At 39.9% G+C, this 61,505-nt stretch overlaps 2 protein-coding genes across 2 annotated transcripts; one reads left to right on the top strand and one right to left on the bottom strand.

The window, feature by feature from the left end:
* The first annotated feature begins 17,757 nt into the window (after nt 1–17,757).
* Nucleotides 17,758–22,557, top strand: DCSTAMP (dendrocyte expressed seven transmembrane protein). Its single transcript, XM_010189199.1, has 3 exons — nt 17,758–18,783; nt 21,381–21,701; nt 22,474–22,557. Exons 1-3 carry the CDS (start codon nt 17,758–17,760, stop codon nt 22,555–22,557), a joined length of 1,431 nt encoding a protein of 476 aa, XP_010187501.1.
* An 8,656-nt stretch (nt 22,558–31,213) lies between these two features.
* On the bottom strand, nt 31,214–60,700 carry DPYS (dihydropyrimidinase). The gene is made up of 9 exons (XM_010189197.1): nt 60,314–60,700; nt 57,415–57,573; nt 55,838–56,017; nt 54,717–54,906; nt 48,085–48,241; nt 47,203–47,344; nt 45,086–45,228; nt 33,869–34,076; nt 31,214–31,305 (listed from the first exon to the last, which is right to left on the bottom strand). Exons 1-9 carry the CDS (start codon nt 60,581–60,583, stop codon nt 31,231–31,233), a joined length of 1,524 nt encoding a protein of 507 aa, XP_010187499.1. The 5' UTR covers nt 60,584–60,700; the 3' UTR covers nt 31,214–31,230.
* Nucleotides 60,701–61,505: the final 805 nt, after the last annotated feature.

Raw genomic sequence — 61,505 nt, forward strand, 5'->3', positions numbered from 1 at the left:
AATAAAGGAACTTAAACTTTGAGGGGAAAAATACACGCATCATTTTGTATGGCCTTCTAAGTATTGGTTAGCAGTTTAAAGAAAAGGAAGTAAATAAATTATGTCCTTAGATTTAGATAAACAAAATTATAATATTGTGCAAAAAAAAAAAAATTATTACAGCTATATTAAAGATATTATTTAAGCTTGAGGTGTGGGCAGAACACATCCTGGCCAGCTGCATGCATTTAGGCCTGCAAAGAGTTTTTTAAATCAGTTTAGAGTAGTCTGAGAGCATGTTTTGCGATCAAGTTAGGGTGAAGGATCACCAGCAAGCCACAGGGCACTCGCTGAGTAACCCTGATTTTGGATAGGAAGTGCAATGGAATCTTTTGCCATGGAAGACCAGATCTGTCCAGCCAGATGCACCTTAGGGAACTGCCTGTGCCAAGTGCTGTTGGTAATGTCTATCACGTTGGCATTCAGCACATACAACCAGATGAAGAGGTGCTTCACTCTTCTTATTCCTTATAGCACTGAATTTTACTGAGAAGACTTGGTTGCATTTCCCCTTACAGGTATTTCACCTCATTAATATTTAAACAATCTCCATAGAAAAGATAAAGAAAATAGAACAAAAGCTTTCAGTATAATTGTGATGAGAGAGGAAGATATATCAAGAACTGGTAAATCAGAAAAAAGGAAAAGTAATTACAGTGTATTAAGCATCTTCCTTTATTCCTATACAACTGACTTGAACATTTATAGTGTGCCAGAAGCAAGGAAAATACAGTAATTCTGTCATAGCACTGATATTTAATTTGGGATCATTGAAAAGTACACAATAGGGCATTTGTCAGCTAGGATAAAGTTTTTCAGAAAGAATTATTGATTTTAATTATCATATTGTAGAGCTTTTAAATATAACATAATTGATGTTTCAGATTTTGAGGATATCCCAGCCCAAGTCTCTTTGCAAAGTACTTCTCTATTGCCGCAGGTCCTGACAGGGGAGGAACCAGTCTCAGGCTCTCTCCCTGTCCAGCTTCCAGAAGGTTTGGCTGATGCCTCCAAACAGTCCTTACTAGTGTCATGGCTATTATCAAGCTCTTTCATCACAGTGTAATTCAACCCATTAGTAATTACAGTTCAACACAAATGTTTTCTCAAGGCAACTACCTTTCATATAAAGCTCAGTTAAAATAAATTATATACCATATATTCCCAGTGCTGGCATATAGAATCAGAGAATCATACACAAATTCGGGTTGGAAGGGACCTTTAAAGGTCATCTAGTCCAACCCCTCAGCAATGAACAAGGAGTTCAACTAGATCACAGAATCACAGAATATTAGGAGTTGGAAGGAACCTCGAAAGATCATCGAGTCCAACCTCAGTGCCAGAGCAGGATCACCTAGACTAGGTCACACAGGAATGTGTCCAGGCGGGACGCGGTTGATCACAGTCTCATTCAACCTGAGCTTAATGTTTCCAGGGATGGGCATCTACCACCTCACTGGGCAACCTGTTCCAGTGTTATACCATCCTCATTACTGTGAAAAAATTCTTTCTTATATCTAGTCTAAATCTACCCTTTTTTCTTTTAAAACGTTTACCCCTTGTCCTATCACAACAGGCCTAGCTAAAGAATTTGTCCTCATCTTTCTTATAAGCCCTCTTTAACTATTGAAAGGCTACAAGAAGGTCTCACTGGAGACTTCTTCAGGCTAACCACCCCAGGTGTCTCAGCCTTTCCTTGTGAGAGGCATTCTAGCCTCATTTCTGTGGCTCTCCTCTGGACTTGTTCCAACAGGTCCATGTCTTTCATTGTGCTGAGGACTCCAAAGCTGGACGCAGTACTCCACGTGGGGTCTCATGAAAGCAGAGTAGCGGGGCAGAATCACTCCCATAACCATGCTGGCCACGCTTCTTTTGATGAAGCCCAGGATGCGGTTGGCCTTCTGGGCTGCAAGTGCACATTGCTGGCTGATGTTGAGTTTTACAATGACCAACAACCCGACGTTCTTTTCCACAGGGTTACTCTCAATCCCTTCATTCCCCAGCCTGTGTTGATACTGGAGTCTGGGTTCAGGGCCTTCCTCTTGGACTGGATATGATCTGTATTGTCTGAATACTTGGAGAAAAACTCAGGTTCTGGCTGACTAACTTCAACTGGAAATTTGTCTTCCTTAAAGCCTCCTTACCCCACTGTTTTCTGTCAAAAGCCCTATTATCTATGAAATCGTTCATGCTGCAACCAGTTGGCTGATCATAAAATCTGTTTTCCCCAAATTTCCCATATTGACAAAATGTTTTGTAGTTCCAAAGTGGCTTATCTCTTCTTGAACACAATCTTTGCTTGATTGCAGGAAAGGAAATGGCTGACTAGCTGTTTTCTTCCTAACAAAGCACAAATGTTGCTAATCAAAGTTGTGATTACTGAAGAAAGGATAATACAGTGGAAGCCTGAATGTTGCTTTCAATAGCAATTCAGAAGGAAGTAAATCTGCTAGAACAGAAACTATTTTTCTTATGAATCACCTACTTTTACATTTAGTTTTGGGGTTTTTCATGTTTCTCTTCATTAGATGTATGCTAAAAGTCCTTACCTATAGCAACTTAAATAATTAATTACTGCAATCATTGTACCAGACTTATTTCAAAACTACTAATTAATTGGATTAAGATACCAAAAACTGATATAACCACAGAAGATTTCTTCTATGCTCCTTCTTTACAGCCAACTAGCAGTATTGTCCTGTGTTTACTATCGTGAATAAGAAAAAGTTTTTCTTTTACTTTTGCACTACACCATATTTCTCTGAAAAATTCATACAGCTAATCTTGTGACTTTATTAGTGAATTTTGGATTCAAAAAATCTTTGGGTAAGTCAAAGAAAAAGTGGCATCCTACCTTTCAGTTTTTATCACTGGGAACTTTTTACTGATGTTGTAACATTACTTATAAAGAAATATTTAACTTCTCCATTTTTGAGTTATCATCTTCCTTCTGACCAGAACTGTCATGAACTGCAATTTCCAGTTGATAGAAAGTATGCCTTCTCTCTTTGCTTGTTTTCATAAAGAATAATTAGACTCCAGTCAGACAAACCAACCAACCAAACAAGAAAATCCACTGCAGAAGTTATAGTAGCCTGATATTAACCTTTCCCATCTCACTTTGTCATAATTTTTATTGCAGCTCCTTCCCAGGATAGTTCTGCTCATATTGGTCTCCTCTCTGTGCCCTGGGATGTCCTGCCACTTGGGGCACTGCTGAGACAGAAACGTGAGCATCATTTTAATGGTGGTGCTATTTGTGAGTCCTCCTCCTTGCAGTGGCTCCCAAAACCCTGCCTGCAGAGGAGGATTGTTACAGGGAAGGTCAAAGTTAACTTTTAGGATCATATATATATGTGCTGATCACTCCCTTTCTTGTCCTATCTATGTCTTTCCGCTCTCTTCTTCTTGCTATAATGAAGGCACCGCTATCCTTTTCCACATCCATTCAGAAGCATTAAACTACAGCTTTTTGTCCTAATTGACTGGTGGAACTGCTGGGTAGTGCATATTCTCAGTTCCTGAGTAGTTCAGGCTCAAACCTTCATTGGTTTTATACCTCTGAGGAGATGAACTATGCTGATAATTGTTTAATGGCTAGAGAGTTCATATTTTTGTAGCTGATATAGGCTCTGGCTGTCTGGGAAGATGGCATGTCCTGTAAAGTTGCAGGACAGATGGGAAACCATAACACTACATATTAATGTTTAGTGAAATTCTAACTATTTCCATAACTCAAGAAACTTGTAAATGTTGAGGTTTGGTTTATAATGCTTTGTGGGTTTCATTCTGTGCCTTCCATTTTGTTTTACCAGTTCTTCCTCAAAACACTCTATTTCTATACTGATTTTAGTATCATATACTCATTGTGCACAAGAACTAACTTTATTGCACCAAGCACTTCCTTCCAGTCCCTTTTTTTTTTATTTAAAGAAGCCACTCTTTAACTAAACCATGTGAGACTCAGAAAACAGAAAACTGATAATTCCATCTTTGGTCAGAAGCAGAAAAAACAAGGAAAGTCTTTGGAAAGAATAGTGACAAGTGTTGTCTTGTAAGCCTTAGGCTGACTTACTTTCTTACTTATTTCTTTCTTTTTATTATTTCTTACTTTCTTAATTAATTATTTTATTTTATTTATTTCTTTTTTTTTTTCAGAAGGAACTTTCTTATTGGTCATTAACAAAACTCAAATATCCAAGACTGGAAAATAATACTTAATTGCAAGTTAGCAAAGTTATAAACTCCTTCAAAGTAACTGAGGGGTAAAGATGGAAATGCCAGAGCTGTTTTATAGCAATATTGCCAGATGCTTTGATAGATCCATTATAAATTCTACTTACATTATTCTAAGCAAAGATTGTTATCCAGTTGCTGTTTCTTGGCTACATTATTTCTTTTCCTATCTCACTGATTCTTTTTAAAGCATACAGTAAAGAATTTATTAGTAATGTATCAGATTTCCTGGTAAGATATGGTCCAACAACTGCTGTTATTACGTTTTTCTCTTTTTTCCATATAACCTTCCTTTATCACTTTGGCAGTCTTTGCTGTATGGGTGCCTTCACTGGAGCAATGCTGACTTCTGTTGTCTGGAATAGCATATATTGTGGAAAAATCAGATTGGAGTAGTTTGGTATTTTATCACAATATAACTGACTGGCACAAAAGGCTTTTGTGGTGCATCCTATTTGTTTTTAATTTCCTTAGAGTCATTTAAAAGAGCCAGTTCTTTTGTCTGACATGTATTGCCCTTTGGTGAAAAAGATGATAGTGTATTGGGTGAAAAATAAGTGGAAAACACAAAGGAAAAAAAAAAAGAAATATCAGTTTGGGGTTTACTTTAGGCTGATGAAAGTGATCTCAAATTCAATTCTGGAAAATGTGCTTTGTGACACCCCAGGTGTCCCCTAGCTAAGCAGGAGCTTACACAGCAACTTCAGTCTGAGAACCTGCCTTGCTCTCTCCCCATCATTACAGCTCAGCAGAGATTACTTCCTCTCCCTGACTTTCTGGAAAAACCTCTTGTGCAATATGTAGCTACTTTAACAGTGCCAAAGTGATACCACTTATTTTAAGTTCTTTCTGCTAATTGACTTTTTCTAAGAAACATGATTTTGAAAGGCGTTAAAGCAGGAATACACGAGTGGTTGGGCACATGACTGTAAGGAGGCTGGGAATGCTCGTGCCGGGGACTCAGATGAGTCCAAAACTAGATGCATGACTGCACCAGGGGAAGCTCCAGCTCAAAAGCATGTTTCCATGAATCTGCCCACAGTTCAGGCAGGAATCCCACAGGCAGCCATAACCCAGCAAGCATTTATTTCCAAATAAGGTTGTTATTACAGTCTCCTTAACCCAGGATCTCACACAGGCTGCATCTTCCTTTTTAGTAGAGATAGTTGGGCAGGTGCAGCTCCTCATTATAGCTGTGAAACTGCTACTGGTGCTTTTTTAAACATTGATTTTATGTTTCATTTAAAATGCCTATTCTCTCTCCAGTTGGAGGTAGCAGCTGTAGCTGGCTGCATAATTTGTTGGGAGTGACATCTCCAACACAGAAGAGGTTATGAAACATAAACAAGGTAAGTGACAACAGCGAAGAGTGGCATTTCCAGCTTTCATTAAAAGAAGGATGTGACAAATCTATGCGTTGAGCAGTCACTTCATGATATCTATTGGGCACTCAATTGAGACTCCATAGAGGGGTATCAGGATCTCATTTTCCTGGGACCAAGTGAGGAGCACTTATGTGGCCACCAATGATGATCATTCAGTTGAAAATTCTCTGTTAAACTGCTTTCCTGGAGGGTGTTAGGAACCTCCCCCAGCTCAAATAACAGGAATAGTTCTTTACAAGTTAACGTTTTCACAGCGACTGAAACACTACCTTTGTATCATAGAAAGATTTGCTTCAGGTACCAAGATCAGATACAAGCTTTACCCAAGCTCAGCAGTATTTGGATCAGATTTTTCACTGGAGCCCATCGGAAGTGAGTTTCTGCAATCCTGGTTCATTCTGAAACCCATTTACTCATAGCTGTTGTGTCACTGGCTCCAGACATACTGCTTATCCGGTGGAGCTCTGCTCACTGTGAGTAATGATCCACTGTCATTATTTCATTTCCTTGAATATTTAGAAAAGAAAATGTAATTGTCTTATTTTAATCTAAATTTCTGCTGTAGCAGTAAAACAGAAACAGTAATTAAAAACATGACTCAAAAACAAGAGCAGAAATATTTACAAATGCTGATCTTTGTTTCTTTCCTGGCTCTCTGGAAGCCAGCCGCAAGAAAGGACTACAAATTGCTGGATGGTCTTCCTTAGGCAGAAGTAGAGCTGAATATTGAGTAATTTCACTACCACACTGTCTTCACCGCTCTGAACTTGCTTTGTTTTTGCAGCACATAGATCCGTCACAAAAAGAAGCAACCTTCAGCATCCCAAAGAAATATGCATCCAGCTTGCATGTTACAATAGTAGAAGCACAGCGTTATCAAAACTGTGTTAATCACAGCATCATTATCAGTGGAAACATTAAGGAAGTGCCAGAACAGTAGGATCTTGAGCAGTGACATTTTTAGTACTTTTTATGTGCAAGAAAATTTTGCTAGTCGTTCTCCAGGGATTAAGAAGAAGAATGGGAAAAGAAGTCAGAAATGCACTAATTCTGAAACCATCCTCACTCTTTAGTGCAGACAGAAGGATCTACACAGCACCGGCAGAAAGAGCAGACGAGAAAACAAACAGCCATCACCATACTATTGTTCAAATCAGTAAACTGTCAGTTCCTCCCATTTCACAGTGGCCAGTACTGGACAACATCAGCAGGGAAGTCCAGGAACCAAGCAACTGCAGCAGCTGCCATTTGCTAGTGAAGATACTCTCTCAACTGAGGTTTGGTCTGTGGTTTGTGACCCAGGAAAACCATCTGAGACTCTTTATCAGCATGAGGTATCACTGAAGAGAGCTATGGCCTTAAGTCATTGAAATGTTAGGGCACTTTTCAGGCTGTAGGACTGATTTCTGGACGGTCTGCATGTACTTCACAGGTTTATGTGGTTCTCTGGGAGACGCTAGGAGCACTGATGCCAGTCACTAACAGGATTAGATTCAAATTGGCAAGTAAGAGTAAAGACTGCCCAAAATTTCTTGTTCTTGAAAATGTAAAGAATGAAAAAAGTTATTCCACCCAGATGACCACAGACTACTTTCTTTCTCATGTATAGCCCAAGTGGATGCAAAAATTCCTTCCTTCCACCCTCCTCTTTGGGCTCAGTTCTTTGGCTAAAAGCTGCTGAGCTGACCAGCATTTGGGTTATTATGAATGAGCTTTCTGTACTGTAACTGGCTGGTAATGGAAGAGAAGTCCTCTTGAACACTCCCACTGCTTGTAATGGTGTCATGGGAGCCTCTTTTCTTCATGGAGCCCCAAAGGGATAATGAAGTGCTGCAAAATTTCCATGGCCAAGAGATAAAACTTGTGCCTATAAACTGTTTTATTTCACTGTATAAAATATGACTAGAAGAGAGACAGCATCCCAGATGAGGAAAGCAGTGCCTTCTCTAGACTGCATGCAGAAATGAAGAAAATTATTAGCAGTGAATGCTTAGTGGATGTTTAGAAAGACTTAGGTCTCTTCAGAGATCTTATAAGAACCCCATGGGATATGGCACAGGATAGAAGAGGGGCCAGGATTGCTGGCTGATATTCAAAAATCACCTACTTGAAGCTCAAGAATGGTTCATCCCAACTAAGTCAAGTAAAGGCAGAAGGAGGACAGCATGGATGAGCAAGGAGCTACTCACAAAGCTCAGACATAAAAGAGAACCATAGAGGACATGGAAGCAGGGACAAGGGCCTAGGAAAAATGTACAGACACTGACTGATTTGGGTAGGAAAACCAAAGCCCACCTGGACCCTAATCAGGTGAGGCAGGCAAAGGCAGCACGAAGAGCTTCTACAAGTCTATCAGCAGCAAAGGAAAGACATGGGGAAATGTAGGTCCACTGCTAAGTGCAGTAGGGGTCCTGGTCACAAAGGACACGGAAAAGTCCAAAGTAATCAATGTCACCTTCAGCTTTGCCTTAACTATGAAGAGCAGCCTTCAGGAAACCCAAGCCTCTGAAACCAGAGGGCAAGTCTGAAACAAGGAAGACTTACCCTTGGTGGAAGACGATCAGATCACGGAACGATTTAAACAAAGTCCATGAAAACTGATAGGAGGCATCTATGGGTGCTGATGGGACTGGCTGATGTCACTGTAAGGTCACCTTTGATTATCTTTGAAAGGTGATGGCACCCGGCAGAAGTTCCTGAGGACTGGAGGGAAGTAAATGTTACTCCTGTCTTCAAGAAGGGCAAGAAGGAGGATCCAGGGAACTACAGTCTGGTCAGCCTCACCTTGATTCCTGGAAAAGTGATGGAGCAACTAATCCTGGAAACCATTTGCAGGGAGTATTCAACATGGATTTACAAAAGGGAAGACATGCTTCCCCTACCTGACAGCCTACAAAGGTGTGACTGGCTTGGTGGATGAGAGCAAAGGATGCTGTTTACTTCAACTTCAGAAAGGCTTTAACACTGTCACTCATAACATCCTCATAGATGAGCTGACAAAGTATGAGTTAGATAAATAAAGAATGAGGTAGGTTGAAAACTGGCCAAACTGTTGGTCTCAGGAGATTCTAATCAGCAGCACAAAGCCGATCTGGACAAAGTTCACTAGTGGTGTGTCCCAGGGGTTGATACTGGACCCAATACTATATAATAACTTCATTAATGACCTGGGATGAGTTCACCCTCAGCAAGTCTGCAGACGATACAAAAATGAGAGGAGTGGCTGATACACCGGATGACTGTGCTGCTGTTTGGAGTGGCCTCAGAGGCTGGAGAAAAATACCAACAGGGATCTCAAATGTCACAAAATCACAGGATGGTTGTGGTTTGAAGAGACCTCTGGAGGTCACCTGGTCCAACCTCCCCCACCACAAGCAGAATCATCTAGACCATGTCCAGAATCACTATTTTGTGATTCTGTAAACATCTGCTGCATGCTGCTGTCAAGGCTGAGATGCTGGGCAAGATGGAGACTTGGTGTGACTCAATATGCACTTACCTGAAATACTTGACAGATTTTTTCCCAATATAATACTATGAAGGATATGCTCTACTAAAAGATCATTTTAATCATTCATACTATAATGAATAGAGTCTTTCTTCAGTTATAGATGATCCACTGTATCTAATTATACCCTTATATTATGCATAATTTAGGTGCTGTGAACATTATGCTATGTTCATCTTATGGCTTGGCAGCTTTCAGAACTTATTCAGTAGCTGCTTTTGAAACAGCAGCATGTGGCTGTTCTGTGAAGGGGAAATCTGGTCTTATGGTGAGCTAGTGAGACCTGCTACTTCAGTGCTATCAGCTGGATGAACCAGCTGTCTGGAAAATTATATGCAAGGACATTTCAACCAAGGGCAAACAGATAATGCCAGCACTTCAGTAGTTGCTGATTGGACTGGACTCTCTTTGTAAAGAGACTGAGGACAGAACTGAGCCTGATGTACAGCCCTGGATCTTTGATATCAGAGTCTAAACAAGAGTTAGTCTCCAATTTAGAATTCCCTAGGTGTACTGGTAACATCTCTGCCATAGACCTAACCACCTATGACATTTCTGAGAAAATCAATGGATACATTTTATTTCAAAAATAGATCACAGAATCACAGAATCACAGAACGTTAGGGATTGGAAGGGACCTCAAAAGATCATCTAGTCCAATCCCCCTGCCGGAGCAGGAACACCTAGATGAGGTTGCACAGGAAGGCGTCCAGGTGGGTTTTGAATGTCTCCAGAGAAGGAGACTCCACAACCTCTCTGGGCAGCCTGTTCCAGTGCTCTGTCACCCTCACTGAGAAGAAGTTTCTTCTCAAATTTAAGTGGAACCTCCTGTGTTCCAGCTTGTGCCCATTACCTCTTGTCCTATCATTGTTTGTCACCGAGAAGAGCCTGGCTCCATCCTCGTGATCTGGGAGTTTAAACATAAACAGTAAAAACATAATTGCAAGTTAGTTCTGAAAGTGGTCTAAAAGAAAGTGTGTAGAGGATGTTATTAGAAATGTGTCATAGATGCTTAGTAGATTGTGTGTAAGATTCCTCTTGCTCTTTCTGTTGCTCTTGTCCTTGTAAAACAGCGTATCAACCTTTGTTTTCCTTTAAAGTAAATCTGTAGTCCTCTTTATCAGATGGCCCTGATGACAACTGAATGAAAGGACTGACTGGTTCAACGGATCCATCCAACAATTAGTATGGTCCATGTGACCCATTTCAAGTGGAGCGGATGAGTGTCCGGAAGGATCTTCTTTCTCTCCAGTACACACAAATATGCATAAAAGCTGTAGTGTCTGCAGAAACCAATAGTTTATTTGAATTAAATTTTAAGTGCCAAAGTTAAATAACAAAAATTCTTATGTATTTTCAAGAAAGTTGTAAGAAATATGATCTCACTTGGCTACTGAATGAATCAGATGTTATCAAAAGTCTCTGTTGTGTGTTGTGCTCCTGTATCTCCGTGACAATGAAATCTCTCCCAGATTTTCAGCTCTTTTCATGTTTGAACACAAATTAACATTTCTCACTATTTTTTTCTCAGTACCATAACCAAGAAGCAAATTAATTTAACACATCCAATTAATAAGCATTTCATTTCTCTGCAGGAAAACTACTGTCTTGCAAAAACAGGAGATCGTATGTCAGCACATTCAAGTTACAAATGCTGTAGGGTATTTAACATGCCAACATTAGTTCCTAAGTTTTTCTGCAGTCCTTTATGCAGATAAACTCATGGAAGACACACTGATTTCGGCCTTTCTTCAGGATCTCAAAGCTACTAAAATAAAATTTTGTTGTGATGTGGATTTTTTTATTGCTGAGGTAGAATGTTTTATTTTTGATAGGTGTATAATATTCATGAAACTTATCTAGAGTAAATGTAGAATATGAACATGTCACATCTCTACTGTGCAGTAGAGATCAGAGGCAAGTTTAAACTGATTTAATATCTCAGTCTTGATGGGTAAGGCACCTGGTGAAAAATACAATAATTTAGGTTGGAAGGGACTCCTGGGAGCTATCTAGTTCAATTCCTCACTCAAAGCAGGTCTAGCTAGATCATGTTGCTCTCTTGTACTGGAACTTCTTCACTGGACGCAGCACTCCACATGAGGTCTCGCCAGTGCTGAGTCAAGGGGAAGAATCACTTCCCTGACTTGTGGGCAAGACTCTTGCTAATGAGGTCAGGATGTCATTGGCCTTCTCTGCTGCGAGAGCGCATCACTGGCTTATGTTCAGCTTGTTTTCCACGAAGTGATCCAGATCTCTTTTAGCAAATCTGCTTCCCAGCCAGGGAGCTCCAGCCTGTACTGGCGCCTGGGGCTATTCCTCTGGGAATTTTCCATTTTCCTCTGGGGTTCTTCATGAGATTATTGTCAATCCATTTCTGCGGCCTGACAAAATCCCTTTGAATAGCAGCTCTACCATGCTGTATATCAATTACCTTTATTAACCAAGGACTTGTTGTACGTAATTTGAGTGTCTTTGTTAAATATTTAAGGTGGGTACCATTATAAGGACCATATTCTGACAGATTGACTACAGAAATATTTACACAGATCTCAGAAGGAACATTTGTAGAGTAAAAATTATTAGAGTTTCAAAGGTACTGAATTGCTGCTAGTTTCAATGGGAAGCACCAAAATAGCTTAGATGTTCTAGACCTAAGACATTATTCAACATAAATTTAAGTCTTTCAAATCTGGGCCCAGAAATCATTTGCTGATATCTATTATTCTGCCAGAAAAAAAGTGAAAAGTGGCACTAGCAAATTGTATACTATTTTGGTCTTGTGCATAAGTTACTTCCTCATGAATCTTTGTCAAAACCAGAACAATTTCAAAATTCTAGTGTGTCTGACTCATTGAGGGAGGGTGTGGGAAACAAATTACTCATGCAAAATTTTTTACTAGTGCCCATCTCAGTTCCTCACCAAAATCAAGAGACAGCACTGTGAAGATCCTTCATGCGCTTCACAGGAAGGCCTGTAAGTAACATTTTAGGGTTAATATTAAGGAATTGTGGATAGCACTGAGTTAGCTGTTCTAAGGTAAAAAGACTTGCTTGAAGTTAATTGTTTTCACCTTACTGTTCCTGAAGTTCATGAAACAATTTAGAGATAAGTTCTTCCAAAACTATGTATAGTGATGTAATGTGTAGGAGAAGAGTCTATGTAGTCTCTCATGTTTCCTTTCATCCTTTATATTGGAATTTTCTGTGGTTTGTACAGTTGTTTTTGCCACTAGGCTAACTACCATTTGGGTTTCCCAAACCGTGCCTCCATTTCTTACTGTGCTTTAAGGGAAGCATATGTCTGTGGGTATGCTGCGTCAGAGCTTCTAAATGTAACATGGCCCATAGCATTGTAAGTGAGAAAATTTGATTTCTCGTTCCATCTTTCTTCCATAGCTGTCCCGTTCCTATGGCTGTCCATGACACATTTTCTGTGTCCTGCTGAGTGCCCAGCTCAATCAAATATAACCTGTGCTTGCAGTTGAGAAATACAGGGAGAGGTTCGTCTCTGACTTTGGATAGCTCTGAGTAACCCAGACTCTCTCTTCATAGTCAAGATAGAGAAAAAGCATAGGATGCAATCCATCTCCCACAAGGGTGGACTTCTAAGACAGATCTGAAGTATGGCTATGGGTAACTGCCCTTTTCTCCTCACTGATATAAAGACAGATAGCTTGGATTTGGACACTATGCTACAGACATCTGATATTAGATGACATTTAACCAATTTGTGTCATCCTAAAGACTGACATCTTGCAATGCTCAGAATTTTCTTGAGTCATATATTTTAAATACATGAGGAGAAAGAGATCTTTATTAGTTGTTATTTTTCTTGGTTTGGTTTTGCATGTGTATAAATTGTTCTTTTAATTGCATTGCTGTGTTGTTTAGTATTTGAAGTTCCTGTTGGCACACATTTGATTAAATATTTCGTCTTTGCCTGTGGTTGTTGTGTTTAGTACCATTTACTCTCTTTCCCCCTGAAGTTAAAAGCAAAGAATGTGAATGTGAGAAATGACAGGGCTCTCAACAAAGCCATGGGGATAGTTACAGTAACACTGCTGGATTTTTGGTTGGGCTTTTATGTCTTTCCTCAATGCTCTGAATTGATGGAAGGAAATAATGTGGGGCTCCCTCCTGTATTTTTGCCTCTTATTAAACCATAGTTCAGCATTGTATTTTTTGATGGTAACCAAAAAAAGGAAGTATTTCTCTTACATTTCAGTGTAACTGATCCAGGCTAGGAGAAAAGACTGCTGAAACTGCCAAAAAAGGAAATATTTGTTCTTATATTCTTATTGTGTGCTTTCTCTTCCTTAGTTCCTGTATAAAATCCAAACAGGATCTATAAGGCAAAGATCAATGTGTAGGTGAAGCTTTAGCATCAATGGGATGTAAGTTTCCTGTTTAACTTAATGTCTCTCTTAATAGGACTTTATTTTTATGTATGAAGATCCTGTGCACTGTGCAGGGTAAAGGGCCTGCCAAACTGCAATGTTCCTTCTGAGATCAGCTCAGGCAACAGTGCTGCACAGAGAAAAGTCATGTCAGACTTTGCGTGAGGGCACAAAAACTGAGTGGCACTAACCAGTCCTAACTCCATGGGACTCGTAGCACCCAGGCTTTGCTGAGTTAGGTCTGTGTCAAAACAAAAAGTAGGCTTAAAGATCTGATTCTATTTGTCACTCCTTCCCAAATCAGCTGTGTCTCTACTAATAAAGCTAATTATTTATTAAATCTCATTCTTTTTCTCACTGTATGTTTTTGGGAGACATCTGTTTCTTCCATTGTATTAAAAATTGGCAAAGAGTTTGCATGGGTGGCTAATCCATATACTATCTATGTAGGCCTGGTGATCACTTCTAAGCAAGCAGTAGCCTGGGTAGAGAAAGTTTCAGAAATATTGCCTGCAAATATAAGAAATTTTGATCTATCACAATTGGACTAGATGATAGTTGTACCTCCCTTCCAACTGAACTACACTCTCCTCTCCTCTCCTCTCCTCTCCTCTCTAGCAAGCCATCATCAAATATGGGGGACAGGACCAAATTGGTAGTGAAGATGGCCATAACTTCTTGGACAGTGAATATGGAGGGGTCTCCACAGCAAGCAGGGAAGAAATCATACATGATGTGAACACACATTGTATAAAAATTATATAGCTCTAGCACATGTCTCGTGACTGAACTGGAGAGATATTTTCTAGGGACTCTTCATGCTATGTACTTACCCTCTACTTACTACAAAACTGGGCAATATCTGAAGTATTATAAGCAGGATCTTAAAAAATCTTTACAATTTTCCTCTTAAAAATGAAACCTGAAAAATACCTTTAAAAAGTATTACATTAATTTCACTACATCACAAGCTTTAAGAAGTATGGCCCAAACTTCTTGCTGGAGAGGCTCCTTTTGAGAATGTTTTCTCATAATTGCTTCTGCCAGCATGCCATATGGTAGATGAATGTCAAGCTTCCAGATCTGAGTAAGTATTTCCTAGAGAGGAAAACTAAGGCATAGAGAGGTTCCCTTGGACCCTACAGAAAAATCAGGTTCAAAGGCAGAGCTAGAGCTCAAGAGTCTCCAGCTCCCCTCTGTGGTGTACATCACAAGAAACTGTGGCGGAAAGATATCGGCACTTAAATAGCAAGAAACTGCTTTCCCAGAATAGGTCTTTCCTTATGCTACACAAATAATGGTAGCAGCCTTCACATTAGGTCATGCTATAGTACAGAAGAAAAAACACTTTGCTGCAGACTGCAATTGAAATGAAGGTTTTTTTTCTTGTGAGCTTCCTGTTAGAATTCATGTCTTCACCTACAGCTTTGGGAGAACTTTGGTAATATATATTTTCAAAAGGAATCATTCCAGAAAGCTCACAAGGTCTACTATTTCTTCAAGCACTGAATTAGCCTCTCTTTAGTCAAGCCAAAGATTTATTTCTGCCTCTGAGGCAGAGTGTTATTTTCCCTTCCCAAGCATTCACAGCTGTTTATGTGCCTGCTGATAGAAGAATTTTCAGCCTCCACTATTTTAGGTTTAAAGTTTTCATCCTTTGCGTGATTCTCCTGTGCTGAATATCTATGTCTGTTGCTGATGTCTTATGGGGGAAAACAGAGGTGTCAGAGAAGCCACGGAGGTGCATGCTGTGAGCCTGACTCGTCCTCAGCGGTAGCTGAGCTAGAGATGAGCTGTGCGGGGGAGGGGGATGCTCTCTTCCCAACCTTCAGTAATCACACAGAGATACCTGGGCCACAGGTTCCAATATTCAGTGGCTCCTTACGATGCCTTTCCTACCTTAAAACTCTGAGTTCATTCAGGTTAGGGACAAACCTGTCACATATGTGCTGAGCAGTGCAATGATCTCATGTAGCAGCATTGAATCTGCCCAGTAAATGAGACTTTTTGATTATTTTTATGTTCTGCCCACATTTTGCAGGTCTCCAGCCTCCTGGTTCAGAAGTAAATTCTAAGACTTCATCCTTGACTCTCTCTCCAGTTCTTACATGCAGTCATACCAAACTTTCAATCACATATTACAGCTATTTACCAAATACTTATAAACATTAACAGGAATACACCATACCCATATATAAAAACACACAAAGACATCTCATCTGCGCTTGAGAACAGCTGTGAAATCAGTGCAAAAGAAAACTCAGAGAGTGCTATTTTCTCACATGGATGTTTTTTGTATCATATTACATAAATGCTATCTTTTTTGCATTTGATTATTTTATGGCTTATTAAATCAAGAACAGAACCCCAGATCTATTCACTGTACTGGGTAATTTTTCTTATATCTGCAAAGATGTGCTGCAAAGCACTGTTTAAGGATCTGATCTAGGAAGTTCAGGATTCGCTGGCAGTTTGCTGGTTCTGCTTGGCTCCAGGATTATAAACATCCCCTTTTAATTATGTTTCCTAAAAACTCCTTGTTAATTTCTAGTTCAGAAGAAGGCAAAGCAGACCATCCACATAAGCAGAGGACAGCTGGAGTTCTGTGGTTTGTGTGCTATCTCTCCTTCCCATTTCTCTTGCACCTCTTTCTCAAACACATAGCAACTTCTACATACTTCGGGAACATTAATTAACTAATTTTGCTCCTGTGAAGCAGCTGCTAATTGCTGCTGTACTCCTTTTACAGCTAAGTTCACCCAGGCCCTGGAGGGAAGCAATTTCCTCAGCTTTCCCAAGCAGGGTGATAGTGCCAGGGATGGAGCCCACGCTGAGAGCTATTGCCCACTGTCAATCCCTGCTGAAGCAGTTAAGCACCGAAAACACTCAGTATCTTTCAAGATAGTCCTCAGCACTAAGAAGGATCAGGCTCAATTGAGGCCAAGGAAAAGCAGCACACCAAGCACAGCAGTCCAAGAAGGCCCCAGTTGGGATCAGATGCCTGCTCTGATCACTCTCAGCTCCTGTTGCATGCAAAGTCAATAATGGCATAACTAATAACTAAACACAATGAGAGGAAGGGGAAAATGGTGCAGTGAATGTTAGCAGAATTCATAAAATCAAATGGCAGTAAAATACAGCATGCATACACAATAATAGTTTAGTTCCTGGCTACCTGCTGTGTTCAGGCTAAACAAAAGACAAAGTAATATCTTCAGGATGTATTTGCGAAGACAACTGTTTCCCATTATAAGACAAAATTGCAACAGTTTATTTTATTTAATTAGTCTTTCATTTGTCTTGCATGTTAAAAGGCTAATATGCATATAAATTGATCTTGCATCTTTGGACAAATTGCACTATAAATAGTATATTGTAAAAAAAAGGAAGGAAAGATGTGAGCACTGGCCTATCTCCTGTCAAACTGAATTGCATCTCACAGAAATACTCTGTAATATACAGTACGAGCATGCTGGTAGGCAGGAGAGACGCTGACAAGTACTAGCAATTAGGATTAAAAGTGTATGTGGACCAATGTGGCAGTGTTATCCCAGGAGACACCCAAGGAAGGAATGATGCCTCAGAGAGACACTTTCTTCCCTCTGTACTGACCTTCCTCCTGCTGGAAAAGGAGAGCTTTGTTCCCCATCCCTGAGCAGGGTCCATGTGCTGCTCCCCCCGTCCTTCCCTCCCTGGCAGCTGCTCTGGCTGCTCCCCATGGGCAGAGCTGCAGTCCCTGCATGGGAATATGGATGGAAAGTTTCCACATTCCCCTCTCTTCCTGCCCAGTGCCCCTGTGAGGCAAAGCCAGCATTTGTGGGGAAGCACTGGGTGCTATGGGAGACTTACGTCCTTCTCATACATACACACACACACATACGTACATATGAATCACTGTGTCTACATAGCAAATGAGAAATCAAAGTGCACAAAAAATAAAAGGACTAAAGTACTTTGAAAAAAAAGATACACTACCTTTTAGCATCATCCTTCCCATGTTTATATGTGTGATACTGGGGATGAAGATTTGGGTCTCACGTGAGGCTGCCTTTTTTACAATGTGAAGAAGTATTGACCAGCCAGTTAAAAGCATGTTGTTGTCAGTAGTGTGACCTTGCAACTAACACTATTTTTATTTTCTTTTCATTTTAGTTTGAACCATCACAGTGTCAGCAACAATCAGAAGAAAATGCGAACATTTGTCTCAATAGCCCAGAATGCATGGGGAATTTTTATATCCGAAAGGAAGCCTGGCTGGAAGCATCTGATGCAGCTTTTTGCAGTTTGCTCTGCAGTTGGCTTCCTCTCAAGCTTCCTCTTTTTCCTTGGCATGCACTTCTCCCTGGCACACCACCCTTCGGGTCCCTTACTGATTTCTGGATTCATTTGGATCTCACTTTCTATCACACTCCCCTGCTTAAAGCACCTGCGCTGTTTTAGTGTCCTCTTCCTTCTTTCTTGCGGACTGCGAAATGGCAGGGATGCTCTTATTACTGCTGGCACAGGTGTCGTGGTGGCCGGCAACATCCAAAATATTTTCCGCAACCTAAAGGTTTTGGCAGACAGTATAACCTGTCATTTAGAGTATGAGCAATTTGCATTGATAAAGTATTACGTTGAGGCAGTAAAATGGATTTATGAGGCAGCCAAGCATTCCATTGAACTATCTAATCATATAGTATTCCTAAGGCATGACTTCACACCATCTTATTCAATTTCAGATGATGCACTAAAACAAGAGCTCAATGACACAAAACAAGAAATCCAGAGAGTTGCTAACCAGATATCTTTTATGCTGACTATACTTCCCTACATAGGCCAGAAAGCATTGCCTATAGTGGGCATTTTTCTAGCTTCTTTTGGAACTGGCCTATTTATCAAAAAATTTGTGGGCTCTCACAGTGTCACATTTAAGAATACTTATATCACAAAACAGTTCATCGCATTTGATGAACATCAGAAGCAACAGCAAAGACCCTATCTTCTGCCACTTAACAGAAAAGAAAGGGAAGACTATGTGACAATCCCATCGTTCTGCCTCACAAGGAAGGACAGAAAAAACATGCAATATTTTTTTCTGCCGTTAATTATTCATCTTTGCATCTGGCTTCTGTTTGCTGCATTAGATTATTTGTTTTATTGGTTAATTATTTCTGTGAATAAACATCTCCAAGAAGTACCAGATCTAGAGATTCAACTCAGCCTTTTTCAGCAAGTAAGTAGCTATCAGTGTATTTCTTAGTTTAGTGTTGAAAAATTTCTCTTCCTCTACAGCAGCTGCAGGAGCAGACATACAACCAATGAGCCATCAGTTCCTTCAGAACATTATCATTTATTTGTTTCAAAAAAGGCCATTGTATTTACAGATACATACATTAGATGGTACCAGATAGCTCTCTGCGCTTTCCAAAGTCCCATCATATTTCTAGAGAATGGTAAATACAGTAAGAAGGACTTTCATTCTTTCACTTATGTATGTTGAGAAGACTGGAAGCTTAAAAATTCACAATGCTGACATTTGTGAAGCACCACTTTTATAGTCAAAATGCGACTGTGACACTGATGTAAGAGATGCCTACCTTTCTTTAGCTGAGTAGTGTGAGGAGATCATCATTTAAAAAGGGATGGCTGTATACACACGAAGTAATAACACATTGCTGAAATCTCAAGATTTTTCTAGCAAAAGCAGCAGTGGCATAGAGAACCATAGAGTAATTAGGTTGGAAGGGACATCTGTAGGGCATTTAGACTAACCTCATGCTCAAAACAGGGCCAACTTCAGAGTTAGATCAGATTGCTCAGTGAATACTACTAAAGCTGGAGATTTCACTGCTGGAGTGTGTGACCCGTGTGATGCTGTGCAGGCACAATTTGATAGCTTGGGAGATCAGGCTTAAAACATTTCCCAGAAGTATACAACCCTTCAATACTTTCAAGAAAGTAATATTTCAAATATTTTAATATTTCAACCTCATTAATGTTTATAAATTTGTAAAGGGTGAGTGTCAGAAGGAAGGAGCCAGGCTCTTCTCAGTGATGTGCAATGACAGAACAAGGGGAAATGGGTGCAAGCTGGAGCATAGGAGGTTCAACCTGAACATGAGGAAAACCTTTTCACTGTGAGAGTGACAGAGCACTGGGACAGGCTGCCCAGAGAGGTTGTGGAGTCTCCTTCTCTGGCGACATTCAAAACCCGCCTGGACACGTTCCTGCGTGACCTAGTCTAGGTGATCCTGCTTTGGCAGGGGGGCTGGACTGGATGATCTTTCGAGGTTCCTTCCAACTCCTAAGATTCTGTGATTCTGTGATACACCTCTGAGGTGGGTTCTTCAGCCAGAGCACATTTTCTATGACACATTGCTAAACCCATGCAGGTTCAGCTTAGACAGTGTGGTAGCAGACTGGTGGTCACAGTGTGTCATGGGACATTCATCTGGTTGAGACTGAACCATGAAGGGGAATGGGAACACTTCAGGCAAATGTGAAGTATGAACAAAATTAGCTGAAATGAAGTCAAGCTACTGGTCAAATTCTATTCTACTTCAGATTATGATATCTTGTATTGTATATCAAAATATCAAACTCTCCCATGGGATCAAAATTAAATTATTGTCCAGTTTTAACTCAACGAGGAGTATAAAAAAAATCAGTATCTGTATGGCAGACATAAACCAGAGGTTCCCGGTTTTTGTCCCATGGAGTGCTGGTTGACCATTCCAAAAGAGAAAATAATGGCATCATCAGATTGTTTCTAGTTCCCCAAGGAAGGCTAGTCATTAAAATGTAAAATTTAATCTCCACAGATTTGTCACAACAACCCTCAGGGCTGCTGTTCTCAGACATCCTAGAAAGCTGGCTGGGTAAGCAGGATAGACTCAGTGACTTCTTGAGACATTTATTCTCAGTATGAACACTAAAATTCTTCATGCACTTGTAGCCCTGTTTCATACTGAGTTCCTCATGCAGTTTTTTCTTGCTTATACATTGGTTCAGTTTAGGGATAAAATGTACTGAGATAGATTGGAACAGGATAATGTCAAGGAAAAGCTAACAGGCTGACAATGGGTAGCATGCTTTGGGCATCTGGTTCTTCCAATGAACATCTAACAGAAGTGCCTGGCCTCTGTAAGGTGGTTAGAAAAGCCACAAGAAAGAGCTACATTTCCCCCCCAGCATCGTCAGAAAAGAGGGCTGCATGATTTGGCCTTCCTACAGTGTTCTTACATGCCAAGCAGAAAGTTGCCTGCCAGTATGAATCACTGCTCCCAGCAGCAAGTCTGATTTAGTCCCTCTCATTCAGCATTTCAGTCTACAAGCAGTGCAAGATATCAGCTCTTCTAAGCAATGGCAACTATCAGAGGAGGAGAGGTGACTTAGTGTGCGTGATAACCTTGTGATCAGAGCACCTGCTTAGGTGGGTGTGGAAGCACTGCTGACCATGTATGTAGTAGGATGGATACACTCTGTTCTGCTGTTTCACCCTGAAGGAAGGTGAAAACAACAGAGGATCTGAGCAGATATTAAACTGTTATAGCCAGATTAGCTAAATATCTGTCTGCCAATCAGAGCCACTGAGAAGGTAAGTTCTTAACAGTCCAAATTTTGGGACAGTCTCCCAAGAGAAGTAGTGAAAATGTAGTCTGAAATATTTATAAACAGCCAATAAATGTATTGTTATGAGCATAGCATATATAGACACTGGACTAGAGGATTTATGGTCCTTTGTAAATCTGAATGTCCAATGGGAGAAATAGTAAGAAAGGAGGGAATCAGTACCATAACCAGCTCTTTTTTCCCCCTTTTCTTGTGCAGAGGAATGAGAACAGCTTTATAATTGGTATGAGAGAGCATATTGCAAAGAGAGATCCTTTCAAGATTTCTTTGTTCAAGCATGGCTGCATCCCTCAGCCAGAGCTCGCTCTGTCTACGACATGGATCCAGCTTGGAGTCATCATCTTCTTCTTAATAATTTTTGGGTTATTCTCTGGCCTTCTGACCCAACTTAAAATACTTGTGTTAACTTCATTTTATCCTGACACTGAGATGAAACGGATACATTATCTGCATGAAAAATTACTCAGGAAAAGAGCAAAGCTACAAGAGAAACCTGGGAAGTATGTGTTTGCAAGAACGGTAAGCCATCAGCTCTAGGAAAAAAAGAAATCTCCCTATCTCAGGGTGGTAGACAGATCCAAGAAATACTTAAATACTTGTTAACTTAAATTATGACCTGATAGACTTTTTCCAGTGCTCTCCTGCACAGGGACCAGAGACAAGTTTCCTACTGGTGAGATTAGATCATAAAATTATTTTGTTCTGTCCAACACACATGCATCAGACATGACATGGGTACACCCAAATGACTATGTGGTAGCAAGAAAATACTGCTCAGACTTCAAGCTCTACAGAGAATAAATTTGGTTTTCATGAACATAAGAAAAGCACCTCCAGCACAAAGAGTATTCCTGCAGTCTAGAAAGCAAATGTTAGACATTTGTGAGCAGCCTCTTAATGTTGAGAAAGATTCCCAGCTGCTGCTTAGCGAAATGAAAGGTGATGTATTTCTGTTTTAAAACACAGTGGGAGAGCAACTGCAAATTAGGAAACAGAACTTTTTGTTGGCAAAAGACATTCACCCTGTGTATATATATGTGTGTGTGTGTGTATATATATACACACACACACATACACACACACACATAAATGGAAATAACAAACACATATGCATATATTTATGGCAAATCCAAATAGAAAGCTGTAGACACATAGTTTTGAGTGGTTTTTGTTTGTTTGTTAGTTTTTTCTTTAAATAGCCTTAAATACTGACCATACAGGGTGTTAGTGTATGGGAGATCTCTAATTTACTAATACTAACATCATAGCATCATATTTCTGTCTTTCCCAGATAAATTTTTGGTTTCCAGTACTCAAGGCAAGAGATGCAGTGAAGAAGAAAGAAAGGAGTGTGACAAATGACAACATGGCATGAAAAAGACCAGATGAATCTTTGGATAAGGTTGAGACGCTCTAGCTCCACAGAGATCTGTGTTTTGCACTCGTATTTCCTATGGAATTATGATTTTAAAAAGTAAAAAATAGGATCAAATGCTAATCATCATTATTTTGGAAGAGTGTGGAAAAGAAGCCACAGGAGATAGTGTGCTCTTCCCTACTGAGAGTTCTGGGTTCCATTAATACTCATTTGTCAACTTGGGGTCTGCATTGTCTGGTACTTTAGAGATCCATGGAGCATGCCTTCTTCTGTGTAAAAGCAATCAAACAACTTGGAGCTTTTAGGACTACAGCACAAACCTTTTTGGGTTGAGCTAATAGAGGACATAATGGCAGCAGCAGGTTTGTTTTCTTCACATTTGCCAGACACTGAAGATAGAAGACACAGCAGAGGCTGTCCATTGGCTTCTGGGCTGGCTAAGAACCTAACTAGAGGGCTTACATGTTTCTAGACATTTCCATCTATTTCTCAACCTTCAATTGCCTAAACACTGGTTCTTTCCCATCCTCAGCTTCATATACCTGCTCCTGTGTATCTTCTGCAAGGACAGTGCTCTGTATGCCCTGTCAGTCTTCTAACTCTGATGAACATTCTCTCCTACCTCCGCTCCACCACTTTTGCTGATTTCTCTCTCAGAAGTTTCTAATCCTAGTCTCCCGCAGGGAATTCCTCACTTGGTCTTAGTCTCCCACTTTCACGTATCCACAGGTTGTATTGCTCGTGCAGATTGTCCCGTATTTTTGATCATCATGACAGAGGTAATGTAGCATTCACAGAAGTGAGAATTCTCATGAGACCTAAAGTACAGAGGAATCAGGTGCTGTGGGTTCAAACATGCTGACTTTGAGGTGTAGGGTCATATGAGCAGAGATGAACAATGGTTCGAAACTTGTAATCCAAGGGAGCTTGTAGAAGTGGCAAAAAATGGACTTAATTATGTTGCAAACACCATCATTAACTTCAATGAAACAAAATTGAGCCAATACTGAGTGTTTCACCTATTCAACTAATATTGATGATGTGACTTTCATATGACACAAGAACAAATGCTAAGAGCATAAAGACATTGGAATGGCTTGACTGACGTGGCACTAGAGATTTAAAGTAGAGCTGAAAACCCACCTAACAGGCGGTGTACTCTGGTCTCAGGACAGCCACTGATCGATGTCTCTGTTATCTGAATGAATAAACACTTATTTAAAACTTTCCAGTAGTAAGTGTCAGAAGTTATTTTCCACCAGAAACACTGAAAAACACAGGAAAACACCAAGCTCCTCCACGGATACAGATGGGTCAGGTTGCTGGTGTGTCAATTTTTCTCTAGAAGATGGGGTGCTAGATTAATGCCATGCATTATTAAGAGTTGTGCTGAATGTCTTTGAGTAGCCTGGCTATGTCCTCTCTTTCTAAAGTGGGACAGCCTTGGATAGTAGCAGAACATCATTTATATCCCAGGTAATACTGTCAAGGACCAGCAGCAAAAAGCATTCTGGTGAAAAAGGACCTTAATGAAGGGATCTCTAAATTTGTTTTCACAAAACAGACTGGATGTCCAGGTACTACTGTCAAGAGTATATATTCCTTCACTCTTGTTCTCTTCATTCTTGTTATCATTGCAGATGAAAGGGGAAAAGGAGTTAAACATCAGCAAGAGCTGAACATTTTAGGCTGAGTCTTGACAAGTTTATTGCTGGTGGGAGTTGGATGTGCTCTTTTCAGTCCCCAGAGAACTCTGTGATTTGGTGACTTTTACAGAAAGCATTGCAGAGAACATATTAGACATGCACAACAAAAGCTTGTGTTAATTTGTGAATGTGCTGTCCCAGCCGCAGGGTGCCACCTCACAACTATTGCTGCCATTACACTAATCTGGAGTCACACACCTAAGGGGACTAATGCACTGTTTGCTTCTGTGACTATACACATGCATGCCCGTGTGCTGCAGGTGAGTTGGATGTCAGGCAAAGGAGGTAAGTTTGCTCTTCCCCATCTCCTTAAACCTGGGATACCAGAGATGATGGCACATTCTGCAGAGTTTCTTGAAATTCTAAAACAAATTCACCTTCAGTGCCTCAAAGGCATTGAGGTACTGCAGTGGTAGAACAGTTCTTACCCCCATCTACAGTATTAGGTCTACTCCTTCAGCTGCCCTGTGTTTGAGAAGAGAGTAGATGAAATACCCACTAAACTGTTCTCTTCAGCTGTACAGATGAAAAGGCAGCTCTGTCTCTCCCCTGCCATTACACAGAGACGTGCCTCTCATTCTCTGCAGACCTTACTTGGTTTCTGTTTTCTCCCATTTTTTCTGCCCTGTGAGCTGGGGAAATCTGGGAGTTTGTTTATCTTCATCTAACTTCTCTTCAGGTTGTTCAGCTATTCCCTCTGGCCTCTCTGTTTACCATAACCTCCAACCATATGATTACAGTGCTCAGTTCTTCTTTTTTTTTAATCTGTAAATTACAACAAAAAACAGTATTCCTATTAAATTTTTTTTTCTGTTCCTCATCTTGCCTACCCTCTCCTCACATTTCCTACATTTTATTTGGCTCTTTTCACTTGTCTTTGTCATTCAAAGTCTTCTTTCCTCTTTTGGTATGTTTTCTTCTGCTTCAATAGATCATTCTTCCCTGTACATAAAAACATGTATTTTTTTCTTTCTGCTGAGCACAAGTGAACTACAGGTACAGTTGAAATTTATTCATTTATTGGCATAATGGAAATGTTAAATATATTTCATGTTACTGAGCATTGTCTCTAACTGCCTGTCTAGGGCTTGTCAGAAATGTATACATATACCACCAGCACTTGGAACAAGAGTCTGAGGAGAAGTCTGGATTTTGCTTTTGACTCATTCATCCCTTTCCTTCCCCCAGCTCATGGCAGAGCTCAACTTCCTTTTTAAACATCCTTCACTAGTGCAGAAGCTGTTTGATTTACTGTGAAAAAATCCCCCAATTGGATCAAATCTGGTTTGCAAAATTAATGAAAGGCTGACCTCATTGTCTTGTGAAGGTAATTCAGAGAGACATGGTAGTGTTCCCGACCCTCCTGAAGCACCACACAAATGAGGCCATTTCCTTTCAACAACCATGGTTATAGAACTCTCCTCATCACCACCCCATGTCCCTGAACTTGGCTTGCTTCAAAGCTAAGGGCCTTTTTTTTTTAATCTGTGCCAGTTTTGTTGCAACATTTCATGTGGGCAGCTGGGTGTGCAAAGTCAGAGGACACTGAATTTGCAATTGCTTTTACCCTGATCCCTGTTTGGTCAGCATTGTCAAACTGACTCACTGTGTTTTCATCACAGTTTAAGTAGCCCAGAGATGCTTGCAATTAAAGATGAACAGACAAAGCCTTTCCTCTAATTCTGTTTTACTTTGCAAAAGTGGAAAGTAGGGATCAAAGACAGGATCAGTCTCTGTTGATGATGAAATAAAGCCTGAAAATGAGAATGTTATTGTCAACTTTATGGGACAGACTTCAAAGTATGTGAACATCCTTCATGGGTGCTGTTCTGCTTGAGAGTAACTTCCTTCTCATCTCATTCTTGATACACAATACCAGCCCTGCCCTCCAGTGGCCCAGTAAAGCTATATGCCCCAGTATGGCTACATTGCAGAGATCCCCTGGTACTTGAGGCTGGAGAGAGAAGCACTGCAGGTGTAGGTGCTTGCAACACAGCCATGAGCTCTTCACAGGCAGTGAAATGACAGCCAACAGGGCAATAAACACAAGATGAGGATGAAAGCAATGTTAGGGATGCCAGGATCAGATCTCCCAAATTCTTTTTCTGCTCCTGCACCTGGAATCCACATCACCAGGGAGAATGGGGTACTAAAGATCTCAAATTTCTGTCTGGCTGGGGAAAGTGATAAAAATATGGTCAGCAGATTTTTTTCTTTACTGTGTTTGAGCCTTCACCTTTCTATGCAAGAGCAGAGGGGAAAACAGCAGAATCCCAATGAGAAGTGCTAAAGTTTATTCTCTGCTTCAGCCTTGATGAAACAGATCCTTGTCTCCTCTGTACTGAGATGTATTGCTCAAGAGAAAAAAGGTTTTAATGCAGCAATGCCACCTCTCAAAGCAATCAGAGATAGCTGTCTCTTGCTGAGTGACCAACAGGCAGAAGGAAGAATCAAAGAAAACAAACATTTTTCTCAGTAGGCATTGGGGAAGCCTGAGGAGTGTGTCTAAATAAAGTAGGATTCAAACAGCTGGGAAAGCAATTGCTGTCTTACTTCCCTGTGAAAGACTCAAGGAAACTGCTGCGAAAGTAATCTCTAAACCAGATTTCCGTCCTAGTGCAGGGCGTCTGTTTGTTTAGGACAATAGTTAGGAAACAGCACCAACAACAACTTTGTGAGAATGTAATGAGCAAGCGATAGCTGGGATGAGGTTGTGGGACAAATTCAGGAGTCCTTTCCAGGTCTAGAGACTAAGGCAGGACTGAGAGTCCACTCTGTGCTCCTTCAGTGCTCCAGTTTAGGACCTGTGCTAACACAAATGTGTTTTATAATCCCATTTCATGCCAAATTAAGTATATGCCTACAAGAAAAAGCATCCTACTATGTTTGGCTCTGCTATCACACATTACTGGTGTTTTGGAATAGGGACCTCAGCAGTTGCAAAGTTATATCCCTATGAAGATATCACCATTATAGTGTGCCTCATAAAAGTGGAAAAAGAACAAGGACCACAGGCATTTGGAGTCTTACCTTCAGTAGTAGTGCCTGAATTGCACAACAGAAATACTTTTGATGTCACACAGTTTCTCAAGGGGTATTACTTGGCACTGTGCAGCTAGAGGCAGGATTCAGGTACTAGGGTCCACATATGTCAAGGTAAAACTCATAGATTTCACAAACCTGACAGGCTTAATAACTTGTTGCACTCAAGGATATAAAAATACAGTATATGGTGTAAATCCCAGTTCACAATGCGCACGTAATTTTTTTCCATGACATCTGTACAATAGTTAAAATAGTCATTGGAATTGAAAAGTAGGCATTTGTTTAGAACAAAAGACAAAGGGGTGTAATCCATGGTACAGAGGAAAAAATACCAACATACAGATCAGGAACTCTTGGCTAATTGTACAGAAGCTTCTTCATTTCTAATCCAACAAAATCTGTAGGAAATATAAAAAGATTACACACATAATATACTTCCATGGTTTGGAAAGTCAGTTCGTAAAATGGGTGTTTATATAACTCATAACTACTTGCTGTTGTCACACTGTGAAAACATCTGTTTTTAGAAAAATCACTAACTTTGTTTCTTTTGCTTTCATGGTCTGCAGTCTTTTGTATTGCTTTGATCTCCGTAGCTGTCCCATGAGCCCAAAGGACATTTGAAAGTCCTGGGCACATCCACAGTATCAAAAGGACTGGTAGCCTTTAGTCCTGGGCTTCATTTCTGTAATAATTGAATCATTTTGGCCTTGAGAAACTCACTTAAGCCAACACTGGATGTTAAGCATCCAGTTAAACAGAAGGCCACCAGGTCGAGGGAGGTGATTCTCTCCCTCTCCTCCACTCTTCTGAGACCCCACCTGGAGTACTTGGAGGCCCCTAAAACAAGAAGGACATGGACATATTAGAGTGGGTCCAGAGGAGGGCCATGAAGATGATGAGAGGGCTGGAGCACCTGCCTTATGAAGCCAAGGTTGAGAGAGTTGGGGTTGTTCAGCCTGGAGAAGGCTCTGGGGAGACCTTACAGCAATCTTCCAGTGCTTAAAGTGGACCTATAGGAAAGATGTGGAGGGACTCTTAATCAGGGAGTATAGTGACAGGACAAGGAGTAATGGTTTTAAGATGAAAGGGGGTAGATTTAGATTAAATATTGGGAAGAAATTCTTTACTCTGAGAGTAGTGAGACACTGGTCTAGTGGAAGGTGTCCCTGCCCATGGCGGAGCGGTTGGAACCAGATGAGATGAGTCGGCACCCTGTCAAGCTGACTCTTAAAACTGACCAATGTAGGGGAATTTACCACTTTCCCTGGGATATTATTCCAATGTCTGATTGATCTCATGGTAAAAAGAAATCTTCTGAAGTTCAGTCGGAAGCAACTTGTGTCCATTACCCCTTGTCTTTTCCATGTGACTCCTTGTGAAATGAGAGTCTCCATCTTCTTGGTAGCCACCCTTCATGTGCTGGTACATGATAAGGTCCCCCTAAGCTTTCTCTTCCCAAGGCTGAACAGGCCCAGTTTTCTCAGCCTTTCTTCATACAGCAGCCCTTCCAGTCCTCTGATCATCCTCATTGCCCTTCTCTGGACCGCTTCCAACCTGTCCACATCTTTTTTTGTATAGTGGAGACCAAAACTGGACACAGTACTCAAAGTGTGGTTTGACCAGTGCCTAGTAGAGAGATAATGACTTCTTTATCTCTGCTGGTGATGCCCTTTTTAATGCAACCCAGCATCTTCTTGTCTGTCTTTCCAGCTGCAGCACACTGTTCACTCATGTTGAGCTTGTCATCCACCAAGACCCCCAGGTCCCTTTCCAAAGGACTGCTCTCTAGCCAGGTGGAACTCAGTCTCAGCTGCATTCTTGGATTATGTATTCCCAGATGCCAGACCTTACATTTGTCCTTGTTGAACTTCATACAGTTCCTGCTAGCCCACTCATCCAAACTGTCCAGGTTTTCCTGGAGGGTGGCTCTCCCTTCTGGAGTGTCAACTACCTCACTCATTTTGGTGTCATCAGCAAACTTCATCAGGGAGCTCCTGATCCCAACATCCAGATCACTAATGAAGATATTAAATAGTGTCAGACTCAATGTTGATCCCCGTGGGACCCCACTTTTGACTAGTTGCCAGTTAGAGAATGAACCATTTACTGCCACCCTCTGGGTATGGCCCATCAGCCAGTTCCCCATCCACTGCACAGACCACTTATCTATGTTGTAGTTTTTTAGTTTTTCAAGGAGAAGGCTGTGGGGGACCCACTTATTATTACTTCCAGTTCTTACAATAAAATTCCTTTTAAAGAGAAATTGCAACGACAACTTTCATGCAGAAAGCCCAGTATAATGTTTATTCATTACTGTTTTCTCTTATGAAGATGATTGTGGATTGATTGTTTGAATCAGAATGCAGTGCTTTGGTGGGGACAGCAGGGTCATTTTCATTTGCTTTTATCTACAGAGAAGAAAAAGACAACATGATATAATCTTTCAAAAGAAAATCTCTGCTTTGCAATTTGTCACTCAGAGAGGTAATAATGGAGAAAGAGTGCTAGGAGCTAGAAAGAACGATTATTACTCCCTCACATTGCAGCTTTAGCCTTTAGTCCTTTCTATTATAAAAGCTTTCTCCCTATGACAGAGGAAAACAAATAGCATGCTGCACTCTGTTGCTGCTTTTGATGCCCTGGATGAGGTTCACTGTGAGGGAGCTTTAAAGGAGTTATACAATGAAATGTGAAAAAGCTAACTTTGCTCTCCCACCATTGCAGGTTTGTTCCCATCCTCATATTAATTATCAATAAGAACATTTTATGTGAGGTGTGAACTGGGGCTTTACATCCATCTATTGGGGAATAATTTCTCAAGCTAGCTGATCTCATTGTTTGTACATATATGCACCCAAAAACTCAGCCTGGATTTTGTCATGCTTACTGCCACCCACTGTGCCCCTGACTCATATTAAACTGCTGTAGTAGACAACATTTCAGCTGCAGTTGGCATATAGCAGCATCATACCTCAGTTGTGCTTGCTGGAAGACTTACCTACTTCTTCTAGTTTTCACTGAAGCATTTCTTCTGCTTGTTAAGCAGTCAAAGAGTGGGGTGTCTTAGTCCTTTCCCCCCACTGCCTTATCCCACCCACATGTTGCACTGCACTGATCCTCGCAGGGTTCTTCTGAGAGACAGTTCAACTCACTAAGTCAACAGAAAACTAACCCAGAAAAGGGAAGCTAATTGTTTCCTACTGGCTTAGCAAGTAAATCAGCTTAGAAAGATCTACTGATCAGCAGGGTGTATGCAGGTAAGGGAGTGTCAATAACCAAGCTACACACTGTGGATGCTGGAGAGGAGGGAAGGGGAGATGCTGGGTATTATTTCCCCATTGGCAGCACTGAGCCTTACAGCAGCTCAACCATCCATTAGACACCTGCTGGCACTGACTGCAGCATCTCTATTGCATGAAGACAGCTGTTGTCCTTGCAAAACAGATCTATCAACTTAACCCAAACAGCACAATTGGTGGAGAGTTATAGTCTGTAACACAGGGAAATATTTTCATTTTTCACATCAAGCTTTTTTTTTTTTCACCTGTACATCTGAAAGCCAAATATTTATGCACTGTTTGTACTCCTGGTGCTTACTGAACTCAGTTTTTCTATAGGCCTTCATACCCATGTTGGTGTCTAGCAGCTGAAACTCCATTTGCTTCTCTCAACTGAACTTTTTAAATGAGGCTTCAATCAGAAAGAGGTCCTCAATACCTGGGCTGCCACAAATTTTCATCAAATTTAAAAATACTAAGACAACTCAGCTTCTGAAAGGGCTTATTTCAGACAAGCCTGTCACAAGCTAGAAGGCCTGCTGCACTTCTGTTTTCATGGTTTCAGAGAAGCATTAAATAAAGTAGTTTTCACTAATTAAAAGAGACAGTTACCTGCAAGAGCCTGGAGAATGAGCCTATTATTTTGGTGCAACGAATGTTTCTGAGACCACATCTGTATATGGTGCTCTCTTCACAGGAACAGGCTGACAGACCTGCAATAAAATATTTCAAATATTTCACTGTATTTGCCCTCCCCTTGCGATGGCTAACTGGACACAATGAAAATAGCAGTCCTATGATAACCCAACTTTTTATGTTACTCATCTCAACACTTTCATCAAACCTCTCTCTTGAAAATATCCCTTACACTGGGATAAACAGTTCAGTTCTCAGCTTTCATAAGGAGCTGGTGGCTCAATCTGTTCAACACTGAAACAAAGCGATTCTAGACCTAATTTTTTTAAGAAGCAACTGACCATGTTCCATCTCATTGTATTGATGCTTCTCCCTTCCTTAGTCCAAAGAGATCTTGGAGTGGCAAATCCTTCATAAATAAATATGATATGATAAAACACGATCATAAATCAATCAATCTGGTTTTTTCTGTATATTTTTTTAATCATTGTTCACTTACTTCAGAATATCCCAGGAGTGAACAGGTATAGAGAACACAAACCTGAGCTGCTCTCCAGAACAGCTGACTCACTGCATGTTCAAGCTATAAGCTTTGTTAAAATAAACACATTTTCCAGTGATGCTCTTGATACAGGTAAGAGAGGTTAATGTCCTTCAGTGAAACAAACCAAATCCTGCCTTGTGTGGGTATCTACCATTCACCAGCTGCTGGCTACAGGAAGTTAAGCTGTTTGAAAAATCACTTCTGAAGACATTTTGTATTTGATGTTTTGGTTAAGGGAAAATTCTGTCTAGCTTTGATGGGAAATCAAAACCACCATGTTCACTTAGGTCTTTCAGAATTCTATAATTATCAAATTTCTCTTAAATTGTAGTTTAGTTTTGATATACACCTACTTCTAACATGGGATATAAGGCTTTACCAGAGATGCCAGGATCTGTAGTCACTAAAACTCAGCTGTGGCTACAGCATCAAAGGGATTATTATTGCACAACAAAGAAAGTGCTATAATAATAAGCAGCTGTCATTAACAAAATACCAATAATTTTCAATGTCCAGCAGATTAGACAGACTCACAGGCACATACAATTTTGTGCATGATACATATCCCGCTGAAGGACTATGAACTCTAAGACAAACACTGCAAAGAGAATCTATCTAGATTAAAAATGCAGAATGAGTTTACTGTAGGTGAGCAGTTCTCACTCTGTGAGACAAACTTATCTGCAGCTGGCCATGTAATTGTATGACTTTGGGGTGATTGTTTCAATTCAGGTTAATGTTCAGTGGAAAGGGAAGATCTTTTCTCCAGACAAATTCACAGTTAGGACTACTGGTTCACTTCTCTACCAGGTTTGGGAAATCTAGGAACAGATTATTTTCTTTGCCCTTTCTTTCTCCCAGAAACACTAAGCTTTATTCACACTGCAAAGCTGAACAGAATATATAACATTAGTGGACAGATTTAAATAAGGAATCTGTTTTCAAAATAAAAAGCAAAGTAGAAACAGCATAGTTAGATGCCAACATAATGCAAGTGAAAATACCTTATTTTATCTAATTTACACTGACTTGTACCGGTACCAAAAAAGAGAGTATACCTTTATGTTTGGAAAACCCCAAAATGCAATAATTTGTTTTCTGTTCTTAGTTCCCAGGGAAAAACTATGTGCTCATGAGGGGCCTTCCCTGCCTATCCACTGTATTATGTGCACCAACTTGCAGATAGCCCAGCAGCCTCTGTGAAAGTGTGGTCTTTGGAGGAAAGCCTCACTCAGCCGCTTTTACATGCCTTTCTCAGTCCACCAAGACAACGGCAGGAAGAAATATACAGAATTATCTTGGAATCATTTCAATGGGCCATATATCACATGGATGCTAGTCTGATTCAGCTTTTAGATCCTGCAGTGAATCTCATTGATTCAGGTTGTGATTTGCAAATATACTTAGTCTGGATGCTTTTGAAAAATCTACCCACGATAAGTAGCACTAAGGACTCAAAAGTGTTCTTCATAAATGCTTGCATGGTAAATAGGCACTGAAAATTCAATCTTCATGCATTTTGCAATATTTCTCTTCTAAAAAAATACAGAACAAGAGCTTGAACAGAGAAAACTTGCTTGGTCCAGCAGTGCGCTTCGTGCACGTTCAGCTTTTAACACATTCATGCTGTAACAGAGCCAAGTGTTCAGTATTCTACAGGGTTTAGCTTCAAACATCTGATCCATGAAAGAGTTAGAAAATTATTGATCTCTTCCTCAATATAAGATTCCTTTCTGCATATGATGTTAAGCGTCTCTGATTTTTAGTGAAATCAGTGACAGAATCTAGCAGTTAACGAGATTACCCATGAGCAAAACTCTGTCCACTTTTATTGCAAGTGGGACGTGTTTATTTTAAAAAGTACTCAGGCTTAGTCTATGAAATGTACAGACTACTCAAAGAGCAGGAACTACTCTACAATATTTTTCTGTAAGATAAGGAACAATAAAAATTGAGTCCTTAGTTTCATTTCCTCCCACCTGGGCAGATTTTGATTAGTAAGGGAAATTACCATTGAATCCCCAAACCTCTCTTCCCAAGAGCTAGTTATCCTCATGTTGTAGAACACATTACAGAGATTTATTAGTTTAATTAACCTGCTCTCGCTGCTTGACTCGTTTGTAGACATATGGAGGGAATGGTGGACGGGAGACATATTTGCCTTCTCCTGCTGTGACATTGAAAATTCCACCTTCATAAACCACTTTGCCTCTTGAAACTGTCGCAACTGGGACTCCATGGCAGACCATTCCTTCAAATATATTGAAGTTGTTGGCCTGGTGATGTGTCTTTGCAGATATTGTCCTGTGTTTACAAAACAAACAACATCCAAAATTATTATGATCCTTGCATTTTACTTCATTATAATATTTGGAGAAATTTATAAAGGAAGAAAATTTAGCAGCATTGTTAAGCTACGACATTGTACAGTACATCATGGAACAGCTGTAAAAATAGGATAGAGCATTAACATTTCATTGAACAGTAATTGCATTTCAAAGAATAAGGGGGGAGTCAAAAGGACAGAACTTTGCAGCCTTGAAACACAAAATTTTCCACTAGAAAAAGATTAGTGGAAAAAAATCAGGTTGTAACATTTTATTTGGATAATATGGTTTCATTCTGTCCTGTCAAACAAATACCTAGGCTTGATAAGGTCAGAAAAAGCTTTGACATTTTAGCTAGAATGACTTGCAATTTTGAGTTAGAAAAGTATGGCTGTAATGTTTCAAAGATAGAGACTCACGAATAACACAAAGACTATTTCACTGGAAAGTCAGTAGATGATAAAGAATTTTGATAACTCTTAAACTCAGTTGGATTGATCCAGTGACTGGTAGCACAAATATCATGATGCTGCTAAATAATAATGACAACATCACACTTCTACATACCTTTCCTCCAAGGGTATTAAGCAAACTATCATTTTAGACCTCAACAGTACTGACGTGAGTTATGGCAACCTTTGTTTATGCACAGACCTCATTCTTTATGATCACCATTTTCCTATCCAATGTCTCCAACTCTAACTGGCTACATTAATGGCAGAACCAATGCTAGAGCTGATATTAGCATCTGGAAGTGCAGGCTGTGTATACTTCCTTCATTATCTATATTCCCTACTGAGCTACTTACTACCTACTCTATCTAAAATGGTCACAAGATTTTGAATTTTAGTTTATTATTGTATTAACTTCCTATTTCAAATCTACAGATTTTTAAAAATAATTTGCAGATTTTATACTGATATTGTAATCTGTAATTTCTGAAAGTAAGGAAGCTTCATGCTTTTGGCTAGCAGTCAGGATTTTCCAGAATGGGTGGTCACACAATCAAAAACCTATTGCATATACATAGCATTAACATTATTCCAGAGACTACATCTTTTGCAAAAGAATTATCAAAGTCAAAACTAATATGAAATATTAATAGATTAAAATATTGATCTATTTGGATAAGAATTTTCTAAAACTTTAGTTAACATCCTTATCAAAATGAGAAAACCACAAAAAAATCTGTATCTTTCTTGACATACAGCCATTTTCAAAAGTAATCACATACTAAATATTTCAAATAAGTACTTATACAGAGGTAAAAAGAACTTGTGTGATGATACTTAGTTTTCCTTTCTTATCTTTCTGTTGAACTAGGAGAAATTAGTTCTACTAAAGGCCACATTTAAATCTCGGTGGTAACTGGCTTTTTAAAGGCTGTATATATATAGAAATACTTTCTATGGCCAATCTGCCCATAGGAATAAAATCTTTTCCTTATTCAGCACACCTTGGACAGAAAACTTATGTATGCCTGCTCACCAGTATCAGCATCATCTTCTAGATTCACAGGGGAAAGAGCGAGTAACAGAATTCAGACCTCTCCTGTATTCACCAGTCCTATGAATACTGTCCAACAACTTTACCATGGGTGTTATAATAGCCCTAAAAAGAGATTGTGAACATATTCCTCTAGCTTATTGCATTACCCATATGGGTCCAATTGCTAGAACAGTAAGTAAGAACAACTGTAATATAATTATCTTCGGCATTCTTTGGGTATTTATTATATCAAATTGCACAGTAGTACTGGGACATGAAAAGAAAAATGGAAAAGGTAATTTGAACAAATGAACAGAAAAATAAGCAACATCCTTCAATTCAACATGTGACCTCTTTAAATGTGCTACAGCAGGATCACTAGAGGTAAACAAACCTCAGAGGTAAGTATGTCTTTCATAAAAAGATACAAAATGAGTGGAAGTTAGCACACTGAAAAGAAATATCCGTTGGTACAGATAAACCTTACGACAAAACAGATTTCCCAGAGCTTGTCTCAACAACAAGCTTCTATAGAACTCATTTATAATTCTTCTATTAAAACAGGCCTTAGATCACACTGCCCTTTCTGAAGGTGAAGAGCATTCTCCCTGTTGGAGATGACTGAAATTTGTCTCTGACTTAACCCTTTAACATTATCAATGGCAGGGAAAGTTTCAGATAGCAACAAATTAAAACAGAAGTAAACGGTATGCTTGGGTCTGAAGCTGACAACTCAGCAGCCTTATGCAACTGACTGTTTACTGCTGTACCAGCCATTTCAGTAGCAAGCAGCTTGCCAGGAATCTCAGCAAAATTCCAATGTTTACTCCAAATGTCTGGACACTATTGAACACTCAGCTAATGGCAAGAACAGCTGTAACCTACTTATAATCCAAGAAATCAAGACTGCCACTGTAGTGAAGTATAACGTAACAGCTGCCTCCAGCAGCCTAAGTGATGCTTGAGGGATTACTCAACATGAAAGAGCAGATTCTGACTCCAGGATCCAAAAACCTGTATTGGATTTTTTCAATAAATTTTGTAAAAATCTCTAATTCTGGTTATAAATTACAGTGGCTCTTGTTTCAAGCAACCCTTTCTCAAATGGAGACCAAGATCAGAATGATTACTTTAACTTTTAAAAGAACATTCTTTTCTACAAAGAGGATACTGTAAAGATATCAGGCCCTGTCTTGTTCCTACTTACATAAGTGTTTCCATGTAATTAACTTTAGCTGCTTTTGATACAGCTGTCTTACAAAGAGGTTTTGGGCTATCAATATGAAAATTGACTTTTCCCTAGTTCCAAAGAGGAAGACATGATCCTGAAATTGTCTTTCTTCAATCCAGTGCTTCTGACCAACTAATTTAGAGTCCAGTAGCAATTGTTTTAGTCTAAGAGCAATTACTAGATTTTCTCTGATTGTGTGAGGATTCAGTGAGCCTGTATTCATTTATGCTCTGTGAGAAAGGGCTTTACAGCCATTCCTAGAATAGTATATCTAAACAAACAACAAACTAAAGTTTGAAATTTATAAAAGAGCATCATATTAGACTAACACAGCAAGCTGTAGGGTGAAAATCAAGACTGTACAGATGGTCAGCTCAAAAGCTGTGCCCTGAAGTTTTGTTAAGGAGTTAGATGTATCAGTTTTCATTTCAAGTCAAACACAAACCAAAAGCATCATAAACATGTCTAGGCCTCAGTCAGAGCCTGAAATACTAAACAGTGAGTTACAGTCAGGCAGGGGTGAACTGGATAAAGGGAAACCATTAGACATTAGAGTGATCTTCTACCCCTCACAATGCATAGGACATGAAGCTACATCAGCCCAGTGAAGGTGGATCTGCAGGACTAGAGTGAGCTCTAGAACCTAAACTTTGACTGCTTTGAGGAGTATCACTTTAATTTTCTAGGTGGGCATAAGAAAATGAAGAATTCAATAACTTTCAATGGAAACTGGAGGTGTACCTCACAGTTTTCTTTAAACAACCCAGGTACAGGAATATGAAAGAATTCTGTAGTTGACAGTCCTTAGGCAAGAACGGCTGCTCAACATCTCAGTAAAGGGAGGACACTTATAATTAATTAATAATTCATTTAAAACATAGTAATAAAGGCAGCTAAAAAATGACCTGAGTGCATTGCTGAAGAGAAAACAACTGCTTCTTTGACAACTGCCATAGAAAATGAACTTATGTAAGAGTGAGTATTTGAGCTGTAAACAACATCTCTCAGTGCTTACAGCGCAGTATCTCTAAGCTTTTTGGTGCTGGGGGTAGGTGAGAAATGCCAGTTTGCTGAGGATAGTATCAGCCTTTGCAAGTTGCCTCTTTACATCACTTTCAGATGCCTTTGAACTCTCCATATTATTAAACTACTTTTCTAAAATCCAGAAAAAAATAACTACATCGTTCACCTTTCTGTGCTGTCCTGAGCCACCACTCATTTATAATGATAATTAAATTGAACTTTGCTAATGTTAGAGAGTCAGTTTTATTAAAAAGAAAAACAAAGAGGGGAAAAAAAGAGGAAAAAGAAGAAAGTCTTAAAAACTAGGTGCAAAAATGCTAGCTATAAGCCTATAAGGTAGACTAAAAACCCCATGGCCTGTTTTATGTTCAGGAATTGCAATAAACTGCATGTGCAAATATATGCAGGCACCTATTCATAAAATTGTATTCCTAGACTCTTAAAAATACCTTTAAATAAGCACTGCCTTTGAGTAGCCATATGAAGTGAGGAGATTTGTGGGTAAAATAACAAATGCAAGAAGAGGTAAGTATTTAATGTTTGGGAGCTCCAAATCAAAGTGACTTACCTGAGGGACAGGGTTCTTTATTTCATGCAATCATATCTCCTAAAATTCATCATCTTAGGATGGGTAGAGAATGACAACAAAAGTATTTTTCTGATTATGGTAAGTAACTAATTTGTCAACAAGACCATCAGCCTGGTCCTATCAATCATTCCAAGCTGATATGGGATAATGGGAAATAAAAATTGTCAAACTGTATGATGGGCAGGAGTAAAACAGTAATGAGAAATTAAGCTTGCAGAAAAGCATAAAAAGAGAGGAAAATACAAATTAGTCTATTCAATGATTAAGGAAGATCTGGAAGTGACTACCAGGTAGAAAAAGGCAAGGTTATATAAGGAGAAAATAAGATAAATTTAATTTGTTTTGTTACATTTCTAAGATACAGTTCTCTAAAGAGAGCAGCTGACATTTTGCGAGACAGCAAGTTACTAAGGAAATGTACATCATGCTCTCTCAGAGAGGCTTATTTTGTTACAGTTCACAGAACCACAGAGTCATTGAGGTTGGAAAGCATCTCTGGAGATCATCTATTCCAAGCCCTCTGTTCTGATCAGGATGAGCCAAAGTAGGTTTCTCAGGACCGCGCCCAGTCAGGTTTTAAGTATCTCCAAAGATGGAGACTCCACAATCTCTTCAGGCAACTTGTAACAGTGTTTGATCACACTCACAGCAAAAAAAAAAAAATCTCTTTCTTATGCTTAAATGGAATTTTATGTATTTTAATTGTGCCTATTTTTTCTTTCTCCATGTCCCTTTAATTTGAGATAACAGGCCTTTGACAGGAACTCTGATTCTGGTGAATTAGTGTACATTCATGCACGCATAGGATTGCACTTGTGCAAAAGAATATGGGGCTATTAAAAATGCTAGAACATACTTGTCCTGTGCATACATATTTGTATGTCACATTATTTCATTTTGCCTCATTGTGTCTAGATGCAGTTATTCATATACTTAGTATTCAAAATTATGCTCATTCATCAAAAGAGTAAGGCAGTTGCAGTATTATTTATTCTAATCATTTACTAACATCTTGGTTTCTTCCTCTTTCATCTTATGAGAAATTACAGGCAGTTGCTTGGCAAAGACTGCTTAAACGTTGTAACTTGTCCCCACTTAAGCCTCTGAGGCTGAAGACTTGACTACAAATGAGACAGACATAGGCTGCAGATTTTGATCCTATCAAATGCAAAAGATTTATCCATGAACAAATCTATACACAAACAAAGGCATTAAGGAAACATATTCCAGCAGACTGGGGCACTCTGACTTCTCACTGATTTGCATCCAGTCACTGTTTCCCCTAAAATGCATAAACACCACCAGAAAGGGGGGCTCGAAACCACGTCTTCCCTCATCATGACATACCAGGTAGATTACTGAGTAGCATGTCATTTTCCTCCCTCTCCTCCTCACCTCAGGACTCCTGGCTTCCCTGCTTATCAGAGACCCTGCTCCAGCAGCTTTGTGCTTGGGGATGCAGCCATCACTGCTGTGCTCAGGGTTGAGCCTGACTCCATTGACACACGTGGGGCACAGGATGGGCCTGCCAAAGAGGGCCACTCCTGTGGAGCCCAAGGAAGCTAGAGTGAGAAGCTGTTACCTGCACAGCCAGCTCTGCCTCTGCATTCAAAAGTAGCTAACTTCTAGGCTATATGTAGTGAGTGGAAAAAACCTGGTGGCTGAAGCTTCCCAGACTGCATGCTGTTATAATAAAGGGTTGAACTTAGAAAGTTAAACTTCATTCAGGACAGGTTTTTTTTATCCCTATTGCTGTTTGATCTTGCCTTTGGGGCCTGATCCAGGGCTTATTTGCAAGGCTTTGGCAGGCTACAGTGAGTTTATTGAGCCCTAATATCTGCCAGTAGCTAAATGTCTCTTATGAGATCTTTAGCACCTGCAGTCCCTACTTTACCAGTGATGCTCAGCTCTTTTGAAGGTCTGAATTGGGTACTGCAGTATTTAGATTCCTTGCTGAGCATTTTCAAAACAAGGCCTAGAGATTTTGTATTCTTGCTTGCTTTCAAATAGCTAAAGGCATCAGCTATAGAGGACACTGACTTGCTGAGTGGTGACATTCCCTTTTCCTTGCTTACTCTGCCCTCTCCTCCTGGAGTAGTATTTACACTTGCTTTTGTTTCACAAATTTAGGCTGTTATATTATTTGTTTACAGCTAAAAGAAATGAACATTCTTGATCAAAGCACAGACTAAAATAAGACAGTACAGTGAGTACATATTTGCTGCCTACATGTGTTTTTCCAAGGAGTTCTCACAAAACAATTCTGTGTGCACAGGCTGTACTTGGGATGCTGAAGGTGTTGAGGTCTGCAAGATGATGTTTGGTAACACATGGCTGCAATAAACCAACCGGTCCTTTTAGTATTTGTGTGTTCTTTAATAAATATGCAATGAGTATAAGGAAGCTAAGAAAGAGACCTGATCTGGCAGAACTCACAACCCATCTTTTCCAATGCAGTTTCTCATTTATACATTTAATATGTTTCTTCCCAATACTGCTTGCTTTCATGCAGACCTGCCCAGACTAGTATTTGGAAGCCTTTAAATACAGTAGCAAATTCAGTAACTGTTCATATAACATTTTCTGCAGAAATTACCAGAAAATGCTACAGAAATAGGCCAGTCAATGAAGCTGACCCATAGAAGAAAAGCCTTAGTTATAGTGGCAGATTGCTAGAAGTGGAATTGCAATTGCTCCCAGGTTGCACAGCTGTCATGTTGAATTCACTATGTTTTTGAAATCTAAAAAGAGAAAATCCTGAGTGCCCAGACAGCACCCAACATGTTGCTATTGTGCAATAATGTGGGAGTGAAAATGCAGCTGATTTTGTAAGAAAATGTTTTTGTATTTTGAATAATCATAGAATCATAGAATGCTTTGGGTTGGAAAGGACCTTTAGAGGTCATCGAGTACAACTCTCCTGCAGTTAGCAGGGACATCCTCGACATCAGGTTGCTCAGAGCCTCATCCAACCCGACCTTCAATGTTTCCAGGGTTGGGGTCTCTACCACCTCTCTGGGCAACCTGTTACAGTGTTTCATCACTCTCATTGTAAAAAATCTCTTCCTTATATCCAGTCTAAATCTACCTTTCTTTAGTTTAAAACCATTACCCCTTGTCCTGTCACAACAGGCCTTGCTAAAAAGATTGTTTCCATATAAAAAGCTTTACTACTTCAGAACAACTTCAGAATCTTCCTTATAGACTTTCTACCACAGACTGTGATAATCCCAGTTCCTCACAGCAATACTTGAGCAATTCTTTAGGTTCATAACAGCCAGTATTTCAAGACAACAGCAACACAGCATGAAATCAGAACTGGAAAATTTCATTTTCTTTTCTTACAGGATTTAGATTTACAAACAAGAAAAATGTCATGCTTAAAAGAGGAGGGAGTTTGCAAGAAAGAGGAACAAGACTATTGTGAAATTGAAAATCACTCACAGAAGTCAACAAAAGCACGAGGCTGCACCTTGTGTAATATCTTAAATGGTTGAAGTCCAATAGCTAGATCCAAACAGCTGGGCTGTTTGTGCCCTCTTCAGGATTTGTAGTGAACTGAACAGACAAGCACTAGTGAGATTTATTTATTCTTACTCATGTAGTTCACACAATTGTACCTGCAGAGAGGCTTGTTCCTAGCAAAGCCAAAGAGATAAACAATGGGAACAGTACCAGATCAGAAAAAAGTACTGGCTGGACTTAAAATCAGCTTGCTCAGTAAGAGAATACAGTTAAATGTTTGAAAAAATATTTGAAGAATAATGGCAAAAGGCAATGAGAGCACTCAGGAGAGAGTGAAGGGAGGCAGAAGCAATGTTTGGGAGGCTAAATTATTTATCCTAAATAAAGGATAAATAATTTCAGGAGCTGACAAAGCACTTTGAGAACTATGTCAGAACTCTGCTATCCTAGTTTCATTTGTCCTCAGGGAAAGCAGAATTGAGTTCAGAAAAGAATCCTTCAGGTTTGTTTTTTTAATCAGAGCTCACAGCTCCACTGTCCTGAAATAGTTCACTGCTAGTATCTCAAAATATGCTTGCTCAACATGCCAGAAGGCATAATGCACACAAAAGTCTCTCTGACCCAGCACTGAGCAGGCCTCTATGTTTATTGGGGTTGACACTCCTAAAACTTCTTTTGCTGGTGCTGCCAGTTTTTTTATGGGACTTCTGAATAGCAACCTCAATGTCCTCAAGCTTTGCAGCTTAAAACACAGAATTCTTTTCCTCTCACTCTCACACATGGATATACTGCAATTAGCGAGAAATTAAAAAATCAGGAGATTGGTCAAGACAACTTTTTTGTGTAAGGTAAATCTAGGATTAGGGCTTTTTTCTTCCATTTGGCTTCCGAAATCAGATTTGCTGAGTTATGTTTCAGAACTTTCCTCTATCATGAGTAGAGCTTAAACTCATGTTTTTTTAAAAAAACAAAGGCTGAAAATCAAATGCTACAACAGCTCAGGCTTTAGGAACACCAAATACTGTGATAACTTGATGAAAGCTGGCCACACAGTCATCATTCCCAGCACCCCAAAAAGCTCATCTGTGGTTAGTGATTGCTATCTTCTGTGGATTTACTGACTATTTGGATGACACTGATGAAGAGATTTCAAGGAGGGTCAATGTGTGCCTTCAGTGCTGTTGTATGCTTATTCTGCTCACTAGAGCTGAGCCCAAGACAAAAGTACCAGCCCAGCACACCTCCTGACCTGCTGCTCCTGCTGTGTATTGTGCTGGCTGTGGTCATCTGTAAGGCTCAGCTGTTAAAGTGCCTGCAGTTTTAACCTGCTCAGCACTAGAACAGTGGAGATACACTCGCACAGGCCATAGGCATCTCAGTTGAGAAAGACAGCTCCCAAGGTGAGTGGACTCTGTGAGAGCCAGCTGTCAGATCATTGCCAAGCAGTTTAAGCAAGACCAGGAAATGAGCAAAAGAGCCAGAGCAAGACTCAAGAAGTGTAATTATTTAGGTATTTATAATGGTGTGAATATACCTGAAGATGGGAATCAGCTGTAATGCACAGTATGCTGTGTGAGTTGAGGCTCTCAGAAAGAGGCTCTTCTTTCTGATGTCCAATGACAGGACAAGGGGCAATGGGTGCAAGCTGGAGCATAGGAGGTCCCATGTGAGCATGAGAAAAAACTTTTTTACTGTGAGGGTGACAAAGGACTGGAACAGGCTGCCCAGAGAGGTTGTGGAGTCTCCTTCTCTGGAGACATTCAAGACCCACCTGGATGTGTTCCTGTGTGACCTGGTCTAGGTGATCCTGCTCTGGCAGGGGTTTGGACTGGATGATCTTTCGAGGTTCCTTCCAACTCCAAACATTCTGTGATTCTGTGATTCTGTGAGACACTGCATGCCCTTTGTAGCGAAAATGTAGCAGGGCATCAAATCATGCAGTGTGAGAGATCAGCACACCTATGCACCTGTTGGTGTGACAAGCTCTATTCTAGCAGACTTACTGTGCACAAAATCAGAAAATGCCTTAAATAAAAGCATAAGCATGCACAGCTTGACCTTCGAAACTAAGCTCAATCTTGGCTCTACCACTCTATTTGCTCTATCAGCTATGGAGAATGTATTAGGAAGGTAAGACCACACACTTTCACCATCCATCCTGATAACCTTTGAATATATTTGATATAGCTATTTCAAAACCAGCAGTACTCTGAGTACCCAGTCCCTTGAACAGGAAGACAGGGATGGAAAGCACAGTGAAGCCCCCATAATCCATGAAGAGGTGGTTAGCGACCTGCTATACCACTTAGACATACACAAGTCTATGGGGCTAGATGGGATCCACCCCAGGGTCCTGAGGGAGCTGGCAGAAGTGCTCGCCAAACCATTTGCCATCATTTACCAACAGTCCTGGCTGACTGGGGAAGTCCCAGTTGACTGGAGGCTTGCAAATGTGACGCCCATCTACAAGAAGGGCCGGAAGGAAGACCCGGGGAACTACAGACCTGTCAGCCTGACCTCGGTGCCAGGGAAGGTGATGGAGCAAATCATCCTGAGTGCCATCACACGGCACATGCAGGACAACCAAGCGATCAGGCCCAGTCAGCATGGGTTCAGGAAGGGCAGGTCCTGCATGACTAATCTTATCTCCTTTTATGACGAGGTGACCTGCTTGGTGGACAAGGGGAAAGCTGTGGATGTTGTCCTGCTCTGGCAGGGGGGTTGGACTGGATGATCTTTCAAGGTCCCTTCCAACTCCTAATATTCTGTGATTCTGTGAAAACATAAGCTTTCAATGAGTCATCCTGTAGAAATGTAGGCTCCTGTTCCTGCTCTTTGTGGTGGAAGGAAGCCAAATGTGCCAAACATACTCTAGTACTTAACAGGGTTACTATAATATCCCAAAGTGTTTATTTTCACTCTTAAGATACCAAACTTTGGTAACATAATGTGCAGATCATGTTAATTTTGCACTTGGTCAGCAATTTAGAATAATTTAAGTCTGCCTAGAGATCAAAGATCTCTGCTTACATACACTGTTGTAGGAGAAAAATAACCTGTAAATAATTCACAAGAAGTGCTGCTGAAAAACACCGTAACCTCATCCCAAAGGCTTATTGCTGTACAGAGGCTTTAAGATGTTTTTTCCTGCAGAGAGGCTGGATGGGAAGAAATAAATACCCATACATACCTTGTAGCTTTGGGATTCCAAATTACAATGTCAGCATCAGAACCCACAGCAATTCTCCCCTTCTTTGGGTAAATGTTAAAGATTTTTGCTGCATTTGTGCTGGTAACAGCTACAAATCTGTTTTCATCCATTTTTCCACTGTACTGCAGAAGAGTACACAAAAGAAAACTTACTGCTTTTTTAAACAAGCAATGAAAACATATTCCTGTTATTGAAAAAGCTATGATGAGTGACAGCTCTCTGCCAACATCACTTTAATATTTTTTTCTTAAATGTCATACCGAAGAGTTTAAAAGAAATAAAAATAACTATTTGTCTCAGATGCACATACTGCAAAGTACTTTCACTGAATATGATAACTTAATCTTACTTTATCCCTCAGTAAAGGGAAACAAATACAACTTTAAAGACAAATACTCTGTGGATCCAGTCCCAAGTCAACGAAAATAAAATTTTTTAGCTGGCTTTGACTCTGTAGTCCTCCTCAGCAGTTTCCTCAGGAGATATAACATCTCCTAAGTACATAGGTTTTGGAAAATGGTAAGAGTATTAAGGAGAGCCTAGAAGATGATAAAGGATGGGCATTATGCACAATGTGTAATATAGGAAAAGTGATTTGCAAATCTCTTCAGCAATAACACAGAGGATAGCATGGTTCAGATAATATTCCAGATCAAGTAGTATAAAAAACAGTTTTGCTGATGTGACACATCTGCAAAATGGATAACAATAATGGGTACATGTCTTGGGACTGTCCACTGCTACGTAACTAATTTAATCCGCTGTTTGCTCGGAAAGCCAGCTACACTGGCAGTAATATTGTGCACAGGTCAGTCCAAGAATCCGAATGTCACAAAAACATGTTTGTGTGGTGGCGTGTGAGCAGTCATCTGAGAAGAAAAGCATAATGAAAGTGGTGCACACAGCTTTTCTAAATAATGGTGTGTGGGAAGGGAGGGAAGATTTCTAGACAAACTCTCACAGCTGTGTAATATTTTACAAGTAAGAGAAGGGAGGGTATTAGTGGCTGAAGAACCTTTTGAAAGATTATCTTGCCCAACAGGATACACCATTCAAAAGCAGAACTGATGTACATATTCATGTCTCACTTTCATATTAACCACAAGCTAGTTTATATTCCAGTTTACATGATAAATAATCATACAAGAGCTATGCCACAGTTGAATATAGGTAGAAGTCTGCTTTGTACACACAAACTGGAGCTGAATCCTAAATACAGACAGACAAGGAAGATTCTGAACGACATTTTTACCAAGTGTGTGAGGTAGATAATTCTATAAATATATAAATATGCTTTGCAGTGCATTATCAACCAGATTTCACTACTGCAAGAGAAACTAATATTAATTAGAGAGTTGAACCAGAGCCTCTGGAACTTAACAGCACTGTATTAGCCAGAGCAATCATAACGCCCAGTAAGCAGCAGATCCCTCACCAGATTGTCTTACCCCTCCCTTCATCAAATTACCACATATCCAAAAAAACTGGCCACTAGCTTTCATATTTATATTTATTTGGAGCCTGAGAAGCACCAACCATTCTTGTAATGGTCCTGAGAATCTGAAGTCAATGGGACTTGAAGGTGCTCATCTCATCACATCACAGGGCTGCACCACACATTAGAGAAGCATTTCCTATCTCTAGCTTGTTTCCTCTGGCTGAAAACACAAATTAGAAGTTGACAGGCATGCATGCAGTGTGGAAGGTCCTCCAAGAGTAAAGTTTGAGAGAGATCAAACAGGAAAAAGTTCAGAACTGACCAAGTCAAAACTGTGGGCACCTCTTTCCTTTTACTTTCATCTGTTGAAAAAAATGCTGCAAGTAAAGGTACTGTGCACTACTGCTAAAACAATAGCAGTCCTACATAGCTAAACAATGGAAAATATTCTCTAGTGCTATTTTTTAAGCACTAAGAATCTTCTTCTATGTCCCAGGACCATAAAGTGGGAGTTAATAAGGACTCTGTTATGATATTTGATCAAAGGAGTTATCTCACGATAAACACACTTGATAAAACTGGAGAGTTGATACCACTGAGAGACTATATTTCATTGGAGAAATGAAACCTCCACATTCACACATCTTGATATACTTACAACACCTTTTTCCCATATGACTGACATCCTGTCTTCCACACCATTCACTCCATTAGGGATTTTCGTGAAGTCATCCTTCCCCAGAGCCTTCTGGCATATGTCAAAGGTGCAATTGTCAGTCCCTGTCACAGATAGGTCATCACTATGAAGAAGAAAAGTTCATTATGGATCAGAGTATGTACCAGATAGTGCCACATAGGAAAATCTGTTGCAAGGCTGGCTAGATCCAGCAATCTCTTCTGCAAGGAAAAACTGATATGCCCTGCCAGCCTGTCTTCAGTCCCATCCTCCTAGAGTAGCTTCACGGTAACAGCCAGTTTCCCTGTGAAGGAGTTTCCTCTTCAGAAACCCCTCAGAAGAAACCAAAAATAACACCTTGACTTTGGATACGTCAAAGGTGTCCCACAAATGGAGGACTGTCTCACTTTGTCCAGAGAAAAGGGCTTGGTTCCATCCTCCCTTAGAGCAATTTTAGACAGTGTCATTCCATATACCCTGTGAAAATTACTATGGATCTGCACAACCATCAGTCAGTGTTAAGGCATACCTTCACAGACTCTTCCATCAAATTCAACCCCTTGTCAAGTTAAGCTTTATTGGTAATGCAATACTGGCAAACCACACATTTTGTTAACTGCAAGTATCTTATCTGAAGGATACTCCAGTTCCTACTTCCTTCTGAAGTAGATGCTATGAAGTGGACAACTTATATCTACCTTCAGAAGTCAGCAGGCTTAGTTTTTATGCATTATCCAAATTTCAAGTGAAATGTAACCTCCCGTACTTAGAAAATCTCCAGGGCATCAACCTGTTATTATACGCTCCCGACAGAATTTGCTGCATATTTGGGCATCAACTGTTACTGTTTGTTCATCTGCTTACTTGGCCAGTAAGTTCATGAGAAAACCAGGAGTAGATGGATCTGGTCTCAGTGGAGGTCCCATGACATATGCTGCAGCATGAGCCCAGTCTTTATTCCAGTAGTTGGTGCCATCGGTGCCAAGACTAGCAGCAATAGGCTCCCCGTAAACCACCTTTCCTGAAAGATGTAAAGCAATAGTATCATTAAACAACATAAAAATGCGTATCTTGTATTTCCTCTGTTCCAGATCTTTTTGGTGGCAATGGATTTAAACTTGAATGAGTGTTTCAAATTAAACACCAGCATATGGAAGGACATAATAAACTAAGCTATAACACAGCATCTCTGTTCTGAATATTCTGCTGGTGATCTCCCAGTATATTTCCTCATAATAACGTTGCTTCAGCAAGTTTTTTAATTAAATTGTTGACAGATATATTATAATGGGTTTTACACATTGTTTACCAGGCATGTGATTGAAATTTCAAAAGGAACACAATCCTCAATTGCATTAATTACGTTCAAGATCCATATATTTCTTGGTAGTGCCTGTTTGGTGCTATGAAATTATTGACTACGCAACAATGTAAGTTAATATATACAGTATACAAACTTTGCAAGGTGATGTTCTTAATTGTCAGGCTACAATTGTTCCAGGAAGAGCAATATGGCACCAGACATAAATTTAAAGAGTATAAAAACATTTCCCAAATAATAAACTATAAATAATTTCATTTAGAAAATTATTTTCTGAATTTTAATTTTTAAATCTTTGCTCCCCAGTATTCCAGATTTCTCAGAAGAGGATGCCAACCCAGATCAACTGTTAGCCTTTGGATAGAGCTAACACATTTTAACTATTTTTACCTCCTACAAAATATGGGTTTGAAACTCTACAGAACAAGATGTGAGAGGAAACAAGATGTTTCATTCCCTGAGGAGGTGGTCCAGCCACTTTGTAGTTCTGTAGGTGACAGGTGGCAATGCTCCTTACTCTGATGGTCACCAAAGAACCAGAGCAAGCTGGGACCTCACACACCCACTCATAGGCTGCTTAAGGCTCATTAAAGGCAGCCTCTACTGGATGCAACCAAGAGTTTTCTCCCTCCCCTGCTTCCTGTAGACAGGAGGCATCTTGCAATGGATCCTAGATTTCACTCCAGGGACAATTTTTTATTAGAACTATCCCTACATTGCTCCAGCAAAAGCTCAGCTGGTAATTGTTTGGTGATACAAGACAGTGACTTTTCTCTGGCTTTTTGCATGTAAGTCAAGCATTTACTGTACTGTCAAAAAACAACAAAGCAAACCTCTGCAGATTTCTCTCTGTACATTAGATTCTGGTACATCTGTAAGCTACTGGATTATAACTGCTACTTTAGCATAGGTAGCTGCTGAGGAGCTCAGTTATTTTCAAAATATGTTTCCCGCTGCACTAGTGCCATTCCTTAAATCTTCTTGCAAAAAGGTCTCATACCATTTAAAAGCCATACTTCCACAGTTATTTCCACGAGGCTTCAAGACCTGCTCTGTAGTATACATTTACTCCAAGTACTACATAGCATGACTTCTTCCATGACCCAAAGACTCCCTATTAGCCTTATTAATTTGCTGTAGCCACCATGTTAGAACATGCTGAGCACGCTTGCCTTATACTGACATTTTGGCTTGGAGCATTTTAAAGTCCCAGTCCCACTTATCTACATATATAATTGATTTACACTTGGGCTCAGAGGGAGACCACCACCATTTTTTGGACCTGAAATTGCTTAAGCAGTTATTTACTGGTTTTTGCATATTATTTTCAAAACTTAAAGCACTGAATATGAGGCCATCCATGGAAGTGATATGACCACTGAGTGAATGAGAGTGTTTGAGCCAGATTAGTGTTTTCTGAATTCAGAACAGCTGCAGGAGTCAGAGAGATCTTGGCCTTCCCTTGCCTTCCCAACTCCGTTTGTATGTATTAAGGGCAGTCTGCCACAAATGTAGATATATAGAGAAAAAGTCTTGCATGTATAACTAACCATATGTATTAGGCTTTTGACATATTATTCATGAACAAAGTCAGTATAAAGGTGGGGAGAGGGAAGCATGGTATGGTGTGTGTCCTTCCTATTGCATCTAAACAAGCTAAAGAATCTTCCATCCAAAGTAAACCTGAACTATGAATCATTTAGCACATAGCTATAAATGATAAAAGTTTAAATGGTGGGGGAAAAGTAAATGTTTAGTTTAGTTTCCTAAATAATTTTCTTATTTCAGTTTCACAACATAAAAATGAAGTCTCCAAGCTCATGACTGTATATGCTGAGTTCATTCTAACTCATGTACCAAAGCTGATGACAGTATTTCTGCAGTCAGAATTTGACCTGAGCAGTTCCCCTTGCTCCCATGACTGGTAAGCTGTACAAGCCATTTTCTCAAGTGATTTTGAGTCTGAACACTACAGCTTCAACAGACTACATCTGGGCAATTCTGCTGACTGTGCAATTTCTTGCATTTCATTTGGACCATGACTAGTCAGACTGAAGGGTGCAATAATATCAAGATTCTGGTTTAATCCAAGTAGCAAGGAAATTCTGCACTAAGGCTCTTATAGTTCAATTAGCAACAAGGAAAATCCGCATTAAGGTTCTTCCAGCTCGACTGGCTTCTGCTGTAGGCATCAAAGTGCAGTAATGCAGTAATAAATCAAGTCTTTCCATTTGTAATGTTTTCCTGCATTCAATAAAAACAGTAAGCAGAAAGTGTTCTGCTGTTTGGTCTTTCTGACATCTCTGAGCTGCTGGGAAATACCTGTGGATTTGGTGACTTCTTCATCAGATGCCCAAACTGGCTGGCAAAAGCTATTTTCACATAAATTACTTTATAACAAAGAACATGCAATTGAAATTTATTTTACCACCTATCAGAAGTCAAAAATAGCTATAACCTTGAGAAATACCAAATAATATTTACAGGCTTGAAAAACTGGTCCTTGTGTGCTTACTCTAGTAAAAGTTGCAGAAGCACTTAAGATAAGGTCATATGGGGCAAAGACACTCACCAGCTATGATCTGAAAGCAGCAGAACCACAAGGCAGAGTTTATTGAATCAGGCATAGTATTGCATCAGTTAGGCTATCTACAGTCTGGACCTGAGCTGTCCTGTATGAGCCAGCTGAAAAGCTGGCAATTTTAGTTGCACTCCTGTGCTCAAAATCAGCTTGAGAGTCTGTATACCCACAGCTATGGACGTGACATGCCCTTCCTCTCACTAAGAGCAGACCTAGTCCATGACTGATGGTAGGAGGTACCAACTTGAAAAGTCTAAGCAAGCTTCTTGTAATCTGACCAATTACATAGTTTTATACGCAATTTTTAAAAGGGAGAAACTTTTTTTAAAAATCGACTTTTTAGTAAGTTCTACAGTTCTGATCTGCACTAAAATTCTTATTTCCTTAGCTGCAACAGCACAGTTAAATGCGCAAAGGGACATGATCTCTACCCTTTAGTACACTTAGAATGAAAGCATTTTTAAGTGGGAAGCAATATAAGTTAAATATCCTTAATTCACATTTTATTAGCCTTGCTTCCTTGTAGGCATTACTGGCTGAAAGAGTGGGTGACAGGGGCACATTAGTTCCCCCCAGAAAGTTCACATCAGGTAGTTCTAAAAAGGAGAAGGAGCTGCATTGCCTGACACCAGTGCTCTGCAGTCTTGTCTTCTCTTTGTAGGGAAGACTTTACACAATAGCAGGAAGGGGATCCTCTTTGTCTTTCCACTCAAAGGAATGAGACTGTCAGGCACACAGAGATATCAGACTGCCCTTCTGCGGAAGCAGACAGTTCTTCTACCTATTCTAGCAAGATTCAAGATCGTGTTCTACACAGGAATGAAGAAACAGCCCACTGAGATGAGCAAGAACAGTACTCACAGAGAAGTGCTGCCTGACCCTCTCAAGTGGTGAACCACTGCTTTTGGCAAACAGGCAGGTAGGGTACAAAAAAAGAACAGGATGGGGGCAGGAGTTAACCTGTCCCTCTCCAACACAGTCACAATGTGGAAATCTTGATTTTCCTGTTGGATATGTAGCAGCACTGTAGCTATTACTGGGGTACATGAAAAACATGCTGCTACAATCTAAAGATCTCCTTCAGTGAGTGGTGGTGTTGGAGATCAGAGCAGACATAGATGGTGGATTTTGGCATGGAGGGGAGAAGGAAAGACAGTAACTTATGTGATTCCCCTAAAGTATGCTTATTCTAGTATAAGAACTAGTATCCTTTTACAGTTTGTATGACTGATTTTAGCATTTAAGGTCTGAGCCATAGCTCACTGAAGGCAACAGAATTATGCCTACTGTCTTCAGCAAGCTCAATCAGGCTTTTGCTATCTAACTCTAACATTTTACACCTTGTATAGCTAAATAAGGGAAAAAGAAGACTTGGGCTCTGACTTAAGTTTTTGACAATTAAAATCACTATCCCACAGAATTTGAGAAGCAATGTTTCAGTTCTGGTATGACACTGTCACCCAGAAAATACATTACGCTTACTGAAGATCAATCTCTTTCCTTCTGAGATCAGAAAGGGAATAGGAAGGGGATATCATTCTTCCTCCGATGTGGGTGGGGATGAATATGCACTTACACACTGTACTTCATGCTAAGTGCTTGGAAAGGAACATGAAAAATTTCACAGTTGTAAACAGCAGAAAGCTAGCATCAAGAGATGGAGAAATAATCATGAAAAGATGAATAAACTGCATTAGGGTGAATGTTTCAAATGCTTGAGAGCATTTTTGCATTTAACAGTTTACACAGCTTTCATATTATAGTCGTTTTAACCTGTCCATATTTTTCAGCAAAATATTTGGGTTTTATTTATGTTTATTTTACAGCACTTTGAATTTTTATTTTTTTTTTGTCTGGAACTCCTTGTTTTTATTACCACTTTTAACTGAAGAATGGAAAATAACTTTTACTGGAACTAACAACAATGAATTTCAAATTACCAGGATTTATACAGTTCAGTCTAATTAAAAATTATAATTATTTAGATGTCTTTGTGGTACACTAGCTAGCTTTCAAAATTTCTTAATTGATCCTAGGTCTCTGTTTCTTAAACAGTATGCTTCCATGCAAACAGAAATTAATTATGGAGTGATGTTATATGTTGCTGTGCACAAATGCAAGCATTGATGATTCTGACCGCATCAAGCCACGAAGCTATAAGATTTAATTTGCACCCCATTAAGCATAAATTGTACCAGTTTTTTCTTTTTACACATCAAAGAAGCATATATATATATCAAGTCAATTGTCATACTGGCACTGCAGACTATTCTTACAACATATGCCTAACAATATTTTACAGTATTTACTATCAGCATAGAAGTTTTTTACTTGAATAGTATGTTATAAAACACCACCTTCTATCTTAGGTCTTTTATGTTCACAGCCAGTGTTTCATCTTTAATCTGGGTATTTTAACTGTTGTTACAGCTTCTTGTAGTTCATCTTGACACCACACCTGTGAGTGTACAAATAACAGTACACTGACAGATATAATCCACACTACCAGCAGCACTGTCATCTAGTGGAGGAATGTAATATAGCACAGTACCAGATGTGTTAGTAAAAAATATTCTGGTATATTCTTTTATAAACTTGAATTACCGGTAAGTCTTATGAGAAGTGATAATCAATACATATTCCACATAAACATCTATATTAGCACAATGATACCATCCTGGCTTTGATTGCACTTTCCTCATGCGCTCATACTCTGCATTTTAATATTAATAATCTATACCCCCCTGTGTAAGCATTATCTAAGGTCAAGAAATAAGGAAGGTTATTAGGTTAGGTCAGATGAACGCAAGCTGAGATGTAAAAAAGTAACGAGGACAGATACTGCATAAAGTTTTAAGCCCTTCAAATCACGGGCCTTTATCCTGCTTCTTCCACCTGTATAATGTCTCCTCACAGCACTGTGGTTCCACAGGGTGCTCTGGATGAACTTACAGATGAGGAGGTAAAACATCCTGAATCCCTACTGCCTTCAGGCTGCTTCTAGCCTGCCCAACAGCTGGTCAAGAGGATCAGGCTCTCTTGGCTGACCAGAACTATTTATGAACCCTGCAGTGCATGATCTGAGAAACCTTTTCCTTCAGGGAATCGAGGCTTTCAGTCACCATCATAATGATTTTTAAGTGCCCAGTGAATAGGAGTTCTGGTCAAGTCATGGCACTCTCTGCAAAAACACGGTGTGGTCTCTGTTGTAGAATTTCTCATTTAAATAGCTGGTAAAGGCTAGCAGACTATAACTCAAGTGAGGGGAAAAGCACAGCATATATTGTCTTGGACTGATCACATAACTTTTAATGCAATAATGCTATCCTGCTGTCACATTGACCTTGGAGGTACAGTATGAAGGAGGAAAAATCTTGCTCTGGGAAGAAGGGAAAGTCTTAATCCCAGTTGCTGTTCTTCCATGCTGCTTAGCTCCGCTTGGGCTCCACAACACATACACACAGTTTAGACATCTCACTTAAAGAAATTCACCCATATTCTGAGGCATCCATGACAAGGCAGATCTTGAAGCTATGTTTGGTTTTCCATGACTATTCCTCCATTGCCCAAGCATAAAAGAATTAGGACTTTTACCTTCTCTTCGTGCATGACTTATCACCCGTGCTGAAGATTTACTCATCACGTGGACTACAAAAAGAGGGCAGTTTACAGCATTTGCTATGGTAATTGCTCTCTGTGTAGCTTCAGCTTCCACTTCTTCAGGACGACACAGCTCATGCCCCTCAGGGCCAGTTATTCCCATTGCCAGCATCTTCTTTGCACCCTGAACACCACACAAAAACATGTAAGTCAGTTAAAGTGCAAACTTTGAAGCTCTGAATGTGCTGCCAGCCAAATAGATCCTAAAACAGCCACTGCAGCTAATATGAGGAAAAAAAATAGATAAGGCAGTTAAGATATTTTTTCAAGAGAAGTTGCTGTTGTGTTATCTGAAATCCAATATATCTCTCAATAAACACAGGTCTCAGAATACCTAAGTGACTTCAGAGAACATGCTCCACTGGCTTTCAGGGATAAGTCACTGCTTTTGAAAATCCTATCTCTCTCTCAATACATGCTCTTAAATGATCACAGCCAGTACCTAAGATGACAGCACTAACACCTCATTGGGAAAAAATTGCAAGATCCATACTAAGCACAGAGATACACATCCAGCACCTCTGAATGAGGCTCCAAGGTTTTAAGAGGCATAAGATTTTGTCCCTGCTATATTCCAAGAATTTGTACTTTGCTGATTTGAAATTACTTAGCAAAAAATTAATTTCCATTATGGGACCTGGGGCAGAGTCAAAGCACTGACTAAAATAGTTGAAGAAATTCAAAGACATCAGTGTTCTACAGAACAGTAAAATGGCAGTAGCAAGGGTAAAGGGAAGCTAACTATGAATACAGAGATACTGAGACGTTTTTTGTCAGTCAAGTATATATATTACACTGCAAGTACAACTCTCATTATAAAAGGATCATTTGCCTCCTGTCTGCTCTGAACCCAAGACTCCAGGTTACTATTTCCTAGCCCACCACAAGCATCCTTTAGGATCTTAGATAAGATGTTTGTCTTCAGTTCTCTGGAAGTGAGAGTAGAAAAGCCTTTCCCTATGATATAATGATGGCAGTAATACATCTGTTGAAGTGCTTAGATGACAGGACCACTTATATTCCCGACTTTGATGGACAAAATATCAAATGTCTACCTGTACAATTAGTTCCCCATTCTCCGCATGGACTTGAGCAACTGCTCCAAGTTCCCTACAGCAGGAAAAGGCTGCATATAACTCCTCATCATTGAGCATGTATAAATCTTTATAGGCCATAAACATCTTGAAGGAGTTGACACCTTTGTTTTGAACAAGACTTTTCATTTCTTCCTTCACCTGAAAGACAGTCAGAAATTCTCAAAAAACAGCAATATTATATTTTACCTGTTAATAACTTTGCATAAAGAATTTGTACATATCAAACAACATATCAAACATATCATAGAATCATGGAATAGTTTGGGTTGGAAGAGACCTTTAAAGGTCATCTAATACAACCTCCCCATTATAAAACTCAAATAAATTTTCTGGACTTATCCAGAGGAGGGATGGGAACTATCAAACAAATATCTGACCCTGCTTGGGCAGAAATATAGAAGAATGTCTTATTTATTTTCTCCTTCACTAATTACTATGACTAAGGGAAGGCATTACAAAGAATGTATATTTTTAATCAATACTTTAAATTCTGAGGAGATGATAGAAATTAGAAAGGCATGAAATAGCAGAATCTTCTTTACCCAGATCTTTTACAGCTAAAAAACATCAGACCTTTCTATTTCTTTCAGTCTTCGCCTTTAAGAACAGTTAAATTCTTAACATAAACCAGAACATTTAATTGATGTACACCTCTCTAGTTTGTTGGATTTTTCAGTATAACTCCACTGTTCTCTAATAAGACTGTTTCAAATGCACATTCCTCAGACTTCACTGGAGAATTTATTTTATGTCATTGCTTTGAGCTAGAAGTCTACCTTGTGCTCGGTGCGCAGAGTACCAAAGACACGGTGTTTGCAGAGTGAAGGCTTTGGTTTATATATTTTGAAAGTTTAAAATTAAAGGAAGTACTTATATTTCATATTTTAAAATAAAATTTACTTAATATGTGCTGATACAAGTTCTCTGAGGATCCAGAGTGGTCTTGTAAAACATGAGTCAAGTTCAGATAAATGTCAAGCACCTGAAAAGTTAATTTATTCAGTACAGTTTTCAGGCTATCAGCAAACATTCGCACAAAAAGGATGATTCTCCCATATGTAAATTCCAGAAAGGTTTTTTAGATAATCTCACACTCAAGTAACTACTGGCTCCAGTCCTGCTTTACTTTAAGAAGCAGTCACTCAGGAATAAAACTCTTCCTTTACAAATTAAGTATCGTATTTTCCATGTATATAGTTATTAAAAAACAAACAAACAACAAAAACAACGAAACCCAACACCAAGACTCAACAGGAGGATAGATTATCAAGTGTTCAAGTAGCAAAAGGCAAAATTTATGCAAACAACTTTTTTTCTCTCTGGTCTGCCTGGTCTTGGTTTTGCACAACTGCTTCATTTTTCCTTTAACTTTGTGCAGTATTATCCTTACTTTTAAAAGGGTGTGTACTATTTCAAATGTAGTTTTTATACACAAAAATATACCTACTACAGTAAGCCGTATTTAGCCTGTAAGCACTAATTCAAAGCAGGTGCAGTACCAATTCATGGAATGGAAAAACAGCTACTGCATCTACCTTGTTGCTCCACCATGTAACTGCCACGTGTAGTGAATAATCACAGCACACTTTAGGGTCTGCCCAGCTTTTCCATGTATCAAAGGCTTCAATAAGAGAACAGCCTTTCGGAGGAATAGCAAAGTCGATGATCATAGTGGTTCCTCCTGCTATAGCAGCCTGAAAGCAAGAAATTTAATATTTAGCAATCAGAGAGACTGCAAACTTCATCCCACCCTCTCCAATTTCCTGCACAACAAGTAGTATTGATACACTGAAAAGCCAAAAGCCGCTGCGATTTCCCCAAGTGAAACCTGAACTTGCAAAATAATTGTAGAGATTAATTTCACCTCCTTTGAGAAGGATGTTCTCAAACAGGTATTCAGGAGAATAATGGGGAAATTTTCAGATTGAAGGAGACATTTTCGCATATGTACAAAATCTTATCAAAGCTTTGGAGATAAATCTGCAGCATTCATGCACCAGTGAGTTTCCATAAATGGGTGGTGGGATCACCGAAAAAGAAGAGCACCACAAGACTGTAGTCAACTTGAGAAATGCTTCCTCAGAGTCAATGTAGATGAAAAAACAAGCCTGTGGGGCATGCAGGGCAGGAAAGCATTAAGGGGCAGATACACAATGAAAAAACCAAAACAGATTCAGTTCGAAAATGCAGTGTGAACATCCTCAAACTCTTGTCCAACACCAAGAGGATTTTTAAAGTGTTTTAAAATTATTTTTGTTACTCACAGGGTATCATCTAGTAAAACTGCATAGCATGTTTTTTAATATAATGAGGTATTTACATTCTCCATATATATATATATATATATACACACACATATTTAACTAGTAATTAAGCAAAAATCTTACTTTATATGTTGTAAGGATCAAAAATTGATTTTTAACCAATAATTTTCACTCTCCTTTATGGACATGACTACTTTTCTTTTTTACCTTTGGAGGATCTTTGTTAGTCACTACCAAACGAGCTCCTCGACTAACAGAAATTGATTCAATATAGAAATCCCTTTGCTGCAATTTTTGCAGTCTTCCAAATTAGCCAGAGAAATCCTCTCTATTGCTCTGAACAACATCCCTTTGTACAACGGGGACAACCAATTCAGATCAAAATATACACAGTTCAAATTCATACTTTAAGAAAAAAAATATAATGGGTTCCACAACTTCACTCAAAGTCTCTTTTCTCCCCTAACATCTTTTCCTCTCTCTTTGTAAAAAGAGGTGTTCTGTGCCTTTACTTATTCAACTTAATGGGTAAATCTTAGCTAATCATTGTAGCATATTTTGCAATAGTTGCAACACAACTTTGTCTCCCTGATTCTCTTGCCAAAATATTTGTCAGGTGATGACCCTGAGTAAACAGATCTGAACACTTTTCGCACTTTGATCTATGTCCAGAAGGTCCGCAATATCTAAATTTGACATCTCATCACTAGGCTGGATCTAGAGTCTTCTTTTAGGCACCAAAGTGACTATCCAGGCATCTTGTTTTGTGTAAACAGTCTCTGTTTTGCTGCTTCCCTGTCCAGTGCCTCAAAAAGTTATTTAAAAAACCTCTAAACCAAAAAACACTATTTTTTTTTGCAAGTTAGGGACACAATTTATCTCTCCTACTTTGGGATTTCACTGTGTAGGCACTTACATCTGAGTTAGTCTGCATTTTTAGTTCTCTTTAAAGCCAATGAAGGCACTTTAAGAATGAGATCAATTACAACTTAAGAAGTCATCTTAAGAGAAAGCCATAGTAATTTAAGGATAGCATACAGGTCATTTGTAGTCTACCCTTCATTACTCTGGGCTCAACATTAAAAAAAGCCAGATCCTTGTTAGAGTATGGAAATGTACAATTACACCACTCAAAAAATCTAACTCACACTCTCATGACATGATGGGGAAAGCAATAAATAAAATTTCCTGTTAAATAGGGTCAATCTATGCAGGACTACAAACTTTAAAGGTTCTTAATAGTTGTGTGGTTACCACACCCTTTGTTAAAAGGAGCTGAATTTAACTTATGTCAACTAATTCAAAGAGGTGAATTAGTATTTTGCACATCAGAAAAAATGCACACCAGTGAAATCCATTTCTTTAGAAGGGATGCACTATCACTTTCTGCTTTTTAGCAAACCTCAGTTCTGCTGTGAGAGGGACAGAGTATAACAGAATCTCTGAGAATGCTGGCTAACAGATAAGCCAAGCAGGGCAATGTGATCCCTTCTGTGGGCAACGGATTTCACCCTGCACAGCAAGGCTCTTGGGAAAGTACCTTACAAATTTTAGAGAGCTCTGTACGAGTATTTTTACTGTGCAGAAATGATGCATAATACTACTAACACTAGTAACTGATGCACTGCTAATGCAGGGAATGTAAGATCACCTAAAAAGCTGGAAAAAAATATCATTCCATGTGTAAAACTGGGAGAAATTAGATACTTTTAGAAAGTGTGTTTGAACTGGACATATACTGAGAGACAGAGTAAGGACAGAAATGAATGACAGAAAAGCTTGCACTCCCCCATGCTAACAGAGGAGAAAGATCAGATTAACACAGAACTGTGGAGTTAAACTGTTGTTTTAGTTAACCTTTGCTCAGAAAAGTGTGAGGCTTGCTGCATGTACTAATGCAAGTTGCAATCTGCATGGTGACAGCCAGAGTAAATGACTGTGCTTAACACTTGCCACTTGCAGTTGGAAAAGTCTCTGAAAGAACTCAAATAAGATACTGATTGAAGGTGTACCTCTGAGTACCCTGTTTATTACAATGTCCCAGTCAAAGGACAGTGACAATTGCCTGTGCTCGATTCATGCTCTCTCTTTTAGAAGCAATATTGAATAACCAGACATTGCTTTCTAAGCAAGCTCAGATGGACACACAGACATGCACATGTGCACCCACCTTTGTTCCCGTATAGAAGTCATCTTTTGACCTGCTGCCCATAAAAGGGAACTGCATGTGTGTATGCGTATCGATGCCTCCAGGGATCACCAGCTTGTCGGTCGCATCCAGTACGACAACTCCAGTGGGTGGCTCAGGGTTTAGGTTTGGTCCCACCTCCTGCACCACTCCATCTTCCACATACACATCTGCCACTACAGAGTGGTCGTCATTCACGACTTTTCCTCCCTTGATCAAAAGTCTCTGCTGAGCAAGGATTTTGGGTGGCATGGGAGACTAGAAGGTGAAAGCGAGGCCTCGGCTAAGAAAGTTGCTCTCACCTGAGAGAATTTAACTGCTCACCCTTCTCCTAGGGCAGCAGGTTATCTCCAAATGGCCCTAAACACAGCTCACACACTGCTACTTAAACAGTCTGCCATTGGCAGCTCCACCTACCACCACCAGTGAAGCACCAATGCCCAGCAAGTGCAGTGAGCCAGCGCGCAGGCTGGTGGCAGAGCTGGCTTCAGGCCCTTTCTGCTCTAGTTGTCTTTGCCTGGAGAAAGCAAGGCCGGGCTTGCAGGTCTGTCTGGGTTCTCATGGCTCTTGCTCCAACCTGCCCTGTGCACCCCAGGGTCTGAAACATACTGCGCTGTTTTGAAAACATGGCCTTTCATGGGCTTGTGATGCCCAAAGGTGACCCAAGCTGTTTGCAATAGGGTTTGAGGAAACTAAGGAAACCTGAGGTGGCTGAGGAGCCCAATGATGATCTAAACTCTCTGCAGAGGTGGCTGGGGAGACCAACGATGACCTGAGGTCCCTACAGCCACCTCCAGGGAGCCTGTGTGTCCTGCCCATGCAGAGCGGCCGGAAGCATGCAGGGCAACAGTGGTCCAAGGGTCATGCCCACCACAGCTGAGCGCCCACATGCTGGTGTGGCAGGGGCTCCTCATGACTGAGACACGGTCAGAAGACACTGGCTGTCAGGAACTGCTCCTGATTCATTTCTCAGATGATCTGGAACACACAACCCTCAGGACCCAACCATAGCCCACCTCCTCCCCGTGTCGCTGCTTGGACAACACACGGGGCTGAAGGGGGAATCCCCTCGGGTGTTTCCGGAGGCCTCTTCTCACTCTGTATTCAGGCAGCTCAAGCTCAGGGACCATGTAGCTGCTGTGGAAGGTCCACGGGAAAACCATCCTGTGGTAGC

This window comes from Mesitornis unicolor, unplaced genomic scaffold (genome assembly GCF_000695765.1).
Source record: "Mesitornis unicolor isolate BGI_N332 unplaced genomic scaffold, ASM69576v1 scaffold19487, whole genome shotgun sequence".
Taxonomy (NCBI): Eukaryota; Metazoa; Chordata; class Aves; order Mesitornithiformes; family Mesitornithidae; genus Mesitornis; species Mesitornis unicolor.

Coding starts and splice junctions, on each gene's coding strand:
- DCSTAMP (XM_010189199.1), top strand. CDS start 17,758: ATGCGAACATTTGTCTCAATAGCCCAGAATGCATGGGGAATTTTTATA. Junction 18,784..21,380: donor AACTCAGCCTTTTTCAGCAA/GTAAGTAGCTAT, acceptor TTTCTTGTGCAG/AGGAATGAGAACAGCTTTAT. Junction 21,702..22,473: donor AGTATGTGTTTGCAAGAACG/GTAAGCCATCAG, acceptor TGTCTTTCCCAG/ATAAATTTTTGGTTTCCAGT.
- DPYS (XM_010189197.1), bottom strand. CDS start 60,583: ATGCCACCCAAAATCCTTGCTCAGCAGAGACTTTTGATCAAGGGAGGA. Junction 47,345..48,084: donor CTCATGAACTTACTGGCCAA/GTAAGCAGATGA, acceptor TCTTCTTCATAG/TGATGACCTATCTGTGACAG. Junction 45,229..47,202: donor TCATATGGGAAAAAGGTGTT/GTAAGTATATCA, acceptor ACTCTTCTGCAG/TACAGTGGAAAAATGGATGA.